This window comes from Peromyscus leucopus, chromosome 3, assembly GCF_004664715.2.
Source record: "Peromyscus leucopus breed LL Stock chromosome 3, UCI_PerLeu_2.1, whole genome shotgun sequence".
NCBI lineage: Eukaryota > Metazoa > Chordata > Mammalia > Rodentia > Cricetidae > Peromyscus > Peromyscus leucopus.
In genome coordinates this window covers 60,406,891-60,478,979 of record NC_051065.1, presented here as the reverse complement: position 1 = coordinate 60,478,979, position 72,089 = coordinate 60,406,891, and the positions used below count along the sequence as shown (strand labels likewise).

Here is a 72,089-nt window from a genome sequence, read left to right as displayed (position 1 = left end):
ATGGTTGTTCAGTAGTTTACACTCATTTCTGCTGGTGCTTTGCCCAGGCACATACCCAAAGAAGGAAGTCCCTTGGAGACCTCACAGCCCTAGCCAGCCTTGTAACCATCCTCTGCCTGCCAGACTCAGCCTACTCCACTGAAGTGCTTGGTTCCTGGACCCTTTGTGGGAATACTGCAGCCCCTGGTCTCACTTTCTCAAGGTTCACGTAATCTATACAGGATAGCTCCTGCTTGCTGAGAAGCTGTGACCAAGAATGGCTGGTAATTCGCTAATATCCCTTCCTCAGCTGGATGTGAATGGATGAGAAGACTGTGAGGCTTTATTCAGCCATGCAGAATAAATTAAATCATGACATTTTCAGGAATGTTGTACGTGTGAGAGACAGAGACACAGACAGAGAGACAGAGATAAAGAAGGACAGAAAAGGGATCATGAGAAGTGAGGAAGCCATCCTTAGGGGGGAGAAATGAAGAGGTAATGGGACTTGTGATAAGAAACCAGGAGGTACAACTAAGGTGGGGGAAGAAAGGGAACACAGTGGAAGGCAGTAGGGTGTGGGGAGGAGAACAAAGTATAATTATCCATGAATATAGATGCCATAATGAATCCCATTACTTTGTATGTTAACCTAAAAATAATAATTAAACGCAAACAAAACCCCTTTCCCCAAAGTGAGCTGAACCTTTGCATCAGAGGGGAGTCCCTTCCAACTCTGGACTTGCGTGGGCCCCTTGCCTGCAGAACCCATTACTGTTTTCTTTGGAGCTTTATTCTCATCTTTCTTAACATAATCGTTCTTCCTATTAAATTCCATGTACTTAATGACTAGGTTTCTGTCTTCAGGTTGTCTGTGATTGCTACAATTGGCAAAGCTTGAAGGAGAAGACAGGAAGAGTGTCTCAGTACTGGAGAAGAAGCACAAAGCTCAAAGTATTTCCAAAGAGAGGGCAAGAGTCTGGCAGATAAGGGACGGGTTGACAAATGGGGATTAAGGATAGCTGAAGCTAATGAAGATATACCTGAATCAAGAAAGCAAAAAACAACAACAAAAAGACACCCACAGGGGGCACCTGGATTTGAACCAGGGACCTCTTGATCTGCAGTCAAATGCTCTACCCCTGAGCTATACCCCCTGCCTTGAGAGACATCATAATTTATAGCCTTTACCTGAATGGGATACTATTAACAGGGCAGTTCTGCAGGCCCTGGATTCATCTTACCCCAAGCTCTGCTTGTCTTTCCTCCATTCATTCCTCTGTCGTGTTCATTTTCAGCTTCACCCCTCTGGCATCACTCTTGCTTCCCTGATGCAGCCATCCATCCAGTTAGGACATCTGGTTGTACTTGAATTGTCAGCAGGCAAAAAGCAGCCTTGTGGGAGGCTGAGGCAACTTTTGCAGCCTTGCTGCACCTGGCTCCCAACTCCCCATCCTGCATGGGTCATACCCCTGTCTTCTCTACCATGATCTAACCTAGCTACAGTGATCCGGGAAAGAGATAGTTTGGAATCCATCTAGCATCATAATGGTAGAGGTAAGGAGAAGTGGTCAGAAACTAGATGTATTTTGAAGTAGCATGAACAGGAGTTGATAGTGATTTGGATGCTGTCTTAGTCAGTGTTCTATTACTATGAAGAGACATATGACCATGGCAACTCTTAGAAAGGAAAACATTGAATTGAGGCTTGCTTGCAGGTTCAGAGGTTTAGTCCATTGTCATCATGGTAGAAAGCATGGTGGTATGCAGGCGGACATGGTGATGGAGAGGTAACTGAGAGTTCTACATCCAGATCCTCAGGCAGCAGGAAGAGAATCTCTTGGCTTGGATGGGCTTTTGAAATCTCAAAGCCCACCACTAGTGACAGACTTCCTCCAATAAGGTCATGCCTCCTTATCCTTTCAAATAGTGCCACTCCCTGGTGACCAAGTATTCAGATCTATGAGCCTACAGGGGCCTTTCATTCAAACCATCACATGTGCGAGAGTGAGAGAAAGAAAACCATGAAGGGAAGCACTGGGTCTTGGCTGAGTAGCTGGAAGAGCAGCTGCACCATCAATCAGTCCACTCCAGGACATCATGATGGGGGCCATCTGCTACAGAACCTGAAATGATTCACGTGAGATAGTCATTGACAACCACACCGAGTAGGCCAATTACAGTTTTTAGTCCTTTTACTAATAGCCAGACTAAGAGTGGGCTCATGCCTCTGAAAAGTCTCTTGGTGCCCAAGCTGAGTGGTACAGTGTTTTTAAAGACAAATCCACAATTACATCATGTTCGAAGAGGGGTTACATTAAAGAGGGATTTGGGGTGACCTCTGCTTTCTTTGTAAAGCTTATTGGTATTTTCCAGATACTACATAATACATCTAGACCATGGCCAAGATTATGGAAAGTCCCTCAAGGCACTGCCAAGGTGAATGTGACTATTGGGGGTAGAAGGCTGAGAAGTGACCAGGCAGGCACTAGTCAAGTTAGGACAGGATGGCATTAACTTAGTCATTTCATTACCCCATTTTTTTCAGTTACCTTTAATCCTTTGAATTTGGCTAAGGGGTAAACACTGAGTCCTGAGGATCATTAGCTTAACTGAGCCAGTTTTTGTTTGATGAACTTTAAAAGGCAATTTACTTCACTGGAACAGGGAGAATGGCAGCTCTCCTGTTTGCCAGTGGGGCAGCACCAAGGAAAAGAAGAGGTCCTCTAGTCCTGAATAAACATGCACTTGGGGAAGTACATGTACAATACATAAAACTGGAGTATTATACAGTTGTTCTAAGGTCACACAGTGGGAGAGGCCGGCGGTAAACCAATGTGATTTGAAAGAATATGGCCCCAAAAGGGGTGGCACTATTAGGAGGCCTTGTTGAAGTAAGAAATGTGTCACTGTGGGGGTGGACTTTGAGGTCTCTTTTGTTCAAACTTCACTCACTATGACACTCAGTCTATTTCCTGCTGCCTGCATATCAACAAGTAGCAGCTCCTTCTCCAGCACCATGTCTGCCTGCATGCCACCATGCTCCCTGCCATGATGATAATGGACTGAACCTCTGAAACTGTAAGCCACCATGTTGCTGGAGAGCTTCTCTCCAGGTTCCACCAAGCCCCAAAGTCCCACAATCCACGTATAAAATAATCACTCAGACACTTATATTACTTATAAACTGTATGGCCATGGCAGGCTTCTTGCTAACTGTTCTTATATCTTAAATTAACCCATTTCTATAAATCTATACCTTGCCACGTGGCTGGTGGCTTACCGGCGTCTTTACATGTTGCTTGTCCTGGCCGTGGCTGCAGTGTCTTTTCCCCTTCTTCCTGTTTCCCCAATTCTCCTCTCTCCTTGTCCCGCCTATACTTCCTGCCTGGTCACTGGCCATCAGTGTTTTATTTATATAGAGTGATATCCACAGCACCACCAACTCAGTTAAATGTTTTCCTTTATAAGAGTTGCCATGGTCTGCTGGACAATGGTAGCACATGTCTTTAATCCCAGCACTTGGAAGGTAGGGGCAGGCGGATCTCTGAGTTCAAAGCCAGCCTGGTCTACAGAGTGAGTTCTGGGACAGCCAGGCATACACAGAAAAACCCTGTCTCACACACACACACAAAAAAAAAAAGAAAGTAAGGAAGAGAGAGAGAGAGAGAGAGAGAGAGAGAGAGAGAGAGAGAGAGAAGGAAAGAAAGGAAGGAAGGAAGGAAGGAAGGAAGGAAGGAAGGAAGGAAGGAAGGAAGGAAGAAAAGAAAAGAAAAGAAAAGAAAAGTGTGGTCATCGTGCCTCTTCACCACAATAGAAACCATAACCAAGACAACCAAGTTCCTGTTGTTGCAGGGCAGAGGCCCAAAGTACATCTAAAGTCTGAACTGAGAGTCTATATTAGGCCTAGAGAGAAACAATTCTCACAGAACAGCCTCAAATGCATTTTAGGGAGCTTTTAAAAATACAAAAAAAAAAAAAACCCACAGAAAAAATACATTCTGATTGGCAGTTGCTGGGGGAAATAAAGCAAGCAAGCTGTTTAACAGAAGCAAAAACCATGCAGTTAGCCTGAGGCATTTTGACCAGAGTTTCTAGAATGTGGTTGAGTGCTTTCCTACCTATGTTGGTTTGAATATAAATGCCCCCCCATAGACTCATGTGTTTGAATGATTGCCCTACAAGAGTGGCACTGTTAAGAGGTGTGGCCTTGTTGGAGTGGGTGTCGCTTTGTTGGAAGAAGTGTGAAATTACTATGAGGGTGGGCTTTGAAGTTGTATATGCTCAAGCTACACCCAGTGTGGTACACAGTCTCCTTCTGCTGCCTGCTGGCCAAGATATAGAGCTCTCAGCTCCTCCAGCACCATGTCTGCCTGCACACCACCATGTTTCCTACAATAACAATAATGGACTAAACCTCTGAATCTGTAAGCCAACCCCAATTAAATGTTTTCCTTTATAATAGTTGCCATAGTCATGGTGTCTCTTCACAGCAATAAAACCCTGACTAAGACCCCATGGGACTTTTTCACAGCAGAGGTAGAAAAGGGGAGGGGGGTCAGTTTCAAGCTAAACCAAAGATGGCTCCAGCTGAGACAACTTGGAGGAAACTTTGCCTTGTCACACTGTGGGAGCTAAATGGGCTTCTGAGTTGGGAGTAACTGTAAGACTAGTACTACAAGAGACAGAAGATGGGGCAGATATTTAACCAAACAGGAGTTTTATTTGTGAGAGAGTCTTAGCCTGAGTGGATCTGGTCCAGGCGAGATAGTTCATTTCCAGTCCTGGTCTGGACCAGGCTTGGCATGGGAGTGATGAATCCAGCTGTGATTCCATCAACCTCGACTGTATGCTGATTCCATCAACAATGACTGAGCATTGTCAGGATGGCAGTGTGAGGCACTGTCCAGACAGGTGCCAGGTTTTTTGTTTTTGTTTTTGTTTCAGCTTTAGCTTTTTGATGTATACTTGGTCCCTGGGTTCGAATGAATGATAGGGCACCAAGAAGGGAACCAGAAGGGTGTTCAAACCCTGGAGTAGCCTGTAGTCTGGACCTGTTTGAGAAATGGGAGTACTTTAAAAGAAATTTATTGCTATTTTTTTAATGATATGATCTCTTAAAATGGGCAAGGGTAGCCTTTTAAACCTAATCTCATGGAGAATGAATTTTGTCTAGTAAAGGGTGCATCATGCTCTAAGAAGGTCCGGGGGTAAAAGATTGGGCCAATTTTCAGCAGTTTTTTAAAATTAATTTAGAGAGAGCGGACTTAGTAGTCTGGTTCATGCATTTGACCTGTCCAGCGCTCTGAGGTCGGTGAGCACAGTGGAGCTCCCAGGTTACGACAAGGCCTTCCTGACCATCTGAGATATGGTCGAAGTAAGGAAGGTCCTTATCTGATCTAACCGGCAGTGGAAACTGGAACCTGGGAATAATTTCACATAAAAGAGTCTTGACTGTTGCCACAGCAGTCTCTCTCTGGGTAGCAAAGGCTTTTACCCATCCTGAGAAGATGTCTAAAACACTAACAGACTTATACCTGGTGTAAGGAGGCTTTACCTCCATGAAGTTGACTTTGTTTTTACCTTGGGCTAGTTTTCTCAGATGAATGGCAGGGACTCCTATTGTCCCTTGCTTTGGGTTGACTTGTATGTAGGAGAGGTGCTGAGAGGCAGCCTAGATGGCCATCTCTTGGAGACACGGAACCTGGTACCTGGAAGATAATAACTCAGTCAGTCTGGTGGCTCCCAGACGGGTAGTCTGGTGCGGCTGATGCACCAAAAGGCTTCTGATGGCCTCAGTCAGGGTAATTCTTGAGGTTGTCAAGATCCGCCATCTAGCCAGATCCTGTTTTGTATCCTAGGAGCAGGCCTTGTCCACTTTTCCTGGAGAAGATGGGTTGGGGAGGAAGATGTGGATCAGGAAAAGCAATAAGCAAGACAGAAGGGGGCTCCATGGCATTTCTGCTGCTTTCCGGGCTGCCTGGTCTGCCCTCCAATTTCGTTGGGCTTCAGGTGTGTTGGCTGTTTGATGCCCCTTGCAATAGATAGCAGCCATCTCCTCCGTGAGCCAAACCACTTTAAGGAGAGCAAGAACTTTTTTCTTTGTTTTTAACAGTTTTTTTTTTCAGTCAATAGACCTCTCTCATTATAAGTCATGGCATGGACATGAAGGATAGCAAAAGCATACCTGTTGTCTGTATGTTTACTTAGTTGTCCTTTTTCCAGCCTAGGGCTTGCGTGAGAGCAATCAGCTTTGCCTCTTGGGCTGCAGTGTCCTGTGGCAAGGCTTGTGTCCATATGGTGGCCCATTAGGTTGCTTCTCCAGCCTTCCTGACTCTGTTGATGACGAGGCTGTTTCCATCAGTAAACACACAGACCTGTCTCAGGTAGGGGAGTGTCCTGGAGGTCTGGGCAACAGGCCTAAGAATTGTCCAGCAAGCCCTCACAGTCATGGAGGGGGACCTCAAGGTCATCATCGGGCATCAATGTTGCAGGATTGAGACTCTCTGTACAGGAGCAACAGTGAGATGGGTCTGATCAAGCAACAGACTCTGCTTTTGAGTGATGTGGGCATTTGACATCCATCAGCCATTTGCCCCTCTTAGGAGGGTTTTCATGGCATGGGGAGCTGTTAAAGTCAGGTTCTGGCCCAGGAGCTGGTCAGCTTCCCTTACTAGTATAGTAGCTGTGGCACAAAAGCAGGATGGCCAACTAGAGGCCACCAGGTCTAGATGCTTAGATGGAAATGCTACAGGCCTCCACCAGGGTCCCAGGAGCTGAGTCAAAATGCCCTTTGCAGTGTCCTAAGTCTCATGAATGAGAAGGTGGAATGGTTTGTGACATCTGGTAGGCTCAAAGTTGGGACTCAGGTTAGAGCCTGCTTTCATTGCCAAAAGCTTGTTCCGCTGTTTCAGTCCATTGCAATGACATAATAAAGGGACTGGGCTATTTCAGCAAACCCAGGCATCCAGAGCCGTAACATCCCACCGCCCCAAGAATTCTCCTGTCTGCTTCTTGATTTGGGGAGTGGAGGCTTCCTTTCAGTCAGCACTGAGAGTTGGCCATTGGATCAGTCCATTCAAAGGCAAACACAGACTGACTCACTGGAGCCAGGGAAATGGAACAAAAAGCATCCTTAAGGTATAGGACTATATAGACTACATAGGTCTGACGAGAGACTGAGCAACATGTATGAATTTGGAATCATAGGATGAATGATTTCAGTCCTTTTATTTATCTCCCAGAGATCCTGGGCTGGCCAATAGTCTGAGGTCCCTGGTTTATGGGCAGGCAAGAAAGGCATATTCCAAGCTGACAGGCATAGGGTAAGGACGTTAGCTTCTAACAGCCTCTTGATATGGGAAGTCCAGACTTTTGGTTCATAGGATATTTCCACACCCTTAAGAGTGTGGATATAGCCAATAGATTTACCACAACTGGTGGATAGTGTGCTGCCAAACCTGGAGGATGTGTCTCAGCCCATACCCCAGGAAACTGTTGTTTCAAGTCCTGGAGCAGGGTTCCTGTGTCTGGATTTGTTTCTGTTGTGGAGTCTGGAAGAGCTAAAAGACATTCTTCAGACAGAGAGGCAGTTAAGCTGAGTTGGGAGATGGGTGCAAAGGAAATTTTAGTTTCCTGAGGAGTAAGGTGATTACTGTGCCTAACTTTTGTAGAAATCTCTGCCCAGAATGGGGACAGGACCATCTGGGACCACCACAAAGGAGTGGGTCACTTGTTTGTGACCTAGACTAACTGGCCCCATTGAGTTTCTCAAAAGAGAAACCTCTGTACCACTGTCTACCAAAAACTTGGCTACCAGTTGGGTGGCCTCCAACTGATGCAATGACAAAGAGCTCTTGGAGGCCTAAGATGGTGGGATCCTGGTCCCTTTGTTTTGTTCAGTGTCCTCTCTTCTTACGTGGAGAGGGCCATTGCTCTCCTGGGTTTGGAGGTTTGAATGTCTTTTCCTAGTGTCCTTTTCCTTGAAACACCAGCACATTGATCTCTTTCTGGTGGGGCCATCCCCAATTTCCCCATTTTTTGGTTTTGTTTTGTGGGATTTTTTTTCTTTTTTCTTTCTTTTTTTGGACATAAGTAGTGTAAGCAGTAGGAAGCTTAGAGTGAGGAGACTGGAAAGCAGCCAGCATGTATAGCTTAATCACAAGGCAGCTTGTTTTTGTCTTTTAGTATTTGGGCTGTTGTAAACTTCTGGGGCCACTCTGATGAGCTGAGAGGTATTTATTCCTGCAAAGTCCTCTAGCTTTGGGAGTTTTGTTTTTGGGTGTCCAGGGTTGATTGAGTGACAAGCTAAATTTAATGTCCTAACATTAAATGGAGCCCATGGATCAAAAGCAGTATACATTTTAAAATTTTTTTGTAATTGTTTGAGAAATGCCCTAAGATGCTCTTTTGAACCCCAAAGAACCTCTGTAGTCTTAGACAAATTAGTGGGTTTTTGAGCTGCACCCTGAATTCCAGTCATGAGGTGCCAATGAAAAATGTCCAGGGCCTGGAAACTGCATTAGAATTGGTGTCCCAGTCAGGGCAGTTGGATGGGAAAATTGTCTCAATGTCCATACCAGTGGCTTGAAGCCAAAATGCTCCCCCCACTTTTTTTGCCTCTGTCCCAATAGTTCCCTTTTCTCTGAAGTCAAGAGTCAGAAGTCATTGATAGGAGGTAGTGGGTGTAGAGGATGGAGTCCAGAAGGTCTCTTAGGGCTTGGGGCCCATCAGAAAAAGGGGAGTCTGGGTCTTCCAGTTATATAGGTCTGAAGGAGAGAAAGGATCATAGATCAGAAAGGGTGATGCCCTTCCTCATGTCTTTGCCGCTGCCCCAGGAGGGAAAAACAGGCCAGCGACAGGGATCCCAGCAGCAAAGCACAGCAGCCTGCCCTCCATCCCTGAGGAGCCTAACCAGGGCTGCCTCTGGCCGCCCTGGCCTCAGTGCAGAGGGGAGAGTGGCAGCTTGCCTGGGGTTCAGCTGATGCAGCAGGGGTGGTCCAGGACCTGCCACGGGTCTTCCATTGTCTGGGCACCCAGGATCAGGCTGGACCGGTGGAGGGACTGGAAATTTCCTGTCCTGGAGATAAAAGGAGTAAGACTTTTTATTTTTGGTAGGCAAAAAGATAGTTAATAGCGGGGCAGTGGCGGCGGTGGCGCGCACCTTTAATCTCAGCACTCAGGAGGCAGAAGTAGGTGGGTATCTGTAAGTTTGAGGCCAGCCTGGTCTACAGAGTGAATTCCAGAACAGCCAAGAGACCCTGTCTCAAAAAAAAAAAAAAGAAAAAAAGAAAAGAAAGACAGCTAACAACAGCGTACAGAGGTTGCCACCTAGTGTCAGAATTCAGAGACACTGGCAGAATTTTAAGTAAGTCAACCAGAGCAAGAACCACCCAGCTCCTTTGGGGAGAGGGAACAAAACAGAAACACCAGCAACAAAATCAAGAAATGAAATAAAAAACTTCCTCGGCCAAATTGCCCCTCACAAGTCACTCATTTATACAGTTAGCTGGCCATTTATTCAAGCAAAACCGAAGCCATATCTCTTGGGAGACACAGAACCAGGATACCGGGTCCCAATTTAGCGTGGGAGGACTAGGGAAGAATTTACTGTCAGAGTTCTTCTCCCCAAAGTTTTCCAGACCATAAAAGGGCTCCCTGAATGGGCATATCTTCCATAATCTCAAGGAAGTCCCTTGGGCCTATCCGCCCTTATCCAGAAGAAGACAATCCCCAGAACAAGGCCTACTCCTCTTAATTAGAGGAGTTCCTGCTGGGCCTGTCCCTTTTAGTTATAAGGCTCCCTGTGGGGCTCTTCTTCCTCAACCAGAACCAGACCCGAATTCAGTTACAGACTGACCTCTGAGGAGTGTCCTCGTCGGGAACACGGCAGTCACTCCAGACCTCTCCAGACTCGGTGAAGGGGGTGGGGACTAGAATGTTCGCCAGGGTCGCCTCCCCTGCAACCTCTCCCTGGCAGGGAAGACCGGGGGTGCGGCTGAGTCCCACTGGGTGTGGCAGAGTCTCCCTGGGGCCGCCAGATGAAATGATCCATGCAAGACAGTTATTCACAACTGTGGCGATGAAGCCAGGTAAAGCTGGTGCCTCTGAAAAGCCTCTTGGTGCCCGAGTTGAGGGGCACCGTGTTTTTAAAGACAAATCCACAATCACATCCGTGTTTGAGTGGGGCTTACATTAGTGAGGAGCTGGGGGCAGCCTACTAACGTCTGCTTCCTTTGTAAAGCTCAGCAGTATTTCCCATAATACATTTGAACAAAGGTCATGGGCGGTCTCAAAAGTGTTACCAAGGTGAATGTGGCTGAGGAGGGAGAAAGGCTAGAAAGAAACCAAACAGACACAAAATGAAATTAGGAAAGGAGAGCATTACCTTAGTCATTTAAAACCAAGCGGAGATGCCCAGATGAAGGTGGGGGTTAAAGGGATGCTGTGTGACGAGACTTTTCCTGGAGAGATGCAACACACACACCTACTCAACACAGGTAGGGAGTTCATGACGGACACCAAATCATCGATATTACCAAAGTCCAATTTGGTGAACCAATGCGTTTAACTGGGATTATCTACAGGAATATGGGTGAGAATTACAGGAGCAGAAATGACTCAGAGGCAGCCAGCAGTGGTGACATCTCACAAAAAGCTGGGAGCCTGCAGCACACTGCGTATGCAGGCAGTTCAGCAGGTTGGAGAGTGTCCTCTCACGTGAGTCAAGCGTCTTCCAGGCAGGCCAGCTGGGTGAGTCTGAGAACGACCCTCAGCCATCTTCGATTCTTACTCGGGGAGGGAGGGACACAGCGAATCTGGTCAGTTTCAGGGACTTCCTGAAGCTATTTTGAGTTGTTTACCTTCTGCTTAAGGCGCAGGATGGAATGTTTCAATATCAGAGGAAACTGCTGCACAACAGTCCACCCCTTCCTACAGCACTTAGATTCCTTCTGACCCCTCTTCCCCAAAGACCCCTGAGCCTTGGGGGCGGTGGCAATCGATGTTCATCTGTGTCCTAGCTGCAGTCATTTGTTCTCAGGAGCTTCACCAGTGGTTGTGAGTTGAGGCTGACAACAGTGATCTATGGGTGTAAGCACGAAGGTTTGAGATGCATCACAGCCATCCAGTAAGATGATAGAAGTTGCGTCTCCATGGGGACCTATAATCTTCCCAGCCACAGGTTTTTGTCCTGGCTTATAGCACTGGATGTGAATCTCCCCCTCGTAGAGCAGGCCTACATCCAATTGGAAGACTGATAGGTTTTTTTCCACGATAGTGGAGCCACTATTTTGCAAGCAGGCACATCCTGTGTGGCATGTTGGTGCATAGCACTGGGGTTTTCATTTAGTAACAGCATGGCCTCTGGGAGGGTCTTTTCCCACCAATGTAGTGTACTTTTTGAATTCTTTCCCCTTTTTCTTAGCCCAGCCCCAGTAGGGTTATAAGGTAGCTGTGAGTACCATTGTACCTGGTTGTCTCTCCAGTGGCTTTGCAAATCTGCAAAGACAAAAGACTCAGAAATTAGCATTTTATCATCAATATAACAAAACCTTTTCCATAGGATGGGCAGGACAAGGCAACACCCTGACCCACCATCCCACAGCAGATAGTGAGGTTACCAAGATAATCTGGTGAAGCACTCTGAAAGTCTGTGGCCGAGTGTTCTCAGCTGTGTCAGGTGACCCCAGAGGCTGACAACTAAGGAAGACACTAAAGTCAGACCTAAGCAAGGTCTAACACAGCGTGGGAATGTTCCGTCCATTTGTATCAATTACTTCCTCCACAGATCAAGGTTAGCTACAAAGCATGGGCAGAGGCGCTAACTTAATTAGCTCCCTATAATCCCCAATCATTCTCTCTGAGCCATTATGTTTCCATATCCTGGAGTCCTTCCATGGAGCCTCCCTACATTTTCCCATGCCTGATGAACTCAGTGGGCCTGACCTAGTCTACTCGGCCTTACACAGGACCAAGGAAGAAGAGGACCCTGTTCTCCCCTGCTGCATCTGCTGGATCCCTGGGTCTGAGAGGCTCTGGGTTAGCAATGTAGCTGTTATTGGGGGAGTTCCTGGCTGAGCAAACCATCCCCACCCCTAGCATCACCTTTACCAGAAGGAAATGTACCCTCCTTGACCTGGGGCGGGGGAACTGCCTGCTCCTGGGTCAGGCTTGAGTGTATTTACCTGTGTTGTTCTATCTTCTGTGAACCATCCTTGGGCTGAAAGCCACCCAGAAGCTCCTTAGCACACAGTTTAGCTTTCTATCAGTTTTTTCCCTTAGGAACTCCAGCTAGATCTTGCCACATTTGTCTTGCAGAACCCAGACAGACCTCTTCCTTTGCTTTGCTTTCCCTGGACTCCTCTAGGCTGCCCTTGAACTTTACAGACACTTTGCATGCTGATCTACCAAAGTCTTTCTTTATACAGAGCTTACCCTACCAAAGGCCTCCGTTCAAGCTCCATACCAGCCTTGAGGTCCCTGCTAGCTTAGTCTTTTCTTTAAGACTCTGTGAACATACTATCTGGCCCAATGAACTGCGGTTTAAACACAGCTTTCCTTATTCCTAGTTCCCTCAATAATCCCTTTCCCTCCTCTATGGTCCTTTATTCCCAGACATTGATGTGGACTTCAGTCAGAGATAACCAAGTGTCCCAATGGTTCTGAGAAGGCAGTCCACCAGGGACTGATTTCCCTCCTGTTGTCTCAGCACTGTTTTGAGTTATTTACCTTCTGTTTTAAGGAACTTCCCTGAAAGGTGGAATGTTTCTATCTTGGAGGAAACGCCTACACAAGGGAAGTCCTGGCTAATGACATAAATATGAGGGTCACAAGCCCATCACATCCACAGGACAAAATGTGGTCACTGAGGAGGCATGAGCAGAAATGAGCAATGGCCTAAGGACTAAGTCCTGGGCCCTTAGATATTCACAAATTGGGGTGTTGAGAAGTTACAAGCAAAAGAGACAGAAAAGTAGGCAGTGAAGTAGAAAGAACATGAGGAAAAGCATGAGAGCCCTCAAGGCAGGCCCTCTAGGAATGGACTCAAAACCAAGAAAAGGTCTAACGAGATGATGGAAGGTTAGAGAGGTGATGGACAGCCGATGGTGCTCTCCTGAGAAACTTTCCCTGCTCCTGACAGGTGAGTCATGCCATGTGCTCATGATGCACCTGTATCCCATTGCACATACTTGACCATAATTACTCCAAACTTGAGACCACAGTATCTGTCTTTTAAGTTGAGTAGAATCTGTAGGGCCATATCCCTGTGTGAGGATGCCAAGGAGATTGTTAGTGCTTTAGTGGGAACTCAGGGAAACTGAAGAGACAGACCAGGTTCACAGGGTGAGCAGGGGGAGTGGGGAGGAGACAGACTAGGTTCACAGGGTGAGCTAGGGCAGGGGAGACAGACCTCTTCCTCTTAGACTTGAGAAGCAAGACGGGAAAGACAGCAGCATAAGGATGTGGAGGTGCTCCCATCAGATGGCCTCAGTCTTCCCAGTGGAGGTGCTCCCTTCAGATGCTCAGTCTTCCCGGTGAAGCAAGGTTTTCTAAAGAGAACAAAGGAGACAGATGACACTTACTAAAGAAGAAAATTAAACTATGAAGTTGGCACTATGGGAAATGAGTGAATTCCAAAGGAATGACATCATTGGTTATCTGTAGTTGAGCCAGTTGAGGTCAGGCAGAGGTTGAATCTTTTGTCTTACTCTATACTCTTGAGCAAAGACTGGCTATCCCACAGCAAAGGTGGAAAAAGTCAGTAGGGTCGTGTATTTATGGCATTAGAAATAAATAGAGAAGATGGTAGAAAGACCACAGGGAGGGCCGGCAAGATGGCTTAGTGAACAGAGGCACTTGCTGTCAAGCCTGACCATGTAAGTTTGAGCCCAAGGACCCATATGGTGGACCCACACAACTGCTTGATCGTGACGGTCACAGACTGCGAGAGCCATAACCTCATGCACTGTCTGTCCTCTGGTCTCCACACATGGGTTTTGGCACAGATATGAGTACACACACAAATTAATGTAATTTACAAAATTTTTATGATTAAAAAAATGTGTACCTAGAATTAGGCAGCTGGACTCAATGGTGATTCCAATTTTGTTGACACTATCAGAGCATCCTAATGAGGAAGTAGCCAAACACATGTCTTCTTCTTTCTGTTAGGACTCATCAGGGTGTTGACTTTGGCCACATCAATGTCATAGTTCCTTCACAGTGGTCAAGCTTGTTTCTCCTGAGGACATTCTTATGAGGGTGTTTGTGCTGCCTCCAGAGCCACAGGGCTGCCAGAGGTGGGTGACGTGGGCCTCTTCTCCCTTTTGTGGCTGTGGACACCTTTCGGCACTGCGATCTAGGCTTCCAAGCCCTTTACTTTAATCTCAGCTTTGCTAGGGTAGGAACTGCCTTTTTCACTTTTGGTGCCATCTTGGCAAAAAGCATAATTTAAATTTTTAAAGAAAAAGAAAGACTACAGACAAAGGCCTTAATTGGTAGGTCCATAGTGGGTCAATGGAGCACAATGTAGCTCTGAGATCATGGGTACATGAGAGAAATTAAGGGGAAACTGGGGGTTTCCATTTCCATAACAAGAAGATACGAAAATGAAGGAATTGCCTAAGGGAGTTTGTAGTCGAAGATAATGAGAGCATTGGGCATACGTTGTGTGATGATGTTTGTTTTCACTGGCAGCTTATACTGGATTTAGAATCACTATGGAAACACACCTCAGGTGTGTGTGTGTGTGTGTGTGTGTGTGTGTGTGTGTGTGTGTGTTTCCAGAAGGGTTTAACTCAGCATGGAAGACCCAGCCTGAATGCAGGTTGTGCCATCCCACAGGCTGCCCCATCCCACAGGCCATGCTGTCACACAGGCTGGGGTCTCAGACTGGATGAAAAGAAGAAAGTGAACTGAGAATTAGCCTCCCTTCCCCTCCTCCCACTCTCTCTTTCCTGACCATGGTTGATGGACTGTGCCCTCAAACTGTGAGCCAAAATAGCACTTCCTTGTTAATTTGTTTTTAACGGTGCTTTGTCACAGCACTGAAAAAAGTAGCTAATGCAGGTGATACGTTAGGGTTAAACTTGGCTGCAAATTCTGAACTCTCAAAATAACCAGGAACCAACCAACCAAAGGCACAAACAAGCAGACAAACCAGAAGCTTTCTTTTCTTGCATATAAAAGTCCAATTACTGCAGCCCAGCTGTATATATTATGTGATATATATACTATATAGTCATATAGTAAATGTATATTATATAAATTATAATATATAATTATATAGTACAATTATATCTTTTATTCCTTCCCTTTCCTCCCTCCAATTTATATATATAGTATATATATATACATACTATGTATTATTTTATATTTTTATTTTTGTATCTTATATAAATATCTTAATTTTATATAATATATAAATGCTATATAATTATATAGCATATGGTACATATAATTACATAGTATGTTTTACATATTATATATGCTACATAAGTATAGTGTAAATAAATATACTATATAAATATACTAAAATCTAAAAAAGTAGAAGTAATTTTTTAAAACTTCCCCAACCTCTTCTAGTCTTCTCATAGTTCATTCTGGCACACACGTTCTCACTACAATTCTCAAGTAAATTCTCTCTTTGGAGAGCCTCTGTCTGTTATCCCAGTTCACAAAACCCAATGAAGCCTTAACGTTAGGTCTTGACATTGCTGAGGATAAAGCAAAGCAAGTGAGGAAAATGTGACTTGAGACCTGACCATAAAATTGTCCATAAACTTTAATATGAGTTCCAGATATGGGCAAGGGCATCAGTGAGGATGGGAAGGGTGTGGTGCACAGAGACAGAGACTCCCTTGAAGGAGGAGAGGTGCTGAGGGCTAGCAGAGGAGCCAGATCTGGATCCTCGAGGGACTGTGGATGAGTAGGAGCAAGAAGAGGGGGCACCTTCTCTGCTTGAGTCAGAGGGAAGAGGTGGCCTCTGGGAAAGCTAGGTGTCATGTATACAATGAGGTGTAAAAGCAGGGGTTCAAGAGAAAGATACGTGGGCTGGAAATTATCTGTAGAGCAGCTAGAGGACTGACAGGAGTGGGGAGGACCCTCAGATTTTTTTTTTAAAATGACACATCAAACCAGGTGGTGGTGCATACCTTTAATTCCAGCACTCAGGAGGCAGAGGCAGGTGGATCTCTGTGAGTTCAAGGCCAGCCTGGTCTACAGAGCGAGTTCCAGCACAGACTCCAAAGCTACACAGAGAAACCCTGTCTTGAAAAAAAAACAAAAACAAAAACAAAAATGGCAGATTTCTCTGCCATTTGGTGTGAGATCAGGATGCCCTTGCCACCAAATAGCTGTATTATAAGCACCCATGTTTGACACATGTGTGTTACAGATTTCTAATGTTTATACAAATCCAAAGAAGCAAGGAATGTTTTCAAGATAGTTCTTTTAAAAGCCCATAAAAGATAATTCGTGTGAAGGATGGTTACAACTTCTGAACTATATTCTATCTGGATCCACAATGGATTCTGAGATTTTTCTATCAAAAAGCCATTTGCTCTCCAAAACATAAAAATCCTTTACTCTTTTAGTTTTGAGGTGGCCAATATAATTCTTCAATCCCTTCTGCAGAATTTTTCTTTCAAAGCCTAAATAAGACCCAGAATTGCCTTCGACTTGTGTACAAACTAAACAGCACAGAACTTGACTTACCCAGCACAAAGTTGCTATTTAACCCTCTGCAAATTCCCTTGGACCTACAAGGCCTCTCTTACTATCCCAAAGAACCTTCTACCTGGGATGAGAGGCCAGGTGTCTCCCATCCCTGATATAAGGGGAGAAGTCACAAACTAGGAAGTCCTAAAAAGCAACTGTCCCCAGAAGATGCTGGAGCTGGCTGCTCATCACACAGATGCTGGAGACATGAGCGAAGGTCCAGAGCACCGGTGCTGGGCAGACAGAGGTGGAGTGGTGCAGCCTGTCCTGCGGAGGCTCCCAGGAAGCTCTGCAAGACTGGTTCTCACTTCCCTTGTGGTCTGGAAGCCACTGGATGATGCCTACACCCCATCCTGGATATTGTGATTTAACTGTTCTGGGGGAAGGCCTGGGAAAGGGACCTTCTATAGACTCTTCAAGTGATTCTAATTTATTTGGGTGTAAAGAATCACAATAATAAATCCTTAGAATTTATTGGTTCAAGGAAAAAATATTTTAATGCCAGTGTCTATTAAGAAGGAGAAATTAAATGTAGGCTATTGCAATCTTTGAGAACAAGCACCAAGACCTCATCCAGGATTTGCAGAAAAATCCATGAATGTAGCAAGAACTAAAGCTTTCTATCTGAGGGGTAGGGGGAAAAAAGCACAAGTGTTCTGATGGTAACTTTATTACTTCATCCTGAAATCTCTTCTTCTTTGTCTTACAGTTATATATTCCCAACAGAAAGCTTTAGACATTATATGAATTATATCTGAGGATCACATTGCATTTCAGGAGCAAATGAAAAGAAGTAATACTGTTCTGATAACATACAAGAAATAAACCTGTCAGCTTTCTGATTAGTGGGCCAACTGTGGCTGTGAAGAAAATCCAGCTATTTCATTGTCTTGCTTAGGCGATAGCCCATAAAGGGGTTAAAAAGTTAAACTACTGGGGAACCTAGAAAACAGAGAAATTGTGCATTGTATCCTATATTTCTAAGTGTGATAAACATTCTAAACTATTATTTAAAAGTGTCGGTTTTTCCTCAGACTTGGATTGTTAGGCTGTCTGGCAGCCTGCATGGCTGTGAGTAGTAACCATGGCAACGCTAGACTGTCAGCCAGGCTCCCTGGTGTGCAGGCTGTAAAGTGAGGGTATGTAGCACCAAGTGCTCTGCACTTTCTCCAGGAACAGTGACCTTAAAAGCATCCCAGGACCTAAACATAAACAGTTAGTTGGCTGAACCTTGACTCTTGTATCATAAAACTGAGGTTAGGAGTTCGTGCAGAAAGTTAGTTGCTTTGTGTAGGGAGTTATGTGTAGGAATTTGTGCAGGGAGTGATGTCTTTAATGTTATCAGCCAGAGTTTAGCAAGTAGGGAACTGGCACCAAAGTTGCTTTATGCCTGACCTTGGTTCAACAATCAGACAACTGGGAATCTGTCCTTGTGAGATTCACTTGGAGGGGCAACAAGTCTACTTTGAATATGCTCTGAGGTTTTAAATCAGCTAATTGTATATAATTATCCACAAGCCATGAAACAAAGTCCTGGCTATGAAAGTATATTTTATTCATCAAAATTATGCAGTATAAGAAGAAACTATCACCAAGTGGTTGTGACACACGCCTTTAATCACAACACTCGGAAGGCAGAGCAGATGGCTCTCTATGAGTTCGAGGCCAGCCTAGTCTACAGAGTGAGATCGAGGACAGGTACCAAAACTACACAGAGAAACCCTGTCTCAAAAAAAAAAAACAAAAAGAAGAGGAGGGGGAGGGGGAAGAGGGGAGAAGAAGAAGGAGAAGGAGGAGGAGGTATCTTCCTGTCAATCCACAGAAAAGTGTGCCCAGTATGTTCATGGAGAAAGCACACTATCAATCCAGGCTGCATGTAGTAACACATGAGAAAATTGCAGAGAGAAGCAAACAGTATTTACAGTCTATGACCCTTGCCTAGTAGGGATCCCCATCAGAGAATTATTCATCTGGTGGATTGACCTGTTGAGTATTATGATCTGCTGTATATTTTCTTATGGCCTCTGGCAGTAGGCATCTATGTAAAAGGTCAAAACTAGATATGTATTGGAGCACCTAGATTTGAACCAGAAAGTCTTGATCTGTAGTCAAAACAGCTCTACCCTGAACTATAACCCCAATGTGGCTGGGTATAGCTAACTCCTCATTAGTACCTCTTCAACCTTGCTTCCACACCAAGATATTTACATGTTCATGATCTGCTGTTAATGATCCAGAAATTGACAAGATTTCTACATTGATGTCTCCCATCCCTCTTTTCCTCTCCAGCTTTGACTAGACCAACACATATACACACACAACACAACAACACACACACACACAGATATAGATATAGATATAGAGATAGAGATAGAGATAGAGATAGAGAGAGAGAGAGAGAGAGAGAGAGAGAGAGAGAGAGAGAGAGAGAGAGAGAGAGAGAGAGAGAAGAGTAAAGGCACCAACGTTTATCTGGAGAAGATGCCTGGCATGGCTTTTTCCATAAGTTCACACAAAGAGATAGGATAAGACCTTCTGGTCCTAGGTCATTGATGACCGTCACATGAAGCTCAGGGAGAGCCTTCTCCATGATCTAGGTCCTCAGAAAGATACTCATTCCACTCCTTGACTTATTCATTCAATAAACACTTAGGTAGCTTGCTAGTTTCAGGACCCTGTCATCAATGTTCGGTACAAACAGGCATTTAAGACATTGTCCTTTTATTTCAAAAGAATTTTATTCTAAATTGGAGACAAATAATAGGTGAAATGTTTCCACAGAGGTGGCAGGAGAAGAAGTACAGGGCAGGGGAACCAGAAGCAAGGAGCACCCTGTCTGGGGGTCCCAGGGGGATTCCTGAGGAGATAAAGGCAAGGGCTGCTAGAAGCTGATTCTACACCAAGCCTCCTCTAACCTCAATTTCCTGCAATGAGTGAGTGATCCACTAGTCACGGCCTTAGAGGGTGTGGTAGGCAACTGTGACCTGGATGGACCTCAGAGAGCAGCACACAGATGGAGCCTGAGTAGAATCCAGCACATAAGTGAACAAATATCAGTCATGATGTGACAACATCCAGGACAAGGGACAATGTAGGTAACAGGGGTTTCATTTGGTTCTTCTTGGACCACACAAGATATTTGATGATCTGGCATCTAAAAGAAATCCTAGGAAGGGGGCACCTGGATTTGAACCAGGGACCTCTTGATCTGCAGTCAAATGCTCTACCCCTGAGCTATACCCCCACCTGCTTATTAGTGTCTCACAGGCACTCAGAACCTGCATGGCCACTCCCTGGCTGTTAACATCACAGGTACACATGTCAGTGCTCTGCCATCATCTGCTTCCTCCTATGAGACCCAGCCCTGAGCTGTCTCTGCACATGACTGTCATGTCCTCATGAATGACTAGCATCCTCCTGCCTTAGATCCTAGCTGAGGCAGGGGCATTAAATTCAGGAGGCCTGCTTCTACTGACTTCTTCAACTCAACCAAAGGAGCCATATGCAAATACACTGGCTGCTTAGCTGACCTTTGGAGGTGAGTGGGAGTGGGAGTGGAAAAAGGGAAAGTTCTCTGTCCACTGAGAACTTTTTGGTCAGACTCTCCAGGAGGGACACAGGGTCTGATGTGTCTCAGCAAGCTCTACAGGCAATTCTGACAGACTACTGGGTGTAATTCCATCCCTGAGCTACACCCCCACTGGTACCAGTGTACCCAGTTAATAAATTTCACTATAAAGTTAAATTACACATCCTCTCAGACCTACTTTCCAGAAGCAGCCAGACCTGACTGGTGAGATGCCTTCCTCAGCTCTGAAGCTTTCCGTGTCTATATTATTTTTCTTTTAATCTTTATTTATTCTTTTCTCATACAATACATCCCAACTGCAGCCTACCTTCCCTCCACTGCTCCTGGTAACCGACCCCCCACTTTCCCTCTCCCCGAGAGCCAGTGCTCCTAAATTTCCCTTCAGAAATGAGCAGTGATATCAGCTGAACACAGCATAACAAGGTGCAATATGACTAGGCAAAAACCCTCATATCAAGGCTGAATAAGTTCCCCAATAGGAGGAAAAGGGTCCCAAGAGCATGGAAAAGAGTCAAAGACACCTGCACTCCCACTGTTAGGAATCCCGCAAAACCCCAACTAAACAACCACAGCATGTCTGCACAGGACCTAGCACAGTTCCATGCAGATGCCAGGATGCAGCTTCAGTCTCTTTGAGCCCCATAAGCGCTGCTTAGATGACTCTGTGGGCTGTCTTCCCCCAGTCTACTACACCCATCTGGCTCCTACAATCCACCTGACACCCCTCTCCTCCTTCCCTGAAGACAGAATGGCTGCCTCTCAGAGCCTCTCACAGTGCCCTAACCTGCACCATCAGCAGCAACACTGCAGGATCCCTCTCTCCTGGTACAGCAGCTGAGCCAGGCTTTAGCCTTTGAGGATGAAGCAAGTGAGCAGTGGGCTCTGGAGGGGGAAGAAGTTCCTGTGGGAAATGTCCACCCCACACAGACAGCCTGGTTCTGGTATTTCTCTACTTAGTTCTGACCACATGTTCACCAGAGAGCCACCAAAAGAGATAATTTATTGTTCAGCTTTCCTTTCTAGTTCCTAGACACCAGCTGTCTATATGGCTGCTGTGACTGTAAAATTCAGACGAATTCTCCACCATAGTCCTTGCCTTCTCTTTAAGAACCCAACAAAACCAAAGAAATTAGATATATGCAGGAAGAGAGGAGATAAAATAAGAATGGAAGGAACATGGGGCTTATAGGAAGAGATGAGAAGCAGCCATCCATCCACATGATGGGCTGGACTATAGCTCCCAGCTCTGCTGAGGACCATAAGTGTAATAAATGCATAGGACTGAGTATATAATAACTCCATAGATAAAATCATAAAGAAATAAACTTGTAGTAGGGGGCACCTGGATTTGAACCAGGGACCTCTTGATCTGCAGTCAAATGCTCTACCCCTGAGCTATACCCCCTTCCTGCCAGACATGTTTAATAAGTGCCTTTTACCTTCATAGTCACACTCAACATTCATACAACTTATATTTTTACTTGGTAAAACTAACCCTGCTGCTTCCATAAACTCAGCCCATAGAGGTCCCTCTCCAGTCCCCAGTGACTCCAACTATGCCCCTTGTTGTCATGTCAGCACCACAAAGAGAGAGAGAGAGACAGAGACAGAGACAGAGAGACGGAGACAGAGATCTCAGCCTGTGGGAACAGAAACAAAGAGGCATAATCTACTATAAAGAACTTCAGATTTACATGCCTGGCTTCTTCAGTTACACACAAGCCCTCAGTGTGAAGAGACTCTGTCTTACTTCTTTGGGGAACTGTGTGGTACCTGCATGTGAAGACATCTCTCCAGCCTATGGATGATCTGAGTGTTGCCCCTGAGGGTATTTGCTGGATAGATGGTGAAGACATCTCTTCAGACCTGAGTGGGTCATCGAGGACCTCTTACAGCAGAACAGGAGGACACAGAGGGTCAGAGAACGCTGAAGCTGTGGCCTCTACCCTGGCCTTCAGATCAATCACCACTGCACACACTCATTGTCATATGTTTACATCAACATATATGGCACAATTCAATTATTTTAAAAACTCATTATTGTAAAAGATTATTAAGAAAAATAAACACAACACTCCTCCGAGTTCTTTTCTTATTGCTCCTGTCACCCAAAGGGAGCCAGTCTCCAAAGGTTTCCCTGTCTCTTCTAGTCTATCCTGTGCACTTATGTAAAATGTATACAGGATGGCAGGTCTGATCTAATCAGGTCTAGACAACAGTAACTAACTTACTTGTAGAAGAGGATTTTAACTTTCATGTCTTCTTCTATTCTCACTTTCCCATTACATTCATGTCCCAACCTTTAGTTGGATGACCTTCTGTGTTTTTATCATGATGACTTGTCAACACTGTGTATGGTGGATGTGCATCATTCTAAACAGGACAAAGACATCGGGTAGAACTTTTGATTTTCCTGAAGTTAATGGTAATCTTATGTTTAAACTGTTTCATTTTCTTTAAATATCTCCATCTTCCAAAAACCCTGAGTTCTCCATGAAATACTTTCCAGAATAATATTCCATGCATGGAAACATTTCTACTGTCTAATGAACATTTCTACTTTCTGTTTTCCAGGAGTGACCTGACGACTCCTGATCCTTTTGTTCTGGTTGTCCCCAAAGGCCTGCTGCATGGTCAAGGGCCTGTGACTTCCTTCACCATGACATTCTTCTTTTCCACCATCTCGTCTGTGTGGAAGTGTCTCCCAGATTTTGATCGTAGATGTTTCTTAACAAAAATGACACTCCTTCTTTTGGGAGATGAACCCCTCATGTGAGTTGTGAATGGATGTAAAATTTATAGCCTTGGCCTGGGCTACAGAGTGAGTTCCAGGAAAGGCACAAAGCTACACAGAGAAACACTGTCTCGAAAAAAATAAACAAAAAAAGAAAAAAAAATTTATAGCCTTTGTATGTCTGATAAGGCATATAATTCTCCCCACACATTTAATAATACTCTGTATATTTAATTTAAGGATTTTTTTCATAAAATTATGTGGTGGTTTGAATGAGAACTACCCCAATCGGTTCATATATTTGAATGTTTGGTCCCCATTTGGTAGACTGTTTAGGAAGGATTAGGAGGTGTGGCCTTGTTGGAGGAGATGTGTCACTGGGAGGGGACTTTGTGGTTTCAAAATCCCATATCAGGTCAGTCTTACTCTCTGCCCCCTGCTTGTGGATCAGATGTAAACTGTCAGTTAACTGCTCCAGTGCCTTGCTTGTCTACCTGCTACATGCTTCCCACCATGATGATCTAACCCCATGCTATTGTAAGCAATCCTCCCATTAAATGCTTTCTTTATAAGTTGCCTTCATCATTGTGTTCCTTCATGACACTAGAACAGTATAATAACTATATATGTAACACTATAGTAACAGAATAGTAAGTGAGAAATTGATGTCAGGGCCTGAGTTATTGCTATGACAGACCTGACCATGCTGCTTGTTGGAGGAATATGGAAGATGTTGAGACTTTGGATTAGAAAAGCAGTTGAATAGTGTAAGTGGAGTTTATGGGCCATGCTAATAGTAACTAAGAAAACAGTAGTGCTCGGAGAAATGTGGCTGTGGTTTTCCAGCTCAAAAGATTGCAGAGGGGAAGAATACTAAAGTTCTTATGATGATTGACAAATAATGTGGCCACCTTTTGCTCTTGACTAGAAATCTGCCAGAGCCTAAAGTGAAGAGTTTTGGACTAATGTTGTCAGAGGTGATTCCAAGACAGCCTGGTGTTGACTGTGTCATGTGGTTCTTACTGATCCTCTTCTGCAGATCTACAGTGAAAAGGAGCAGGAGGTGCAAAATAAAATACAAATGGATGACACTGGTTCCTTGGAGTCATCCTCCACCTTTGCCTCTTAAAACTATTCTACCTCTGCTTCACTGTAGAACCCTGTGATTTGAATAGAGGGGGTTGATGAAGGCATCCCATTTAGGACTGAGTGCTCCAAAGTCTGTGACTCTCTGTCCAGTGTGGGTCTCTGTGTTCATTTCCATCTACTGCAAGGAGAAGCTTCTCTGATGTGGACTGAGCAAAGCACTGATCTATGGGAATAGCAGAATGTCATTAGGAGTCATTTTATTGCTATGTTCCTTTAGCAAAAAAAAAAAAAAATGTAGTGAATTTTCTCCAGGGGCCCGTGCCCCAGCTAGTCTCAGGTTCAAGGCCATTGTAGCAGTGTCAGATATGGGTTCCATCTCCTGGAGCGGGCCTTGAACCCAATTTTTTAAAAGTTGTGGTTGTGCTGGGTGGTGGTGGCAAACACCTTTAGTCACAGCATTCTGGAGGCAGAAGCAGGGGGATCTCTGAGTTCAAAGCCAGCCTGATCTAAAGAGTGAGTTCCAGGATTGCCAGAACTACAGAGAAACCCTGTCTCAAAAAACTAATAATAATAATAATAAATTCAAACTTGTAATTACTCCCGTAACACTCATGTCACTATTGAACCAAGGTGTCTTGTAGCCAGATGAATGTTATAGGTCACAGGGTTTGTATCTGGGTGATATTGATGATTACCTTTCTCCTCTGGTAATTAGTGGAGTGCCTTCATGCACCATGAATGCTTGTCAAGATGGATGAAGAAGTTGAACACCAGTTTAACTTCTCCATGTTTTACAAGGTAAGTAAGTGCTGTCTTCAGAGAACCAGACTACCTCAATATCGAGCTGTACTACTCTTGGATAACTACCCAAAGGACTCTCCATTTACTGAAGAGATACTTGCCCATCCATTTTCATTGCTGCTCTATTCATAATAACCAGAAATTGGAAACATCCTTGATATTCATCAACTGATGAGTGAATAACAAAAATGTGGTACATTTATATAATGTAATTATTCAGCCATTTAAAAAATGAAGTTTTGAAAATTTCAGGAAAATGGATGGAGCTAGAAGCAATCATCCTGAGTGAGGTCCAATAACCCCAAAGACAAATATTGAATGTTTTCTCTTATGTGAAGGTAAGCTTTTAAACATTTGATCTGTGAGTTACAACCCAAATAACCACAGAGGTTAGGTACCTATTAGCGAACCATGGGGTGGGAGAGGATCTACTAAGGAAGGGAAATAGAATAAGTACTATTTAGATATAAAGGAAAATTAGAAGATTTAATAGGGAGAGGGATGGGAGAGAAGGGAAAGAGAAGGACTATGGGAAGGGACATCTAACACCGGTCTTTTGACAGCTTACATGGAAGTCTACTACAATAGAAGATTCCTAAAATACATACCTATATCAAATGAATTTAAATGCCACTAAGTAAAACCTCCAGTGCCAGGAACTGGTTATATCTTATTGAATTGGTGGCCACAAGTGTTCCATGAAGCGCCCAAACAGCACCATTTATTCGCAAGTCTATTGGTTGTTCTCCACAACCTAATGGTAAGACCTTACTGCTGAGGAAAAAATATTTTCCTTATTTTTTCATTAAAATTTTATTTTCATTAAATTTTGAGAATTTCATACAATGTATTTTGATTATATTCACCTTCAACGCCTTCTTTTAACTCCTACTCACAGATCCATCCCACCTCACACCCCCAGATTTGTGTTCTCCCATTTGTGCTATCCATAAGCTTCTGGTGTGGGGCCATCCAATGGAGTATCAGTGACATACCATGAGTTACACCTTTAGAGAAAACTGTTTTATATTCCTCAAGAGCTATCAATTACTTTACACCCAACCCTGAGCTTGGCTTCTCCGGGTGGGTGTGGAGGATGAGCGGAATGCAAACTTCCAGTCATTAGTGCTTCTGTCTCAGCTCTGAACTAGGATAGGCTGGTGCTGGTCATGAGGAGGTGGCACACAGGTGTGCATTTGGCACAAGGCTGGGCCTCACAGGAGAAACAGATGATATCAGAGTACTAGCACATGTTAGGGAGTGAACACACAGGTTCAGAAATGTTTATTAGATATACATGAAGCAGATGGGGGCATAGCTCAGGGGTAGAGCATTTGACTGCAGATCAAGAGGTCCCTGGTTCAAATCCGGGTGCCCCCTTCCTAGTATCTCTTTTAGATACAAAAGACCAAGTCTGAAGTATTGGTGAACACAGAGCCAACTAATGTAATGCACTGTGTTCCCCGTGTGCTCTGTATTCTGCTCAGGCCTGGTCCCTGTTCTCCTCTCTGAGAGAGGCTATATAGGACTCATTGTGAGAATCATCCAGGTGACACTCATGTTGTGACACACGCTGGCCCCCAAGGCTCTGTAATGCTCAGTCCTTGAGGAAGTTGGAATAGAGTCCCTCTTGAGACCACAGAAGGGACACTCCTTACATGCTACTTCCCCTAGCCTGTGCTACTTATGAGGAAAGACTTGGATCCATGAATTTGTCTCCTATTTAGACTAACACTCTGAGGAAAAGGGGAATGGCTGACCCAACTTTGTGTCCTCAGCATGGCTGATAGTGACCAGAACATAGGAAGCTCCATGGCTGTTTGTTGAGTGAATGAATGATGAAGGGAAGTAAAGGGCACCCTCCTGATATCTTTGAGTACAGATAAAGTTCTCTTTAGCAAAAAGTTTGGACCATTGAAACCCAGAACCATCAGCTCTTGTCTTGGCCACTTAAGGAAAATTGAGTGTAACCTTAAGGAAAACACCACAGTTAAGTGTCCTTTTCAGGCACAAAGGTGATGTCTTTGACACATATGAGATAATGGACATTGAGATGGACTGACTAAGGTTGGAGAGAAAGGTGGAGGGCAGACTTTAATAGAAAAATCTTGCCAGGTCAAGATCATTAGGAGGAACCAGTAGATCGTGAACACATAGGAACCTGGGTGTGGTGCCAAGGTTGAAGAGATCTAATGAGTGGTTACCTTACCTATAAGTGGGGGTATAGCTCAGGGGTAGAGCATTTGACTGCAGATCAAGAGGTCCCTGGTTCAAATCCAGGTGCCCCCTTGCTTAAATTTGATATTTATTATTAATTTACCATATGCACCTTGAGAAGGACCTCAGTAAAGCTAGGAGGTCTGCATTAATTGAGGTTTATTGAATAAACTCCAGAGCCTCCCTCTCTGGGTGCCATAATACAGAATAATTTGATGACCTATGAGAGGATGACTTAGCCTCTTAACAGAACCCTCACCCAAGGGCTCAAACACTCATGACTGAATCCACACTCTATCCCCATTACCACGATGACCAGAAACAGAAAATGATGGAAGGACAAATACAAGAAAATTTACCATCAAGGGAGATATGGACTTCCATCAGATTTGGTAAGTACTGGGCACAATGGATGAAAAAATGAACTTAAAAGCAAATGTCAAAAAAATTTAAGACCAAAGGGAAGATCTTAAAAAACTGGGCTACAAGGAGCAGGTGGCGCTTAGAGGACAAGAAATCACCATGGCAGTAACCTCTCAACAGCACTCCTTGACACGAGGAGACAGTAAGAAACATGGTTGGGCAGAGCTCCAGCCGAAGGAGAAGGGGGGTAAGTAAGGAGGTGCCCATACCATGGCTCTTACAAAGCAGACAGCCCGCAAATCCACCGGTGGCAAAGCACCCAGGAAACAACTGGCTACTAAAGCCGCTCACAAGAGTGCGCCCTCTACTGGAGAGGTGAAGAAACCTCATCGTTACAGGCCTGGTACTGTGGCACTCTGTGAAATCAGACATTATCAGAAGTCCACTGAACTGATTCGCCAGCTCCCCTTCCAGCATCTGGTGTGAGAAATTGCTCAGGACTTCAAAACATATCTGCGCTTCCAGAGTGCAGCTATTGGTGCTTTGCAGGAGGCAAGTGAGGCCTATCTGGTTGGCCTTTTTGAAGATACCAACCTGTGTGCTATCCATGCCAAACGTGTAACAATTATCCCAAAAGATATCCAGCTAGCATTCGGAATATGCGGAGAATGTGCTTAAGAGTCCACTATGAGGGGAAACATTTCATTCTCAATTTTTTTCCCTCTTCTTCCTGTTATCAATAGTTCTGAATGTTAGATTATTTTCCATGGGGTCAAAAGGTATCTAAGTATATGATTGCGATTGGAAAAATAGGGCACAGAAATCAGGTATTGGCAGTTTTTCCATTTTCATTTGTGTGTGAATTTTTAATACAAATGTAAGATGTAAAGCATTAATACGAGCAAAATGTTTCAGTGAACATATTTCAACAGTTCAACTTAATAACAATTATAAATAAACTGTTAAAATTTTCTGGACAATGCCAGCATTTGGATTTTTTAAAACAAGTAAATTTCTTATTGACAGCAACTAAATGGTGTTTGTAGCATTTTTATCATACAGTAGATTCCATCCATTCACTATACTTTTCTAACTGAGTTGTCCTACATGCAAGTACATGTTTTAATGTTGTCTGACTTCTGTACTGTTCCTGTAAGTTTGCTATTAAAATACATTACACTAAAAAAAAGAAGAAGAAAGAAAGAAACATGGTTGGGGCTCTAGCACACTTCTGACCAACAACTCAAAGGGAGGTATCCCTGCCTGGAACTGGATGTTTTATTTGGCAATCTATAGCTTCTCAGATGAGCATAATCCCCTGTGTGGGGCAATTCCAATAAAACTCTGGTGTCCCAGAGGCCCCCAGGACAATACAGGCTATTGCCATTGCTCTCAGACACTCACCAGAACTTAGTGACAAAACCCTATTCCTGAAGACACCACATATATTAGTCACAGCACATGGGGAACCAAGTTGGTTCTGACCAGGAAGCTTCCTCCTTGTTGGCTAGCTTTGTTCCAGCTGGAAAGTGCTTTGCCAGTGACTTATGACCTTGTACGTGTGCACACTCACCTCATTAGCACCATATCTCCACTGACTCACTTAAGGATGCTCTGTGACTTCTCACCTCCAGTGCCCAAGGCAACCTGTCTCACCACTAATATAAATCAGTATTCAAGAGAGATTGGGGACATTGTAAACTTCCTACATCGGTGATTGTGTGTGTGTGTGTGTGTGTGTATTTGTCTGTGTGTGTGCATGTATGGTGTGTTTATACATCAGTGCATGTGTATGCCATGGAGTAGGTGAGGAGGTCAGAGGAAAGCCTGAGGTGTCACACTTCACCCTCGGTTTTATTTGAAGCAGAGTCCATCTCATTACTACAAACTAGGCTGCACACCCCAGGCTAACAGGCCGTGAGCTTCAGGAAGAAGTCTCCTGCCTCCACCTCCCTCTTTCCTTAGGAGTGCTTAGAGTACATACATGTGACCCCACATCTTTTTCCATATAGGATATACATATGTGGGCATGTATCCAAACTGAGATTCTCAGGCTTGTGCAGCAACAGCCAATGCCTGCTGAGCCATCTCACTAGACAGTGCTGTGGGAATTTGATGTTTATTTTCATTTTTTGTTTTATACAATCTTGGTCACGTGGCAGAATTAGCTAAGGCCGCTGCACAGTGCTGGGTTGTCATCTTCCTTCTGTGTCTTCTGCAAAGAGTGGAGGCTGTGGAGCTGTCCGTGGTACCTCCTGATGCTCCCGAGCTGTCAGGTCTGTGGCAGCAAATGCTGTATGTAAAGACTTTGAATCTTTGAGGGTAACTCTGCTTTGTGGAGTGAAACTTAAATGCTGAAGCATTGTTGCCACGTCGTAGATCCTGACCAGTTAGAAGAGGTGCCAGTCAATGGCTACCACTGGATGCCCACCAGGCCAACATGCACCCTGGAATGCAGGAGGCTGTGTGCTTCACCCCACAGCCTGGGATCCCCATTCCCCAGCTCTGGAGAATCAACTGGAGTTCTCCAGTGTAGACAGAAGGCAGCCCACTCCTGCCCCCTGTGTTTAGTCATTTCCCCTACCCACTTGCTGTGCCGGCTTCCACAGATGGTTCGAGAACCAGATACTGGTTCTTTCTAATGAAACCACCATGGACTAGGATTAAAAAACGCAGTTGTCATCTGGGCTTCTGGGTGAAGCTGTGGTAGAAACTGAAGCTTCACTGAGGCTGGACCATCAGTCACTGCTGGATCAGTCTGGACTTCAACTAGGTTCAAAATCTGGGTTTCCCAGGGTTGGGAGGTGCAGCAGGGGCTCGACCATCCAGCGGGTCATCTTGGGAACTACGCCTTGCATCTTCTACAGCCTGATCATTATTGAGAGAAGCTTCCATGCTGGGTTTGAGGTTGGGAATGGAACCCACAATAGATGTGCCTGGAGACACGGACCCCACATTGGCAGTGACCGATAACTGACCATGGGAGTGGGTTGGCCCAGAAACATCTTGAGAGCTTCCAGTTGACTCTGGAAGTTCTTCCACATTCTTAGGATTCTTCCTTTTGCACCTTGCACGTTGGTTCTTGAACCATATCTGGAAGGACATAAAAAATTTGTTAGATGAAAAAAAAAAACTCAGTTGTCTTGCAAATATAAATGAAGACTTGGTCACCTGAAAAATGGGGTCCAAATGTACACACTCAGCCAGCTGGCAGACACCTTACACTGCTCAGCAAGCAGATGGGTGGTGACACATCCCTGCCCTCTGTGGGGTGAATCCCAAATATCTGAGTCTTCTCCCCACACTCTGTGTGAAGTAGAGGGAATCCTGGTAGGCTACAGTGACCAGGATGAGAGAGAAGGTCATCTGTGTTCTGGTTTCTGAGGCTACAAGTAGAGTCACCTTGTCACGTATCACTGGGAACTTTTAATTCTTGGACAGAGGATTAGTAGGCTGAGGAGGACAGTAAGAAAAAAGAAATGAATGTAGGAGAAATGCCCACCAAGAAGAGAGAAAAACTGAAGGAAGGAAAAGGGAGACAGGACTGAAGGGCTGGATGCTGGAGCCAGGGCTCAGTGCTTACAAACACCTGTTGCTCTTGCAGAGGACCCAGGTGTGATTCCTGGCACCCACTTGACAGCTCACAACAGTGTCTAACTCCAGCTCCAGGAGGTCTGACATGCTCTCTGTGCTGCTTGGGCACCAGGTGCTCTCTGTGCTGCTTGGGCACCAGGTAGCCATGTGTAGTACAGACACACATGCAGGAAAAACAGCCATATACACAAAATTAAGAAAAAAGATGAAGGACATGTTGGTGCTGCACAGTGTGGAGAGTGGGACCCACTGACCCACTGACTCTGCATCAGAACTCCTGGACAGCCTCTGATTCAGGACATCCCTCCACAGTGTGAGGTTATGGAGCCACTAATGAAGACCTTCTGAAATAGACATAGGTCATTAACCATCGATGGAACCTCACTTATGGTTGACATCTGATGCTCCCAAAGACACTGACGGCGTCCTAGAAGGGACAGTGTTGGGGGTGACTAGTAAGCAGACACTAATGAGAGATGCCAATTTTAGGCTTTCAAATGAAGGGAAACAGAATAGGAAGCACCTGGGTTTGAACTCAGAACCTTATCCTGCTGTCAAACATTCTATTATGGGTTGTACTCTGGTGGCTTGAGAGAGTTTCCTTGGTATTTCACCTTGTTGCCATGCCTGTGCATCCCATAATATAGGTACATTTTATTAAAACACTCTCAGTCCCCCAGAGGCCCCTTATTTATCTCAGAGGTTCTTTTCCACCAGGAAATATAATGTCAATTCCTATAATGAGCCAGAGACTCTGCCTTCTCCACGGTCAGTACCTAATGGGTGTGGGAATCATGCTTGTCAACAGAGCTCCCACAGGAAAATCATAGAGGTCCAAATAATTTCATCCCATTTTTTAAAAGCCATGGTCACAATGCAGCTCAGTCAGTGGTGCATTTCTGGACACATGGGACTTTTGTAGGACAATCTTCATTTTTGTGGATGCTCTTTCCCATCTAACAGAATTTCCCGTGTAACACTTTAACCAAATCATCCTTCACAAAAGGGATCCAAGCCACACAGCCAGGGATTATGTAACTGGAAGACTCTGGGTTCTCTTCCTATCTTGCACTGATCTAGTCAAGGCCTCCTGCCATGGAGAGACATGATCTTCACTTTCCCAACTATCTGCCATTGCCTCTGAATTCTCTTCATAACCAGTCAGTCCTCGTGGCCACTCAAACACTTCTCATAGAATCTGTGGCAAAGGCAGCCTGTCACAAATTGCTCACCCAGTCATCACTTCACTCTGAAATATCCTCCAGCTCTGTAAGTTCAACTCTATATTTTTATGCCTTTGGGTCACCAGGACCGCCATTTCACCCATGCTCAAGTATTCCTTCACCATCTTTCCAGCAGTGAGCACCCTGCAGGACCTGTGCATTGGAATCAAACAAGACAACCCAGTGGACTTTGGGGTGACATCCTAATGCTGCCAGACTTACAAACGGAACACTTCACCTTCCTAATCAGTCAGAACTACTCTGCTGGCATCTCTTCAACACCTGACAGTAGTGAGTTAGTGACTAAAAAGTTCAGAAACCTCTGCTGATGTCCTGTCCCTCCTAGAGTCTTTGCCCACAGGCAGTGTTTGTGCAGGCTGGCACAGCCTCAGATTCTGACCCTCCAACACCCCATCTCAGCCTGCCAGGAGAGTCTTGGAATGCAGAATGCAGTCCATCACTCATGGGCAGCTCTGGACCACACTGAGGCCATCGCTCATTAAGAGGGGACACCGGAGGAGGGTATGTACTAGCCTCATTTCTGCTGCTGTGATAAAATGCCCAGGCAAGAGGCAAGTGAGGGAAAGGGTTAGTGTAAGCTCTCAATTTCAGGACACAGTCCCTTATTTCAGGGAAGTCAAGGCAGCAGGGACTTTAAGCTGTTAGTCACATCACATCTACCATTAACAGCAGAGAAAAATAAGTGCACACATGCTTGTTAGGGCTGAGCACACTTTCTACACCCACACAATCGAGGATCCCTGCCTAGAGAACAGTGCTATGTCTTCATACATCAATTGACTTAATCATCAAGACAACCCCAACTGACAGGAACACAGGTCAACCTGATCTAGACACTGTGTTCTGCATTGAGACTTTATTTCCATGTGATTATACACTGTGTCAAATGGACTATTAAAACTTACTGTCCCTGTGAAGTTGAAGGAAAGAATACAGATGGGAAAAACAAGAAGGTAGAGAGGACTCAGCAAAGGTCAGAGGTCAGCTGTGTGCATTGTACTAAGGCACTTTGTGGGCTCCAGCCTTTGGGCCAGTGGGTGATTATAGTGTCACTGAGAATGCAACCCACAGAAGTAAATGGGCATAGAAGCATTGCTTCTAGAAACTTCAGCTAATGAAGACTTTCTGACTTCGTGGGTGGCCTCCCTAAGATGAACCCAGTAAGTCAGTAACCAGAATCCAGAATAAATAAGGGGGCACCTGGATTTGAACCAGGGACCTCTTGATCTGCAGTCAAATGCTCTACCCCTGAGCTATACCCCCACTGGTACCAGTGTGCCCAGTTAATAAATTTCATCTGTGTGGTAATATAGTTTGACTATAAAGTTAAATTACAGATCCTCTCAGACCTACTTTCCAGAAGCAGCCAGACCTGACTGGTGAGATGCCTTCCTCAGCTCTTCAGCATTCCAGGCCCATCCTTCATCAGTACCATCAGCCAAGGAAATGGAGAGGAGCAGGAGGAAATGCAGACCTGAGCCCATTTCACACTGCTGTCCCGGGTTAGCTCCTGAGCTGGCCAAGTGCCTTCCACCTGGGCCCCCAGACTCCCCTCCCCTCCTTCCCTGAAGACAGAATGGCTGCCTCTCAGAGCCTCTCACGGTGCCCTAACCTGCACCATCAGCAGCAACACTGCAGGATCCCTCTCTCCTGGTACAGCAGCTGAGCCAGGCTTTAGCCTTTGAGGATGAAGCAAGTGAGCAGTGGGCCCTGGAAGGGCAAGAAGCTCACGTGGGAAATGTCCACCCCACACAGACAGCCTGGTTCTGGGATTTGTCTGTTGGGGGAGATTTGTGTGTGCTGCATGATCTGAGACTGTCAATGGAATCAGACCTTGGTTTGAGGGCTGAGTCCACATTAGGCTGGCCATAGTTGGCCTAGAGTTTCCTGGCCAACTGAGAAGAAACTAGATGGACCCAGAGGAGGAATAAGGAAGAGCTTGAGGAGAAGAGGGTGGGTGATAGTTTCTCCATTGGTCTGTGGATCTCTCGGGTTTGTTTACCTAATTTTTAACTCCCAAGTTCTATATTTCAATAAAACAATAATAGAAGTTGTAACATCTGGCATCTAATACACGGCTGTAGATCATGTCAAAGCAGTGGTGTTGGACAGCCACAGCATCACCCCCTAGCTCCCCCAGCCCTGTACATCAAGATCCGGCACTCTCACTCAGGCTGTCTGTACACTTGCACACTGCGACCCTCGACCCTCTCAGCACCACCAGCAGTGCAGCCGAGGACTGTGAGCCCTGGTGTCCCAGCACTCCCTGGGCTGCCATGCTCCCCTGCTTACAGCCACAGCTTGGTCCCTCCCACACAGTGCCCCAGTCAGGCGTGTTGCTCCTAAAGCTCACTATCTCTCCCCACTTGGCACATGAGCAGTCATGGTGGTACCTGGCCCAGGTGTGTAGTTAGCACAGCTGGAGGCTCCCCTCCATGCCCATCCTCCCTGTTGGCAAAGTTGATTACCCTGCAGCTGATTACCCTCCCCTCCCTGCCACACAGCTCCATCTATGCTGTTGGCATCAGCAGATTTGGTGAGACACCTGGGAATTTTAAAAGAGGAAATTAGGTTTTTAAAACAAATAAAAATAAATTTTGAAAGGGGGGAAATCTTTCCCATGTTAAGAATTGGAAATATCACAATGGAGGGAGTTAGGACCCTGTTTAGTGCTACTCTGGATGGCTTGCAAATGGAAAAAAGAAAAGAGGGGATAAACCACTTAGCTGGGATTGACATATTATCTGTTTTAATTACTATAATTTTTATCCTTAAAAATTGTTTGATAAGCCGGGCGTTGGTGGCGCACGCCTTTAATCCCAGCACTCGGGAGGCAGAGCCAGGCGGATCTCTGTGAGTTCGAGGCCAGCCTGGGCTACCAAGTGAGCTCCAGGAAAGGCGCAAAGCTACACAGAGAAACCCTGTCTCGAAAAACCAAAAAAAAAAAAAATTGTTTGATAACTGTGACAAATATGAAAATTTAACTGATAAGTTACAAACCTTAGAAAAACTTATTATTGATAAGATGCATGCTTTAGAAAGACTTACTACTGATAAGTACAAACTGTAGAAAGACTTACTGATGAAATAATAAAAATTTGACTGATAAGCTGCAAACCTTAGAAAGACTTGCTACTGAAAATAGTAAAAATTTTGCTGATAAGATACAAGCCTTTGAAAGACCTACTAATGAAAATAAGAAAAATATTCAGACACAGACAGAGGAATTTAGAGCAAAGCCTACCACACCACTGCATTATGAAATTGAGTAAGAGTGGCCCAAGATTATTAGAAAACCAACTTTAGTTTATCCAGTTATCATACAAGAATGACCACAGGATGATAGGCATCACCAAGGCAATGCAGAGTTGACTGGAATCCTGTAGAAGTTTTAGACTTGAAGAGATTTAAAGAAGCAGGCATTTCATATGGTATACATTCACCCTGTGTGAAGCAGGTGTTAAATTCATGGGCAAGTCAGAACAGAATTATTCTATAAGACTGAAAAGATTTAGCTACAGCAACATTGGAAGCTGGTCATCAGTTACAATGGAAAACATGGTGGCAAGAGTAAGCTAGGATCATAGAACAATGAGGTAGGGCTAGAGGTATGGAAATTTCCCAAGACCAGCTTCTCAATAAAGGTCAGTATGCTGATTTGCAAAGACAGTCAAGATTTGATGATCACACCTTGACACTATGTTGTATAGCAGCTTGGGACATGGTTTAAGAATCAGGAAAAGACAGAGTCATTTACTAAAATTATACAAGGCCCCAAAGAAGCTTTCACTGATTTTTTTTTTTTACAAAGATTGACTTCAGCTGTAAGTAGAATGACATCAGATCCAGAAGTTAGACAAATATTAATTGAATCTTTGGCTTTTGAAAATGCTAATTCAGGATGTAAAAGGATGATTAGGCATTTGAAGGTAGGATTGGCACCAATAGATGAATGGATTAAAAATATGGCTAATATTGGATCTCATGCTTATAAAGCTGTTTTGAAAGGATAAGTAATTTCTAGAAATTTTAAGAAAAATAAAAAAGTCAGATGTTTTAATTGTGGTAAACAAGATCATTTGAAAAGGGATTGTAAGCAAGATGTTCCTAGAAACAATGTTTTTTTCTAGAGATAATCCAAAAAGAAGGCCCTAGCCTTCTGGAATATACAGAAGTTGTGCCAAAGGCCAGCATTGGACTAATGACTGCAGATCAACAAGGGACAGGCAAGGTAAATATTTGCCATAGGGTAACTCCCTAAGGGGACTACCACAAGCACCAATATCAAATTTGGCTCAATCATTTCCTGTCAGCATCAGGAACATCATCCACAGAGTAATTAAAATCATACTGCTCTGGATGTGAGCAAAGACAGACAAATTTCTATAGATACAACAAAAAGTTTAGAAAACAAGTATTTTGGCAAACTGCTGTAAATGATCAGAGACCAAAGCTAAAAATACATATAAATGGCATTAACATTGAGGATTTGGTAGACACAGTTGTTTGCATATTACAATATAAAGCTTATTACAGGTATACTACACAATCCTACAGGACAGGCAGTTATTGAAAGATCTAATTGCACTTTGAAAGATATGCTTAATAAACAGAAAAGGGTAATAAAGATCCCTGAGATAGATTGTACAATACTTCATTAACCTTAATTTTTAAATGCTAATGAGAAAGGAACTACAGCTGTGGAGAGACACTGGATAATGGAAAAAGCTTCTAAATTAAATCAGCCTGTATACTTCAAAGATGTGTTGACCTCAGAATGGAAACCAGGGTATGTGTTATGTTGGGGAAGAAGTTTTGCTTTTGTTTCCACAGAAAAGACAAGCTATAGATACCATCAAGATTGATAAAGATTAGATTCAAACAGGAGAGACCTAATGATTAGGAGAGGTGATAGTTCATAACCACATAGCCATTCCATCTAAATTAACTGATAAAATTGACAGATGTCTTTCATTTGATCAAACACAACCTGCCAAAAAAGGGAAACTCGCCAAAGTTAGGGTCAGGACAGGGTTTTGTTTTTGTCTTTCCAGGAGAATAAAAGCATCCGACTAAAGAATCTGAAGTCCACTGGACGAACAGACATCTGAAGAAGGACAAATCATCCAAAGAAAAATGTACGAGAAAAAGAGTAAATTGGATTAATGGTATAACACATTTCCAACAGGAAAAAATTTCATAAATCCTCCCAAATGTTTGTTTTTACTGTTCTCTACAAACATATAAGGCAAGTGGTCTTTTTGTCATCCCAACTCAATTAAAATTTAAAGCTGAATTGGAGTTGGAGCATGGCTCTCTCCTCCTTTAATTCCAAGCTTCCTTGTTAGAGGAAAATCCAAGGTCTGTGTCTGATATCAGAAGAGACACCTGGTATGGAACAAAAGAAAACCAAAATTAAGGGACTGTTCTATTGCCACTAATCTCACTCTTTTCTTAAGGTATAAATATTATCTCAAAATTTATAAGATATATATATATATATATATTATATTGTGATATTGATGGTCATGTAGAGCACTAGATAATTCTGGAAATAGGCGTCATATAGCTTCCTATACTTAATTTCAACCTTGAGTCTGAATGTAATTAATAGATTGTGATAATTTAACCTCACTGAGATCTGCTGCATATGACATTTAAAACATTTAAGTTTTCAACAGTAAACTGTGACCATTCTTAACAGTGGCTTTTGAAGTCTCCAAAAGGATGTTGTGGTCCCACAAAGACAATTCCACCATAATTGTAGTAACACCACTAAACTAACAGACACCACCCAAAAATCGTCTTTGGACTACAAACTGCTCAGTACAATTTCAAGGCAGTTAGCTAAGATGGTCCGGTATCATAGACTACTCCAGCCAGAGCTTCAGATAAGCCTTGCACTTTCTCATCACACAGAGACTGGACAACAGCTAGCTCTCCCAGGACGTGATTTTATCTCAGTTTTTTCAGAGCACCCTAAAACTGCCAGAAGATACCCCCAGACAGAAGAAGTGAGTTTAACAACAGGATGCCCACATTCCCAAGAGGTGGGGGCAGCTGGTTTTTAGTCATTCAGTGGATGTTCGTCATTGTTTAGGGGAGTTGGTATACAAGGTGTTATTGGTCATGGTCAGGGAGGAAACTAAACAAAGGAAATTAGATTCAGAGATCTTGTTCTGAAAAGAAAAAGGGGGTATAGACATGATAGCATAATAGGGTAGATTATTGAATCTACTTTCAAACTAAAAAAGCAACTGCAACTTTTTTTGTTGTTTTGGAAGTTGCTTGCTCTGTACTTCCTGTTTAATTAGGTAATATTATATCCTTCTCAGGTCTCTGATGAGGTTGAAGATGAGATACTTATAGATATAATTTTCCGTAGTTAGAAATGATAGAATATGGGCTATTTTCTTTAAATTTTCCAAATAGTAATGGACTGGACATTCTGAAGGTACTTCTTACTTGAGAATTGCTTTTATGTTATATAGTTTTACTATGTTAGGGCTGAAATCCTTCCTCTTTATTTAGAAAAAAGGGGGGAAATGTTACAGAAGATTTGTTTGTGTAGCCTTTCTGAGGCCACTAATAGAGTGAGACCTTGGTTTGAGGGCAGAGTAAACACTAAGCAGGCAAGAATGAACCATAGAGTTTTCTGGCACACTGAGAGAAAGCTAGAGAAACACACAGAGGAGGAAGAAGGAGGGGCTAGTGGAGACCAAGGGCGTTTTTCAAGCCCGGAAGGCAGAGAAGAGAGTCGGTGACCATTTCTCCATCTTTCATGGATCTCTCCGCTTTATTTCCCTATTATTTAACTCCCAAGATTTATTTTTTAATAAAACAATAAAAAGAAGTCTCAGTAATTCTCTCCTTAGTTCTGACAACATGTTCACCAGACAGTAATGAAGGGAGATAATTTATTGTTCAGCTTTCCTTTCTGGTCCCTGGACACTGGTTGTCTGTATGGCTGCTGTGCCTGGATAAACCAGAAGAATTCTCCACCATAGTGCACGCCTTCTCTTTAAGTTCCCAACAGAACCAGAGAAACTAGATATGTTCAGGAAGAGTAGAGACACTTATAAGAGTGGGATGGACATGGAGCTTGTTGGAAGAGATGGGAGGCATCCATCCATCCAAATATCGGGCTGGCCTGTAGCTCCCAGCTCTGCTGAGGACCATACATGTAAAAATTAGAAGAAAAATAGTACTGAGTGTGTGTGATAAACACATGTATAAAAACATAGAGAAACATGGATTTGAACCAGGGACCTCTTGATCTGCAGTCAAATGCTCTGGCCCTGAGCTATGCTGCCTCCCTGTCAGATGTTTAGGAAGTGCCTTTCACCTTCACACTCAACATTTCTACAATTTACAGTTTTTACTTGTCTCACAAGATTGGGTAAGACCAGCACTGCTGCCCCCACAAACTCAGCTCAGACAGGTCCCACTCCAGTCCCCAGTGACTCCAACTCTGCCCCATGTTGTCATGTCAGCAACACACACACACACACACACACACACACACACACACACACACACACACAGGAACATCTCAGCCTGTGGAACAGCATAGCTAGAGACAGAGAGACATAAGCTGCTATGAAGGACTCAGCTTTACATGTCTGGCTTCTTCAATTATACACAAGCCCTCAGTGTGAAGAGACTCTGCCTTACTTCTTTGGGGAACTATGTGGTACCTGCATGTGAAAACATCTCTCCAGCCCATGGATGATCTGAGTGTTGCCCCTGAGGGTAGCTGCTGGGTAGATGATGAAGATGTCTCTTAAGGCCTGAGTGGGTCATCAAGGACCTCTGACAGCAGAACAGGAGGACACAGAGAGTCAGGAATGCTAAAGCTTTGGCCTCTACCCTGGCCTTCAGATCAATCACCACACCACAAACTGATTGCTATATATTTATTTCAAAATATATGGCACGATTCAACTATTTTGAAAACTCAATAATATTTTAAGACCATTAAGACAAAAACACTTACATCCCTGGATACTCTTTCTTCTTATTGCTCCTGTCACCCAAAGGGAGCCAGTCTCCAAAGGTTTAGCCCGTTCTTCTCCTCTGCCTATGCACTTACATAAAATGCATACGGGATGGCAGGTCTGATTTAATCAGGTCTGGACAACAGTAACTAACTGACTTGTAGAAGAGGATTATAATTTTCATGCATCTTCCATTCTCACTTTCCCATTACATTCATGTCCCAACCTTTAGTTGGATGACCTTCTCTGTTTTTATCATGATGACTTGTTAACACTGTGTATGGTGGATGTGCATCATTCTAAACAAGATGAAGATATCAGGTAGAACTTTTCATTTTCCTGAAGTTAATCTTATGTTTAAACTGTTTCATTTTCTTTAAATATCTCCATCCTCCACAAACCCTGAGATCTCCGTGAAATACTTTTCAGAATAATATTCCATGCATGGAAACATTTCTACTGTCTAATGAACATTTCTACTTTGTTTTCCAGGAGTGACCTGGGCTCCTGATACTTTTGTTCTGGTTGTCCCCAAAAGCCTGCTGCATGGTCAAGGGCCCTGTGACTTCCTTCACCATGACATTCTTCTTTTCCACCATCTCCACCATCTCTTCTGTGTAGCAGTGTCTCTTTCCCAGATTTTGATCTTTGATGCTTCTTAACAAAATGACACTTCTTCTTTTGGGTGATGAGGTGAATGGAAGCAAAATTTCTAGCCTTTGTATCCTTGATAAGGCATACAAATCTTCCCACACACTATACTAGTAGTTTGTATATTTAATTTAAAGATTTTTTCATAAAATAATGTGGTGGTTTGAATGAGAACAGCCACCATAGGATCATATATTTGAATGTTTGGTCCCTATTTGGTGGACTATTTAGGAAGGATTAGGAGATATGGCCTTGTTGGAGGAGATGTGTCACTGGGAGGTGCTCTGTGGTTTCAAAATCCCATATCAGGTCAGTCTTACTCTCTGCTTGTGGATCAGGTGTAAACTCTTAGGGCTCTAGTGCCATGCCTGCCTACATTCACCATGCTTCCCACCATGATGATCATGGACTAACTCTCCAAATCTGTAAGCAAGTTGCCTTCATCATGGCGTCTCTTTACAACAAAGGAACAGTATATTGACTGTATATGTTACACTATAGTAACACAGAATAGTAACTAGGACAAAAGTTGATACCAGGGCCTGGGTTATTGCTATGACAGGTCTGACAATGCTGGTTTTGGGTGGAATATGGAAGACGTTGGGACTTTGGATTAGAAAGACAGCTGAATGTTGTGTGACTTACAGGGTCATACTAATAGGAGCTTGGAAAACAGTAGCACTTATCTTATGATATATTGACAAACTATGTGTTTGCACAAAAAAAGTAGCAAAAGGTCTTGTCTAAAAATCTGTGTGGGGATAAATTCAAGAGTTTTTGGACCTATATTGTTGGCAGAGGAGATTCCAAGACAGCCTGGTGTTGACGGTGTCACATGGTTACTACTGTTCACATTTCTGCAGGTCTACAATGAAAAGGAGCAAGAAGGGCAAAGTAAAATACAAAATGGATGGCATTGATTCCATCTTCTTTACATGTCTGGCTTCTTCAATTATACACAAGCCCTCAGTGTGAAGAGACTCTGCCTTACTTCTTTGGGGAACTATGTGGTACCATAGTTCCCCAAAGAAGTCATCCATCACCTTTGGTTCTTATATCCTTTCTGCCTCCTCTTCACCGTAGAACCCTGAGACTTGAATAGGGGGCGTTGATGAAGGCATCCCATTTAGGACTGAGTGCTCCAAAGTCTCTCACTCTCTGTCCATTGTCCAGTGTGGGTCTCTGTTTTCATTTTCATCTACTGCAAGGAGAAGCTTCTCTGATGTGGATTGAGCAATATAGCAGTATGTCATTAGGAACTGTTTTATTGCTATGTTCCTTAACAGAAAATTAGTAGTGGGATTTTCTCCAAGGGCCCATGACCTAGATGGTCTCAGGTTCATGGCCATTGTAACAGTGTCAGATATGGGCTCCATCTCATGGATTGGCCTTTAAACCCAATTTTGTGAAAGTAGTGGTTACTCCTATAACATTTGTGTCAGTATTGAACGAGTATGTCTTGAGTCAGTTACATCTTGTAATCAGTTGACTATTGTAGGTCAAGGATTTGTATCTGGGTGATATTGATGATTACCTTTCTCCTCTGATAGTGCAGAGTAATTACTAGCACCATGAACGCTTGTCAGTTTGTATGAGGAACTTGAGCACCACCTTAACTTCTCTGTTTTAAGAAATAAGGACGGTCTTCAGACTATCAGTCTACTTCAAGATGCAGCAATACCACTCTTAAAAATCTACCCAAAGGACTCTCCATCTTACTGAAAAAATACTCTTCCATTTTCATTACTGCTCTATTCACAATAACCAGAAATAGGAAACACCCTAGATGTTCATTAATTCATGAATGGATAATGAAAATGTGGTACATTTACACAATGGAACATTACTCAGATTTCAAGAAAAATGTAGTTTTGAAAATTTCAGGACAATGGATGGAACTAGAGACAATAATCCTGAATGATGTTCAAATAACCAAAAAGGCAAATATTTCATTTCTTCTCTTATACATGGATGTAAGCTTATAAAAATTTGATCTGTGTGTTACAACCCAACTAACCATAGCATTTAGGCACCTGTTGAGGGACAATGGGGAGGAAAGGATCTTCCAAAGAAGGGGAAATAGAGAATAGTCATACAGAGAGATAAAGGGGAAATCAAAATAGCATCATTTAACTATGGAGGAAGATGAGAGACAAGGGCAAGAAAAGGGCTATGGGAAGGGACACTAACAATGGTCTTTTAAAAACTACAGAGAAACCAGCTATTTTAGAAGCCTCCTGAAATGTGTGCCTATAGGAAAGGAAATTAAATGCCAGTAAGTAAAACGTCCAGAGCCAGTTATATCGATTATATCATGTAGAATTGCTGGTCAAAGGGGTTCCATGGAACCCTCCACACACAAAAAAATTATTACCAGCTATTCCCAAGACTATTATTGGTTATTCTCCACAACGAGAAGGTAAAGCCCTATTGCTGAGGACAAAATATGTTTGTTTCTTTAAAATATTTTTTTAGTTCTTGAAGAATTCCATACAATGTATTATGATATATTCACCCTCAACTCCTTTACTTAACTCCTTGTCCCAGATCCATACTACATCTACACCCCTAGGTTTATGTCCTCAAATGTGTGCTATCCATATGCTTCTGGGTGTGGGGTCATCCACTGGAACATCAGTGACTTACCAGGAGCCATGCCTTAGAGAAAACTATTTTCCCTCCCCCAGAAGCTATGAATCGCTTAAGATCCAACCCTTTGAGCTTGGCCTCTCCAGATTGGTATGGAAGATGAGCTGAATGCAGACTTCCAACATTAGTGCTTCTGTCTCAGCTCTGAACTAGGATAGGCTGGTGCTGGTCATGAGGAGGTGGCACACAGGTGTGCAGTTGGCTCAGGGTTGGGCCTCACAGGAAAAAGCAGATGACAGCAGAATACTAGCAAGTACACGTCAGGAAGTGAACACACATGTTCAGAGATGTTTATTAGATATACATGAAGCAGATGGGGGCATAGCTCAGGGGTAGAGCATTTGACTGCAGATCAAGAGGTCCCCGGTTCAAATCCGGGTGCCCCCTTCCTAGTGTCTCTTTTAGATACAAGAGACCAAATCTGAAGTATTGGTTAACACAGAGATGACTAAAGCACTGTGTTCCCTGCGCTCTGTATTCTGCTCAGGCCTGGTCCCTGTTCTCTTCTCTGAGAGAAGCTAGTACAGGACTCATTGTGAGATCCACCCAGGTGACACTCATGTTGTGACACATGCTGGCCTCCAAGGCTCTGTATGGCTCAGTCAGTGCAGGAATTCAGCATAGAGGAGTCCTATGAAGATGAGAGTGTGATTCTTCCTCTGGCAACTTCCATAGTCAGTCCCTCAGGAAGTCACTCCTGAGCTCCGAGAAGGGAAACTCTTTACATGCCGTTCCTGCCTCCTAGCCTGTGCTTTCACTCCTGCTACTTCTGAGGAAAGAATTGAATCCATGAATTTGTCTCCTATTTAGACTAAGACTCTGAGGAAAAGGGGAATGGCTGACCTCACTTTGTGTACTCAGCATGGCTGTAGTGACTAGAACATAGGAAACTCCATGGATGTTTGTTGAGTGAATAAATGATGGAGGGAAGTAAAGGACACTCTCCTGATCACTTTGAGTACAGATAAAGTTGTCTCTGGGCAAAAGGTTTGAACCATTGAAAACCAGAGCCATCAGCTCTTGTCTTGGCCACATAAAGAAAACTGAGTGTGAACTTAAGGAAAACACCACAGTTAAGTGCCCTTTCCAGGACCACATGAGAGAAAGGACATTGAGATGGGCTGACTAAGGTTGGAGAGAAGGGTGGAGGGCAGACTTTAATAGAAAAATCTTGCCAGGTCAAGATCATTAGGAGGAACCAGTAGATCGTGAACATGTAGAAACCTGGGTGTGGTGCCAAGGTAGAAGAGATGCTAATGAGAGGTTACCTTACCTATAAGTGGGGGTATAGCTCAGGGGTAGAGCATTTGACTGCAGATCAAGAGGTCCCTGGTTCAAATCCAGGTGCCCCCTTGCTTAAATTTGATTTTTATTATTAATTTACCATATGCACCTTGAGAAGGACCTCAGTAAAGCTAGGAGGTCTGCATTAGTTGAGGTTTATTGAATTAAACTCCAGAGTCTCCCACTCTGGGTGGCATAATACAGAATAATTTGATGACCTATGAGAGGATGACTTAGCCTCTTAACAGAACCCTCACCCAAGGGCTCAAACACTCATGACTGAATCCACACTCTATCCCCATTACCACGATGACCAGAAACAGAAAATGATGGAAGGAAAAACACAAGAAAATTTACCATCAAGGAAGATATGGACTGCCATCAGATTTGGTAAGTACTGGGCACAATGGATGAAAAATGAACTCAATAGCAAATGTCAAAGAAATCTAAGACCAAAGGGAAGATCTTAAAAACCTGGGCTACAAAAGGCAAAGAGAGAGCACCCAAATTCACAAAATCAGAAATGAAAAGGGAGACATAACAACAGACAATGAGGAAATCCAGAGAATCATCAGATCATACTTCAAAAACCTGTACTCCACAAAAATGGAAAACCAGGAAGAAATGGACAATTTTCTGGATAAATACCACATACCAAAATTAAATCAAGACCAGATAAACCATTTAAATAGACCAATAGCCCCTAAAGAAATAGAAACAGTCATCAAAAGTCTCCCAACTAAAAAAAGCCCAGGACCAGATGGTTTCAGTGCAGAATTCTACCAGACTTTCAAAGAAGAACTAATACCAATCCTCTTCAAAGTGTTTCCACACAATAGAAACAGAAGGAACACTACCAAACTCTTTTTATGAGGCTACAATTACCCTGATACCCAAACCACACAAAGATGCAACAAAGAAAGAGAACTACAGACCAATCTCCCTCATGAACATTGATGCAAAAATACTCAACAAAATATTGGCAAACCGAATCCAAGAATACATCAAAACAATCATCCATCACGACCAAGTAGGATTCATCCCAGGGATGCAAGGATGGTTCAACATACGGAAATCAGTCAATGTAATACACCATATAAACAAACTGAAAGAAAAAAACCACATGATCATCTCCCTAGATGCTGAAAAAGCCTTTGACAAAATCCAACACCCCTTCATGATAAAGGTCTTAGAAAGAATAGGAATACAAGGAACATTTCTAAACATAATAAAAGCAATTTATAGCAAGCCAACAGCAAACATCAAATTAAATGGAGAGAAACTCAAAGCGATACCACTAAATTCAGGAACAAGACAAGGCTGTCTACTCTCCCCATATTTATTCAATATAGTACTAGAAGTTCTAGCTAGAGCAATAAGACAACAAAAGGAGATCAAAGGGATACAAATTGGCAAGGAAGAAGTCAAACTTTCACTATTTGCAGATGATATGATAGTATACATAAGTGACCCCAAAAACTGTGTGAAAACACAATTCTTCACAGACTTGGAAAGAAAAATACTCAACTTTATATGGAAAAACAAAAGACCCAGGATAGCTAAAAGAATCCTGTACGATAAAGCAACCCTTGGGAACTTCTACAGCTGATAAACTCCTTCAGTAAAGTGACAGGATACATGATCAACTCAAAAAAATCAGTAGCCCTCCTATACACAAATGATAAAAGGGCCGAGAAAGAAGTCAGAGAAACATCACCCTTTACAATAGCCACAAATAATATAAAATACCTTGGGATAACACTAACTAAACAAGTGAAAGACCTTTTTGATAAGAACTTTAAATCTCTAAAGAAAGAAATTGAAGAAGATATCAGAAAATGGAAGGATCTCCCATGCTCATGGATAGGTAGGATTAACATAGTAAAAATGGCAATCTTACCAAAAGCAATCTACAGATTCAATGCAATCCCCATCAAAATCGCAACACAATTCTTCACAGACTTGGAAAGAAAAATACTCAACTTTATATGGAAAAACAAAAGACCCAGGATAGCTAAAAGATCCTATACGATAAAGCAACCCTTGGAGGCATCACCATCCCGGACCTCAAACTCTACTATAGAGCTATAGTAATAAAAACAGCTTGGTACTGGTATAAAAACCGACATACGGACAATGGAATCGAATTGAAGACCCTGACATTAATCCATGCACATATGAACACCTGGTTTTTGACAAAGGAGCCAAAACTATACAATGGAACAAAGAAAGTATCTTCAACAAATGGTGCTGGCATAACTGGATGTCAATATGTAAAAGATTACAAATAGATCCATATCTGTCACCATGCACAAACTCAAGTCCAAGTGGATCAAAGACCTAAACATAAATCCAGTTACACTAAACTTAATAGAAAAGAAAATAGGAAGCACTCTTGAACGCATTGGCACCGGAGACCATTTCCTAAATAAAACACCGACAGCACAGACCCTGAGCACAACCATTAATAAATGGGACCTCTCGAAACTGAGAAGCTTTTGCAGGGCAAAAGACACAGTCAATAAGACAAAAAGACAGCCAACAGAATGGGAAAAGATCTTCACCAACCCCACATCTGACAGAGGATTGATCTCCACAATATATAAAGAACTCAAGAAACTAGACATCAAAGCACTGAACAGTCCAATTAAAAATGGGCTAAAGAGCTAAACAGAGAATTCACAAAACAAGAACTACAAATGGCTGAAAGACATTTAAAGAAATGCTCAACATCCTTAATCATCAGAGAAATGCAAATCAAAACGACTCTGAGATACCACCTTACACCTGTTAGAATGGCTAAGATCAAAAACACCAATGACAACCAATGTTGGAGAGGATGTGGAGCAAAGGGAACACTCCTCCACTGTTGGTGGGAATGTAAACTTGTACAACCACTGTGGAAATCAGTATGGAGGTTTCTCAGAAAATTAGGAATCGAACTACCTCAAGACCCAGCCATACCACTCTTGGGCATATACCCAAAGAATGCTGATTCATACCATAAAGATACATGCTCAGCTATGTTCATAGCAGCACTATTTGTAATAGCCAGAACCTGGAAACAACCTAGATGCCCATCAACAGAAGAATGGATGAAAAAAATGTGGTACATATACACAATGGAGTACTACTCAGCAGAGAAAAACAATGAAAGCATGAAATTTGCAGGCAAATGGATGGAACTAGAAAAAAATCATCCTGAGTGAGGTAACCCAAACCCAGAAAGACAGTTATGGTATGTACTCACTCATTGGTGGATTCTAGATATAAAATAAAGAACAATCAGACCACAACCCATAGAACCATAGAGGCTATATATATAGCATGGAGGTCCTTAGGACGACTGTGGCATATAATAAATTTCAGTTTTACTCAATTATTGAAAAAAATAGCCAAATGAATGGAAACACATGAACTATGAACCAAAGGCTGAGGGCTCCCAGCTGGATCAGGCCTCTGAATAGGTGTGACAGTTGATTGGCTTGATCAGTTTGGGAGGCATCTAGGCAGTGGGACCAAGTCCTGTGCTCATTGCATGAGTTGGCTGTTTGAAACCTGGAACTTATGCAGGGACACTTGGCTTAGTCTGGGAGGAAGGGACTGGACCTCCTGGACTGAGTCTACCAAGTTGATCACAGTCCTCGGGGAGGACTTGTCCTGGAGGAGGTGGGAATGGAGGGTGGGCTGGGGGTAAGGGGAGGGCGTGGGAAGGGGGAGAATAGGGGAACCCATGGCTGATATGTAGAACTGAATGGTATTGTAAAATAAAAAATATATATCACAAAAAATAACACCAAAAAATAAAAATAAAAACAAATAAAATAAAATAAAATAAAATAAAAACCTGGGCTACAAGGAGCAGGTGATGCTTACAGGACAAGAAATCACCATGGCAGTAACCTCTCAACAGCACTCCTTGACACTAGGAGACAATATGAAACATGGTTGGGGCTCCAGCACAACTCTGACCAACAACTCAAAGGGAGGTATCCATGCCTGGAACTGGATGTTTTATTTGGCAGTCTATAGCTTCTCAGATGAGCATAATCCCGTGTGTGGAGCAATTCCAATAAAACTCTGGTGTCCCAGAGGTCCCCAGGACAATACAGGCTATTGCCATTGCTCTCAGACACTCACCAGAACTTAGAGACAAAATCCTATTGCTGAAGACACCACATATATTAGTCACAGCACATGGGGGACCAAGTGGTACTGACCAGGAAGCTTCCTCTCTGTTGGCTAACTTTGGTCCAGCTGGAAAGTGCTTTGCAGAGTCATCAACAGCTGTGGGCTCTGTGAACTGCAATAGTGACCTGCAAGGCAGGTTATGGGGTAACCACCCCTTGTTTGTGTGATTCAAGGCCTGCTCCACAGAAGGAAATAGATATTTACTATGGCAAATCTAAGAACACATGGCAAGTAGGGAAAGGTAGGCCCAAAGCAAATGTTCTTAGTCCCCACTGAGAACCCCTAAATCAGATTCTCTGGAAACAGGACCTGAGGATGACCTCGGTGTCTAAGACATTGTGGGGATGATTCATACCTGTGGGTTGTTTATAGCTATTAATTCTATGTAAGTATTTCCATGCTATAGATTGAAAATATTGGATAAATCAGGCCCAAACAAGGCAAACTTCATAATGACCAAGCCGTATCAGAGTTCACATTTGTGATGCAGGGCCTATTGTACCAGCCTTCCTGAGCAGGGATGGAGCAGCCTCCGTTGTCTCTCCTCTTCCTCCCTCTTGGTCTCCATTTGCTGAATCCCTTGGTGTATCAGAAGAAGATAAACCTGAAGAACTGATTGAGTCCTCAGAAGTGTGGTGAAGTGAGAACCAGAGAGTCTACGGTCTCAGGAGCAGACATGGACACTGGTGTGCTGAGCAGCGGACAGCGTCGAGTGGGAATTGCCTGACATGTAGGCGATGGCTCTGCCCTTGAGTCCGTGTAGACTCTCCTCATTACTCTATCCCTGCACTGCCTCAGTCAAGGACACAATATGCTCCGTGACTTCTCATCTCTAATGCCCTAGGGAACCAGACTCAGACTCACCACTAATGAAAAGTATTAAAGAGAAATGGAGGCACTGTAGACTCCCAACACCGGTGATGGTGTGTGTGTGTGTGGGGGGGTGCATGCGTGCATGCGTGTGTGCGTGCGTGCATGCGTGTGTGTGTGTGTGTGTGTGTGTGTGTGTGTGTGTGTGTCCATGAGGGTGTATACATGTCATGGAACATGTGTAGAGGTCAGAGGAAAGTCTGAGGTATCAGACCTCATCTTCTGCTTTATTTGAAGCAGAATCCCTCTTATTGCTTGAAATTGAGATGCACACTCCAAGCTCACCAGCCATAAGCTTCCAGAAAGATTCTCCTGACTCCAACTCCTATATTTCTGTAGGAGTGCTAGGATTACATACCTGTGCCCCCAGATCTGGCTTTTTCATATGGGTCCTGGGGATCCAAACTGAGATTCTCAGGCTTGTGCAGCAAGTGATAATGCCTCCTGGGTCATCTCACTAGACAGCATTGTGGTAATTTGATTATTGTTTTCTGCGATCTTAGTCACTTGGCAGAAATAGCTGAGGCTGCTGCACAGTGCTGGGGTCCACGGGTTCCTTCTGTGTCTTCAGCAAAGATGGCAGGCTGTGGAGCTGTCCGTGGTACAATCTATAGCGCCAGAGGAGTCAGGCTCTGCTCAGCCCTTCACAAGGCGCTGTAGCAAATGCTATTTGTGAAAAGTTCAAATCTTTGGTGAGAGTTTTGTTCTGTGGAGTGAAACTTAAAATGCTGAAGCATGGCTGCCACAGCACAGATCCTGACCGGTTAGAAGAGGTGCCGGTCAACGGCCACCACTGGATGCCCACCAGGCCAACATGCGCCCTGGAATCCAGGAGACTGTGTGCTTCACCCCACAGCCTGGGATCCCCAGTCCCCAGCTCTGGAGAATCAACTGGAGTTCCCCAGTGTAGGCAGAAGGCAGCACACTCCTGACCCCCCTGTCTTTAGGGTCATTACTCTGGCCCACTCCAGTTGCTGTGCCGGCTTCCGTACATGGTTCTGGATGCCGATACTGGTTCTTTCTACTGAAACTGCCATGGACTAGGATAAAATGATAAAATGCCCAGGCAAGAGGCAAGTGAGGGAAAGGGTTAGTGTTAGCTCTCAATTTCAGGACACAGTCCCTTATTTCAGGGAAGTCAAGGCAGCGGGGACTTTAAGCTGTTAGTCATATCACATCTACCATTAACAGCAGAGAAAAATAAGTGCACACATGCTTGTTAGGGCTGAGCACACTTTCTACACCCACACAATCCAGGATCCCTGACTAGGGAAAACTGCTGTGTCTTCATACATCAATCCCATGACTTAATCATCAAGGCAATCCCCAACTGACAGGCCAAGCTGATCTAGACACTGTGTTCTTCATTGAGACTTTATTTCCATGTGATTATACACTGTGTCAAATGGACTATTAAAACTTACTGTCCCTGTGAAGTTGAAGAAAGAATACAGACGGGGAAAAACCAAAAGTTAGAGAGGACTCAGCATAGGTCAGAGGTCAGCTGTGTGCATTCTACTAATGTACTTTGTGGGTTCCAAAGTTTGGGCCTGTTGTACCCAGACTCCCCCAAAGACCACCAAGAGACCAAATCCGATGCAAAGGCCAAGAGTCTTTGTATTATTATGAGTTAACTTGGGACTCTCTGTCCATCTGACTCAGCAGCAGAGCAGGAGAGATCCTGAGTAGTGATAAGGCAGGGTTTTAAAGCAATGGGGAGCTGGGGGTTTACAGACTACATAGGAACAGACTCAGGATTGGTTTATGCAAGTGGCAATTATGTTAGTAACTTTTAATTGGCTAGCATTAGTTGGGGGTTACAGTTAAATTTTTTAGGCAGGCCTGGACAAGTCCCAGGCTTTGTCCTTGAGCTGCCATGGACACTGGCTGGCCTAGCAGTACTGACTGTGGGGGTTGACTCAGGGGCCCAGGCTCTGTCCTTGAGCTGCCATGGAGGCTGACTGACCTTGCACATTCACATTGACCCATGCACGCAGCTCTAAGTTGGTGAGGGGTCCAACACAGTAAACAATTGGCTGAACTTTGAGCAGTCAGAGTACGTGCAGAAAGGGAGCTACTGCAAGGACTATGTCTTTTGTTCATAGCCCTCCCAGAAACTGCTTGCTCAAGTCTCAGGAAACTGAAATTGAGGCCTGATCTCTGAGAAAAGACTGAGCAGCCTGCTTGGTGTCTGCTTGGTCCTTTCAGCCAGTGTGGCTGAGGATGGAACCCACAGAAGTAAATGGGTCGTAGAAACATTGCTTCTAGAAACTTCAGCTAATGAAGACTTTCTGACTTCGTGGGTGGCCTCCCTAAGATGAACATGGTAAGTCAGTGACCAGAATTCAGCATAAATAAGGGGGCACCTGGATTTGAACCAGGGACCTCTTGATCTGCAGTCAAATGCTCTACCCCTGAGCTATACCCCCACTGGTACCAGTGTACCCAGTCAATAAATTTCATCTGTGTGGTGATATAGTCTGGCTATAAAGTTAAATTTCAGATCCTCTCAGACCTACTCTCCAGAAGCAGCCAGACCTGACTGGTGAGATGCCTTTCTCAGCTCTGCAGCTTTCCAGGCCCATCCTTCATCAGCACCATCAGCCAAGGAAATGGAGAGGAGCAGGAGGAAATGCAGACCTGAGCCCATTTCACACTGCTGTTCTGTGTTAGCTCCTGAGCTGGCCAAGTGCCTTCCACCTGGGCCCCCAGACTCCCCTCCCCTCCTTCACTGAAGACAGAATGGCTGCCTCTCAGAGGCTCTCACAGTGCCCTAACCTGCACCATCAGCAGCAACACTGCAGGATCCCTCTCTCCTGGTACAGCAGCTGAGCCAGGCTTTAGCCTTTGAGGATGAAGCAAGTGAGCAGTGGGCTCTGGAAGGGGAAGAAGCTCATGTGGGAAATGTCCACCCCACACAGACAGCCTGGTTCTGGGATTTGTCCCCCTAGTTCTGACCACATGTTCACCAGAGAGCCGTGGAGGGAGATAACTTATGGTTCGGCTTTCCTTTCTGGTCCCTGGACAATGGCTGTCTGTATGGCTGCTGTGCCCAGAAAATTCAGACGAATTCTCCACCATAGCCCTTGCCTTCTCTTTAAGAGCCCAACAAAACCAGAGAAACCAGATATATGCACAAAGAATGGAGACACTTAATAAGAACAGAAGGGACAATGGAGCATGTAGGAAGAGATGGGAGGCAGCCGTCCATCTACATGATGGGCTGGCCTGCAGAAGGTATGGCGTTGTTATTTGTTTTTTACTCTTTTCTCTTTTTGGGGGTCTGCCACCTAGCTCCCAAATAAATAACACACAGAGTCTTTATTACTTATGAATGCCCGGCCTTAGCTTGGCTTAGTTTCTAGCCAACTTTTCATAACTTTTGCCTCTGGGCTTTTCCCATTCTCTTACTTCTGTAAATCTTACTCTTACTCCATGGTTTGCTGTGTGGCTGGGTGGCTGGACCCTGGAGTCTCCTCCTTCTCTGGCTACTTCCTTTATTCACTCCTCCATCTCTTCTCTTCTCTTTCTCCCAGATTTCTCCTTCTATATACTTCTCTGCCAGCCCTGCCTATCTCTCTCTCTTGCCTTGCTATTGGCTGTTCAGTTCTTTATTAGACCATCAGGTGTTTTAGACAGGCACAGTAACACAGCTTCACAGAGTTAAACAAATGCAACATAAACAAAAGTGACACACCTTAAATAATATTCCCCAACAGCATGGCCCAGATTAAAGGTAGATCTTCCCATGTCAAAAGATCCAGATTAAATGTAGGTATTCTCACTTCAGATGATTTATTTAAGAAAAAAAACCCTCAGGGCTGGAGAGATGACTTAGGGGTTCAATCCCCTGCACCCATATGGCAGCTCACAACTGTCTGTAACTCCAATTCCGCAGGATCTGACGCTCTCACACAGACTTTCATGCAGGCAAAACACTAATCAGTGCTCATAAAGTAAAAATAAATTAAAAGAAAGGAAAGAAAAGAAAAGAAAAAATCCTCAGAGGTGTACTCAGCTATTTGCGTTTTGTTTGTTGTAGATGTAGAGAAGTTGATAGCCAGGAATAGTTATTACAGTGTTCCTGTCCTTCCCTCCATGAATCCTCCCCAGGACCCTCATCCAGTGCCCCAGCCTAATCTGGCCACCCCTGCCTACCCCTAACCTACAGGCCCTTCCCACATCACTCCATCGTCCCTGCCCAGACAGATAATGCACATCCTGTGCTGGGGTCTAGCTGGGTTAGTCTTCTTGATCTTCCCTTCCACACACCCTCCCCCAAGCTCCAGGCTTGGACCAGAACATCCATCCTACACATCACCCCCCTGTGTCTACCTGACTTTATTCCATCTAGGCCATCTCATCCTTTATGCCCAACCTGGCTCACACATTCTGGGTCTGCCCCAACTTGCTCTGTCCATATCAGACATAGAACTAACCAAAGAAGTCCACATGCCCAGACCTCATCGCAAAGTATAAACAATATGAAAACTCAAGGCAGTAGCTGCCCACCCAACCAAAATACCCACCAGTTCTATAGTAATGTTCACCAAGGAGAACTGCCTGGGAGGACCCCCAGGACACAGAATTTTAAAGTACAGTCACAAATTTTGTGACGCAGCAAGAAGACCCTCACCAGAGGCAGCCCCTCTACAGACTTCCCAGCCTCTAGATCTGAGTGATGCACACTTCTGATTATCGAAAATTCCCCATGGCAGAGCCCACCACTACAACATCACCAAAGGGACAAAGACCCCAGCCTCACCTCATTCCTGAACCAAATGTCACATTAGCTCAACATTTCTTCTTGAATGTTTAGTGAGCATCTCAAATTTAGCATTTCCCAAACCACACTGATCCTCTTCCCAAACCTTCTCTTCTTCAAGTCTTTCCTCCTCTTTAAGCAACCACTCTAGCCTTCTAGTTGTCCGGTTATCTAAACTAAAATGGGGAGTTGGCATACCTCATACCCAGTGCACAGATCCATTGGCAAGCTCTAGGCACTTCACATACAGGCTTTGGGGAAACTGACCACACCCACTTTCCACTGGAGATTGAATAAAGAGGTTTCACTTTATCTGACACAAGTGTGTCTTAGTAGGAGTTTCTACTCCTCATCCTTTCCTGTGTGGAAGTGATACTTCCACATATGAAGACAAACACTCAAGACCACACAGACCAGGGAGATAGAAGTCCACATAGAAGAAAACAGCTTGAAATTGTGCTTGATGAACCCAACTAGACCTGGTACATCATTTCTTCCATGCAGACTCTATATCCCAGCACATGGTAGGGAAAGGAATGTGGGATTCCGATGCCAAGGTTATATACAAAAGCAGTCAGTACAGAGTATAGCTAGATTTGAACCACAAACCTCTTGATCTGCAGTTAAATGCCCTAACCCTGTACTATTACCCGTGTGGAGGAATGGTACTTAGCTAACAATTTCTTTTGTGTGGTAACACTCAGACCTGTGAAGTTAAAATGTCTAGAAGCTGCTAGACATAACTAGTAAGATGGGTCCCTCTGCTCTACCACCTTCCAGGCCTGTCCTGGAATGAGTACTTCAGCCAAGGACGAGGAAAGAAGCATCCTGCAGACCAGAGCCCATTTCACACTGCTGTCCTGGGTTAGCTCCTGAGCTGGCCAACTTCTCCTGCTTTGGCTCCCAGACATGCCTCCTCTCCTTCCGGGAAGATAGAATGTGCTGTCATGCAGATGTTTTCAATGCCTTCGTTGGCCTGTGCACCAACGACACTCCAGAATCCCTGTCTGCCCTGAGAGAGCAGCTGAGCCAGGCCTCTGGCCTCCGAGGTTGAAGAAGTGTCAGTGGCGTTGGCATAGGAGAAAGCAACTCAGGTTTCATCCACCCTAGACGGAAAAGCTGGGTTTCCTGATTGTCTCCCCAAGCCTGACCACCAATGTCCAAACTACTGTGTATGGCAAGAAGAGACTGGAAATGCTTTAGGGTTAGCAGTTACCATCTGCTCCTGGGAAGCTGGCTCTGTGTACAGCTACCTTCTCTGACCCAAAGAACTGCCCATCACAACCCTTACCTACTCTCTGAGAGTTTGATAGACTCAGAAATTACAAATATACAAACAGATGGGCTAGATACTAAGAATAAAAGGGACATTCAAACTACAGAAAGAGGTAGGAGGCAGTTATTCATCTACATGACATGTTCAAGGCTTAGCCTGTAGCTTCCGATTCTACCAAGGACCATAATGAGAATAAATGAAAGAAAAGTAGAACTGAATATAATCAATAACACATATGAGTAAAACAATATACTAAAAGAAATAGTAATTAAACAAAAAAAAACCTAAAACTAAAACAAAACAGTGAGCAGGAGGTGTCCAGGCTTGAACACGGGAAGTCAATGACCGAAGCCAGATGCTCTGCCCCTGAGCTATTCCCCACTGCTCTACTCTGAGAGTCTACTAACCACCTTTTATAGTCACAGCCATACACAGCATCCCCATATAAGACAAAGTTTCTATTTATCTCTAGTGAATTAGTACGACTAGTACAGAATTCTTCCCAATGCAACCCAAAAAGATCCTTCTCCAGTCTTCAGTGTCCTCAGCTCTACCCTGCTCATATGTCTTCACATCCCTTCTTCAGGCTGTAGGAACAGCAGACTTATGTAATACCACAGGGGCTCTAGGAGCTGCTCATGTCATACACCACAAAAACCTCAGTTGGAAGGTACTGTGCCTAACTTTTGGTTTTTCGAGACAGAGTTTCTCTGTGTAGTTTTGGTTCTCGACCTGGAACTCACTCTGTAGACCACCCTGGCCTCGAACTCACAAAGATCCGCCTGGCTCTGCCTCCCAAGTGCTGGGATTAAAGGCGTGCGCCACCACTACCCGGCCTGTGCCTAACTTCTTTGAGACACCTGTAGTGCCTACACCTGAGCGCATCCCTCCAGCCTGAGGGTCTGCGCATTCCCTGGTCCTGATTGGACAATGAAGGAATTCTGAGAACCACCATGAAGACGCCATAGAACCAGAACCACAAAGCACCTCTATGGAGACAGCACTACTGTGATCTTTATCCCTACTTCATGAATGTGTTCACAGTATTTATATCAAAACGGCTTTCGCAATTATTTTTCAAGGGTAAATATTGCTTTTAAAGTTTATCATTTTAGAAAAAAAAAAACCTGTCAATTCTTTGTGTATCTCTCCTGTCACCTAGAGACAGCCACGTTTCATAGTTTGGATTGTTTCTTCTAGACTTTGAGTCTTGTGGAAGGAAATAGATAAAATCAGTGTGATATGCTTTGTCTAAAATAACCAGGCTTAGAAATCACTAACACACTTCTGTAGGAAAGAGTTTTAGTTCATGTACTCCCTCTATTCTCATTTTCCAGAGGTATTTATTTATATCTCAACTTTAAGTTGAATTGTCTTTGTTTTTCTTATGATTAGTTAAGAGTGCTCATAGCTCATCTATGCCAAGAACTAAGATATCTGGGAGGACTTTGTTTTCCTGGAGTTAGGAATAGCTTCACGTTCTACTTAGCTTTAACTGTCAACCTGACACAATCCAGAGTCATCTGAGAGGAAGCTTCAGTTGTGGGTTGCCTGTATCAGATTGGCCTCCATCTTTCTATGATTGTTATTAGTTTTATTTTAAATTTATTTTAATTATGTATACACTTCTGTGTCTGTGTGTGGAGATATGCATTTTGTACAGGTGCCTGCAGAAGCCAGAACAAGGCATCAACTCCCCTGGAGCTGAAGTTACAGGCCACTGTGAGTTGCCAGATGTGGTGCTGAGAACCAAACTCAGGTCCTCTCCAAGAGCATTATATACTCTTAACTGTTACAGCGTCTCTCCAGTCCCTCGGGAGCTGTATTTACATATCTTAGTTTTAAACACTAATTTTAAAAATCTGTTAATTTACTTTTCCCAGAGAACCAAATTATCCAGAATTCAATAGCTGACTCCTGTTTGCACACTCATCTATTTAAATGGCCTTCCTCCTGCTTGCAACTTAGAAGAAGTATCTTATTGCACTGTAAATCTAGGGAAATTCTCACTAGAGAATTTCATGTAGTGTTCAACCTCTTTAGCATGCAGTAACCTACACTTTCATTACATGCCTTTATTACAGCATGTACTTCATAAGTGTTCATCTTTTTATTCTTAGTATGCTGATTGTTTTGTTGTTTTTCTTGTTTTCAACTTGACACAAATCTAGACCTATCGGGGAAGGTGGAATCTGAACTGAATAATTACCTCCAGTGGATTGTCCTGCATACTTGTCTGTGGGGTGTTTTCTTGATTAAGGATTGTTGTGGAAGGATCCAGCCCAGTGGGGAATATGCCACCACAGGGAAGGTTGTTCTGGGTGCAACAAAGTAAGCTTAGTAAGCCATGAGGAGCTGGCCGGTAAGCAGCATACTTTGTGGATTCTGCTCCAGCTCCTTTCTCTAGGTTCGCCTTGGTTGTACACAGTGGTCTGTGACTTGGTATGTGCAACCCAAATACAAGCTTTCCTCCTCAGCTGCTTTGTGTTCATGATCTTTATCACAGCAGTGGAAAGCTGACTATAACCATAGTTATAAAAATTCTGGCCGGGCAATGATGGTGCACGCCTTTAATCCCAGCACTCGGGAGGCAGAGCCAGTCGGATCTCTGTGAGTTTGAGGCCAGCCTGTCTACAGAGCAAGATCCAGGAAAGGTGCAAAGATACACAGAGAAACCCTGTCTCGAAAAAAAAAAAAATCTGAATGCATAGTCTCATGTGTTTTAGCATTAATAATTCTACTGCACTTATCTTCCTTCATTTCTCAAATCTTTGTAAATCCATATATGATGTCTGTAATATTTTATTTTTTGTAATTTTAATACCAATTTTCTATAAGTAGATCTTCTTACAAAAAATCTGCTAATTTACTTTTTCTTTTGTCTTTTCAATACACTTTTTTGTTTGGAAAATTACTGCAATATTTTCTGTATTTTACTTCTTCCTTCTTTAATTTCTAAGAGTTTTTTTTTTTGTTGTTGTTCTATAGGGGACCACTTTATATAGAATCCTCTTCATGTTCCATACATGTTGTACTTCCCATCTTTCAGATACCAGTTTCTTTGAAACTTCCTCCTTGTCTGGTCAATTATCAGGTAGACCAGCCATCTGGAGATCTCCCCAAATAGCAATAACAACCAAACAGACACTCTCTTTTCAAAATTCTTAACATAATAAAGACAAGACAAAGAAGCTGGCTGCACACAAGAATACGAGAATGTATGCAAGGAAGGCTGTTAGAGATAAATGTTGGAATTAGAAGTGAACAGAAACTCCGGTGGCATGGAGCCAATGTCCGTAGGGAAACAATCAAACTATTGATCAGGGTGGACATCAGTGAGCTTCCGCTTTGGGAGAAGGACCATAGGCTCCAGTCCTAAAGCTTCCTCAATGAGTTTAGGAACCACAATCAGGCTACTCAGAGGCCTGTGCTGGAGCCTGAGAAACTGCAGCGCCTACAAGCCAGGACCAATCAGGAGCTTGCTGGTTGCTCCAAGATGACTTCCAAGCCCTCTCAGCAGTACCACAGAGTTTAAGACTCATCTTTCTGTAACTTGGGGATTTTCTCCTGTATTGTTTACTTTTCTCCTAGCTGTGACCAATTATCTTCAAAAGCAAATTAGGAAAGGAAGGGATTATTTTGGCTTATGGTTGTAGGAGAGGCGGCTTTTCATGGCGACGGTGACACAAGGTGGGCACATTGGCCCCACAGTCAGGACGCAGAGACATAGTTGCTAGTGCTCAGCTTGCTTTTTTCCTTTTCCCTTTCATATTCGGTCAGGAAACCAAGCCATGGAGTGGTTCTGCTCTCGTTCAGGATGAATCTTCCCTCCTCAGATAAACCTCTCAGAACCCTAAGACACACCCAAGATGAGCCTCCTTGGAGACTGTAAATCCAGTCAATCCGACAACAGAAATTAACCATCACACCACGAAGTCTCGGTTTCATTTCTTTCTTTACATTGTCTATCTCAGGCATTGGTTCACAGTAACAGAAACCTGAATAGCACCTAAGTTGCACACAGAAGACATTCCAGCTTCTCTCCACCACTGGGGAATCCCACCATGAACGCTGGACTTCTGCTGTCCCTTGACACCTCTCCGGGAGGTGTAGTGTTGCTTTATTTAATGTGTGTGAGTGTGTGTGTGTGTGTATGTGTGTGGGTGTGAGTGTGTGTGGGTGTGGGTGTTCTGTCCCCACAAACTCTTACAAGTGGTAAAAATTTCAGATTGATAATCCTGAGTTATGAATCTACTTAACAGGTAGGAGCTAAATTTGTCACTCCAGGAGATCATTGGTGTCCCTTGTGGTGTGGGAGAATGGGAAGAGGGAGAAAGGGTGCCATTGGACAGCCAAGCTTCTCAGGCCCCAGCTCAGACCTAACAAATCAGAAAGTCTGAGATGGGACCAAAGTCCAAGCTGCACCCATCATCACCCCCTTGGATCATTCTTAAGTCCACACGTACTCAGCAACCTTCAGTGTACACTTCCATATTGTATTCCTGAAAGAAAAAGGCTAGAACAGAAAGTCTCCCTGGGTCCACAGGATGCTTAGTAACTAACATGTTCATGTTCTGAAACCACATTTAGAGTTCTGGAGCTGTCCATTGCCCCAGCTCAGGAGATTAGACTAGGCTCTTTGCCCATCAAGTCTAGTCGGTCTTTCTCCCACTACTCTTTATTACATTAAGTATGTATAGGGCATTATCCTGGGGTGGGAGACCTAGATTTGAACCAGGGACCTCTTGATCTGTAGTCAAATGCTCTACCCCTGAGCTATAGCCCCAATAATTTGATGAGTGCCTAACAAATACCTTTTCAGCTGTACTGCAATACCCATACCTTAGGGTATGGGCAAATGAGTGGATGTTTGTTATTCATCTGAGTGCCAAGGAAGCCCATGAGTGACGTGCATCATGTTTTTTCTAAAAGTACAATGCAGATATGCACTTACCCATCATCCACTCACTGATGGAGTGGAAGGCACGTCACATAAGCTCTGGCATGCACAGCTGCAGTTATTCCAAACTAGAACAACTGATGTAGTTACTTAAAGAAAAAAAGAGTCAAAGTCAAGAAAAATGTTAAAGAACACAAATACCTCGTCTTTGCAAAAACAAGACATTTTATTCTTAAAACAAAACAAACAAACAAACTCATGGAAGAGAGAGTCCGAGTCACTTCAGGTTGAAGATAGACACTACAATGTGACCTCACAAGGGAAATAGTAAAACAAAGCTGGCAAAGCTGGTTTTTAAGATTTATTTATTTTGATATACTGTGTATGAGTGTTTTGCCTGCATGTATGTGCAGTGCCTCAGAGGCCAGAATAGAGCATCCTATCCTCTGGAACTGGAGTGACAGTTGTTAGCCACGATGGGAGGCACACCTGGGTCCTCTCGAAGTGCACCCGTGTGCTGTTAACTACTGAGCTGTCTCCCAGGCCCACTTACAAAGTTCTTGTGTATATAGTGCTATTATTAAATGCTCAAAATATAAAGAAACACAGTCTGGATTTCCCTCCCTGGGTTTATAGTAAAGTATCCAATTCCTTTGTATTTCTCTCTCTCTCTCTCTCTCTCTCTCTCTCTCTCTCTCTCTCTCTCTCTCTCTCTCTCTCTGTGTGTGTGTGTGTGTGTGTGTGTGTGTGTGTGTGTGTGTGTGTGTGTTTATGGTACATGTTGGGAGCCCGGTGTCTTCCTCCAATACTGCTCCATCTCATTCTGAGAGACTGATGCTTCTCCGCCACACCCTCGTGCTCTCCTCCCATACCCTAGTGCTCTGCTGGAGTTCTGAACTCCTGACCTCATGCTTGAGAGCCAGGATTTTACCCACGGAGCCATCTCTCAGCCCCTGGGACATGTACTTTTAAAGCTTTCTCTGCCTAGCAGGACATGCTCTTCCAGTACATACACCCTGGTGATTTATCAGGACAATCAGTTCTCACATCAAATCAGTGACTTGCTTTTTCACGCCTACACACTTCTACTGTAAGACACCAGGTATCTTTCTAGTGATTCATTGTAATCAACTTATTACATAAACAAACTGCTTTAGTACTGTATGTAGCATGATAGATTTAAATTATTGTGTAAATTAACTCACAGCTATACATGAAAATGTCTGACTTAAAATCCGACAGGGATGAAGCTGTGGGTCTCACTCACTAGGAAGCAGGAGGGAGAGCAGAAGATAACTCATTGGCCTTTAGAACCTGGAAGAGATAACTGCCTTTTGAGTTCTGGTGTCTTTCTTTAGTTCTTTTTAGCTTCAATATCATTTTGAATCTATTTCTGTTATTTTCTAGTCGGAGGTAGCCAACAAATGCCGCACTGAGAATCCCTCCCTTCCGTATAAGTCCTCTTTGACTTTCTTTTGTGTGTGTGTGTGTGTGTGTGTGTGTGTGTGTGTGTGTGTGCCGATGGTGCGCCCTGCAAACATGGTGAAGGATTCCTAAAATTTACGGCACTTTCTTCAAGAAACGTGTGTCAAGCATCAAACCCCCCTCCCCACACACACACACACACAAACAACATGGTCCAAGAAGATCGTCCAGAATGTTATCTTTGAGATATGAATAACAGCCGGGCAGTGGTAGCGCACTCCTTTAATCCCAGCACTCAGGAGGCAGAGCCAGGCGGATCTCTGAGTTCGAGGCCAGCCTGGGCTACAAAGTGAGTACCAGGAAAGGCGCAAAGCTACACAGAGAAACCCTGTCTTGAAAAGAAAAAAAAAAAAGATACGGGTAAGGAAAGATGGCTCAAAGCACTTGCTGCTCTTGCGGATGACCTTCATTCAATTCCCGGCTCACAACTGTCACTAACTCCAGTCGCTGGGGGTCCCACGCACCGCACACATGGGTGGCACACAGACATACAGGCAGGCCAAGCACCCATACTCACAAAATACAGTTTTAAAAAGTGTGGGGGTGGGGGAGAGCGAAGGCAAGCAAGTATGGTTCAGCGGTTAAGAGCCTGTGTGTTCTCGGCACCCACCAACAGCAGCCTACAAACGTCTGTGACCCCCGGACCGAGCTCCGCAGGCACCGGATGCACAAACACACAGGCTTGACTAGCATCATCTGCTTTCAGGTTCCAAAATTCGTTGTTGAGCTCTGGCCTGAAGATGGTTGCGGCCCCACCTCAACCCGGCCAGATACAAACTCTGAGGACCTGCCTCCCTAAAGCGAGCAGGGACTCTGGGAAATCGAACCCAGGTCTCCGCGCTTGCAAGCCGACTGCTTTACCCACTGAACCATTCCCCCCAGGTCCATCTCATGCTCTCTTTGTACTGTTTTGAAGGCATCTAAGCTATACTTTGCTTTTTCAGACAAGGTCTCACTGTAGCCTTGGCTGGCCTGGACTTCTGATCCTCCTGCCTGCCCCTCCTGGGTGCTGGCATCACAGGTGTGCACCACACCACACCTAGTTCTGTGGGTCAGTTTTACTAAGTTATGTTTTACACCGAGTTTGAATTTTTCTGTGACAAATTTTTTGATGTATTGGCATCACGTTATTCATAACGTCCCTCGTTGATCTCTCACAGTCTCCAAACTCTGAGGCACTCTCTCATAACTTCTAACATATGCTCTGAGGTCTCCATTTATTTTCTCTTGGTCAATCTTTTTGTTGGGTTATCGATTTATTAGCTTATTATTGGCTTATTTTATTGATAAACTTTGTGTTTGTTGATCCTATCTATGAACACTTAACTTCTGTTCTTACTCGCACTGTTTCATTTTTTTATATTCAGTGGATTTAATTTGGTTCTTTTTCTACTTATGTTTTGTTGGTTTTTCAGTCTACCTTTCTCATACCAAACCCAGGTGCTCTGCAAGAGCAATAACTTCTCTTAACCAGTAAGCCATCTCTCTAGCCACTTTCCAAACATTTTAAATGGTTTCCTCATTTTTGTTACTGATGTCTAGTTTATTCTACATCAACAATGTACTCTTACAGTTTAGTCTTTTTTTTTTTTTTAAGACAGGGTTTCTAGGACAGCCTTGGCTGTCCTAGAACTTGCTCTATAAACCAGGCTGGCCTCAAACTCCCAGAGACCCACCTGCCTCTGCCTCCTGAGTGCTGGGACTAAAGGTGTGAGTCTCCACCACCTGACCAGCTTGGTCTTCTGAACGCTGCCGAAGCTGACTGCGGGCTCAGCATTTGTCAGTTTGGGTAAGTGTTCTGTCTCTGTACACTGAAATGGAATTGTCTTTCCAATTGTTGTGTATCATCTTACATTTGGAAATTAAATAGAACTAATTGTGACTTTCAACTCTTCTATCTTTGCTGATTTTTCCTCTACTTGTCCTATCAGTTATATGAAGTTGTTAAAAATCACCCAGCATAACAAACCAATTTAGTTCTCTTAATTTTATCTTTTATATGTTTTTGAGGCTGTGGCATTTATGCATTAACACTTAAATATGGGGTCATCAAGATGACTCAACATCCAACAGCACTTGCTACCAACCTTGATGACGTGAGTCCAACCCCAGGGACCCACATGATGGACGGAGAAAACTGACTCCTGAAAGTTGTCCTCTGACCAAACACATGTGCCATGGTGGGAGACATACATACATATGTGTACACACACACATAATAAATGTAATTTAAAAATAAAACTTAAATATGCTATATATTTCTACTGTACTGACATTGGTCATGTTATGGTATTTCTCTGAGAAATTTCTAAGGAAGTTTCTTTCTTAGATTACAGTATGCAGGATAGAAGTATAATCTCAGCTACTTTCTTCTTGTTCTGATTGCATGCTGTGCATTGCCCTGCCACTTCCTGCTGCTGCTTGCTGTGCTGGCAGCTTGGTCGTCAGGACCTCTCTTCCTGGGAAGCTGGAGACTCCAATCACCCTCTCCGTGTGTCTCACCTGGACTTTTCTTCTTACCTCCTGACCTCTGCTACCTTTCCCTCAAAGCAACTGTTCACACAGCTCCTAGGGAAATCTTGTCAAATGTCTATTCCATATTTCATTCTCAGCTCCCAATGCAGTTACTTCCCAGGCTCTAAACCAATGGTGGTTTTTATTTGATATTTATTATTTTATGTCCCTGTGTGTTTTGCCTGCATTGTATGTCTGTGAACTACTTGAATGCCTTATCCCTGTGGCAGTCAGAAGACGATGTTGGATCCCCTGGAATTAGAATTATAGATGATTATGAGCCACCATGCCGGTGCTGAGAACCAAACTTTGAACCTCTTCAAGAACTGCCAAGTCATCTCTCCAACCCCTGACTCATCCTCTTAATGTTGATTTGCACACCACTAGACGATGAGATCCATAGAGAAGGACTGTGGCTTTCAACCTTCTGCTCACCCCTGAGCAGTTAGTGCTGGACCAACCAGTGACCATGCATACCTGTCTACCTGGGTCAGTGATAATCTCAGATAGTCTTTTGCCCATATGAACATAAAAAGTGTCCCACTTTTCCATACTTGGGGCCCAAACTCTATCTCCCAATATCTCCCAGCAATAAGTACCATTAAAAAAAAAATCTTTAAACTACCAGAATCCCTGTGTTTGGGGTTAGGAGATGCATGCTTCTTGACTCTATACCTGCCCTGCACACCTAAGACCAGCTAGAAGAGCCAGTAAGAACTCCATATAAACTTGACTAATCCTGCTGAGTGGGTTTGTCTGTATCCAAGCTACAGAGGACTGAGTGTCCCTGTAAAGCAGTCTTAATTTCTGACTAGCCTTTGATGTGACATCTTTCTCCCACTCTAAGTTATAAAGCAATGTTGTATTGACAATGAGGTCATCAAAATTGATGACTCAACCGTTAGCCTTATAAAACTTCAAAATCTCCTGTAAATATGAGTCAGGATCTGAGTAATAAGCTTGTCTCTATTACAATTATTAATGTCATTGCTGGGGCGCATTGAACTCTTTCACGGTGGTGTTCCTAAACTACAAGATGAGAAACTCAACTTTTTATACTTTGGCCACTATTCTCAAAAGTCTTGGAGAACTTAGTCATTATGTGACTTTTCCTGGGAAGATGTGAATAAATGTCTATCCATCCCACAGAGTACACCAAAGAAACTCTTCTACCAGAGTCTAGCTTGGTGAGCCAGTGAGTTTATTGGGGTTTCACATAGGACTCAGGGAAGCTGCATTCCTGGCGATCCTTGCTCACCTTGCCTTCAGCATCATCAGAGCGTGCCCCTCCCCCACCACTGCTTACTGCCTATCCATCTTGTGGCTTTGCAAGCCTCCTGGGTCTTGTAGTTTCATTAGCTTCCAGAGTCTTGTGGGTCTCCATCCTCTGAGAAGGATTATTTTAATTTGGAGCTTAAATGACGTCAGTTATAGGAAATTTAATAATCTTAGTTACTGAAATTTAAAAATAAACACAAACTGGTACTTCTTTCATATGTCTGGATTTTCTCATATTTGAAGTTTACTTAAAGACAGGTCCACCTGGTTACTCTTTCAAGACATTCTTCCTCTATGCAGGAGCAAAGTGAGCCCTTTTCTGTCCTGGAAAGCTCAGGTCGAAGGCCAGTCAACCTGTGGAGGAAGTCTGGAGCTCTTCTATTCCTGGGGAATGCAGAGGCCCTGGGATGGGCCACCCTCTAAGCAGGTGCCAAACTGTACTCAAACTCTGACATCAACCCGTCACAATAACTGTGACTACAGACGGTTCTAGGGAACAAAAGGCAACCGTGAACCTTAGTTTTTTGGTTTTTTTTTTTTTTTTCCCACACATGCCATATGTCCATCTCATCCCTGGTTCAAAGTCACATCAAAATCTTGCCTCCAGGTGGTCCAAGAGTGATGTCATCATGAAGAAAATTCCACAACATCTCAGAGAGCTGTTTCTCGGACTGAAGCTTGGGCCCTCTCTAAGACAGGTATCCAGAGCATTTAGTGATGTGGGAACAAGAGAAGGCTTTTTCCTTTTAAGAATGATTTTTCATTTTCTGTCTGTCAGTGTGCCTATATGTATGTCTGTGCACTAGTGACAGATCCCTTGGACCTGGAATTACGGATAGTTACTAGCTGTCATGTGGGTGCTGGGAATTGAACCTGGGCCCTCTGCAAGAACAACAAGTGCTCTTACTCACTGATGAGCCATCTTTCCGGCCCAAGAGAGGGCTCTTGAAGCAGCGTATCGTTTATCTTTTTCCGGCTGTCAATAAATCAAACAAAAGTTTTTTATTACATGTATTTATATATTTATTTATTTATTTGCTCTGTGTGTGTGTGTGTGTATACATGCACACACCCAAGCACACACACTCACGTGCCACAGCAGCACGTGAAGGTCAGAGGACAGCTTGTAGGAACCGGTTCTCTCCCACCGTGTAGGTTTCAGAGACTGGAGCTGAGTGGGCAGACCTAATGGCGGGTGCTCTAAACCACTAAGCAATTCCTCTAGACCAAAATAATCTTTTAAAGATCTATAATTTTATTACTTTATGTGTATGTTATGTGTGTGTGTGTGTTTCTTTTGTTTTGAATATTTGGTTTTGCCTGCATGGATGTCTGTGCCTTGATGCCTGGTGCTTGTCTCTGAGGTGAGTGGATTTGCTTCTCTGCGCACTTCCACTTTGCTAGAAGGGAGTGTAAGAAACCTCGTGCTGTGAGCTACCATAGGATGCCAGGAATCAAATCTAAGTCCTCTGGAAGACAAGCCTGTGCACTCAAATACTGAGCCATCCCACCAGTAAGCCATATGTCCAGAGCTTCCCCCCCAACAATCTTTTAAAACTCAAACAAGCATTGAGTTTTATAAAGGAGACTCCAAGATTTACATGGATTGTTGCAGTGTGACACATCTGGGCCCTGAGGATAGATGGCAACTTTTAAATATGTTATATTTATTTATCTTATTTTAAGTGTATAAGTGCACATATATGTATGTGCACCACTTGTGTGTCTGCTGCCCAAGGAAGTCAATATAGGATGTCAGATTCCCTGGAACTGGAGTTAGAGATGGTTGTGAACCAGCATACGTGTGCTGGGACTCAAACCTGTGTCCTCTCCAATAGCAACAAGTGTTCTTAACGGCTGGACCATCCCTCTAGTTCCTATGTGCTCACTTTTCCAGTGCATAGAATTTTAGTTATAAAATGTGTGCTAGGTACGCAGCCACAGACATCCCAGCCCAGGTCCCCCAGATCCCTATAGTTTGGATATCAGATGTCCACTGAAAGCCGTGGAGTTAAAGGTTTGGCCCCAGAGTGGTGTTATTGGAAAATGGTGGAGCCTTTAAGAGGTAGGAACCAGCTGGAAATTTTAAGGTCAAAGAGTATTGTGAACCCCAGCTCCTCCTCACTCCGACTTCCCAGCCATGAGGTGAGTGAATTTGTTTCTCTGTGTACTTCCACTTTACCTAAAGCAGGGAGTCTTCCCAGTCACAGAGGGAAACTCTAAAACTGTGAGCCAAATGACAGGAGAGGTGGCTCAGCTGTCAGAGTGCCTACTACTCTTGCAGAGGACCAGAGTTCGGTTCCCAGGACCTGTAACTCCAGTTCCAGGGGATCTGACACCCTCTTCAAGTGTACATGTGTATCACACACACACACACACACACACACAAACACACACACACACACACTGATATATATATATATATATATATAATATATACATATACATTGTGATATAGATATATATTCACACAAATGTGAACATACATACCTAAATAATAAAATTAATTAGGCCAAAATAAACTTTTCATTGTTCCTTGTATCAGGTATTTGGTAATAGTGACAGAAAGCTGACTGGTAGCCTATTTCCTCCATTGTTCAGGTTTTAGCCACACTGGCCGCCTCTCCTTTTTCTAAAATGCTCTGTCTCTTTTTGCCTCAAGTTTTCCCCAGGCGGACACCAGCTCCCATCATTATTGCCACCCTCTGGTCTGAAACTCTCTCTAGTAAAACTCTCTCTACTACTTGCCTATCCTGCAAGATCAGTTCACATTTTATCTACTCTGTAAAGTCTTGCCATTGGAAAAAAATGAGGAAACATTTTATTTATTTTTAAGTTTTATTTTACATGCGTGGGTGTTTTGTGTGTGCACCTCGTGTGTGCTGTGGAGGTGAGGGGACAGTGTTGGACCCTTCCCAAATGGAGTCACAGATGATTGTGAGCTGCCACTTGGGCGCTGGGAACTGAACCCAGGTCCTCTGCGGCCAGTGCTCTGAACCACCAAGTGATCTCCCCAGCTCCAAGACATGTTCAGACATGTGCATCTCTTACATACTTTCTGAGCAGCTGTATGCTGTGCAGTTGGCTAGTCTTGGGAGACAAAGAGAAGAAAGAGGTGGTTCTTCCATAACTTAGTGGAATGTCCATCCCCAAAGGCCAGAGCAAACACTGGGACACAAATTTGAAGAGGTCTGTGACGTTAAAGGGTTCTCACGCCCACAGCCCCCTTTGAAAGAGAGTAATTCAAGGTAATTCCCTCTGTAAAAAGTCACTGACAATCTGCGCCAAGTGCCTGACAGCGCTGCTCTGGCTCCCCACCTATTGAGGGCCTTGCTTTCAACTCTGCCTGCATTGGATGGCAAGAACTGACAGACTAGATCCCTCCCCCAGAAATCCTTTGGGGATCTCACAGATGTTCTCCTAAACCTGGGCAACACCCTATCTGGATGCTTGTGTCCTCGAGGAGGCAGAACCCATTCAGCAAGGGAGCATTGGGAGGAACCGTAGGGCTAACACCATGGATCTAAGACCTCTACACCTCTTTGTCCTTTCTCTCTGAGCAGTTACCTCAGACAGGATGAAATGGACTGGCCGGCCAGAACGGTTGTATACCAGGCCTATAATCCTAGCACTTGGGAGACTGCAGAAAGAAGATCATGAGTTCAAGACCAGACTGGACTTACACTGGGGGCTGGGGCAGGGGTAGGAGAACTGTGAGAATAAAGCAAACAACCATGCAGAGTGACTAGCAACTGAGCCACCCTTCCCCTCCTCTCCCCCCTCCTCCTCCCCCCCCTCCTCCCCCTGCTCCTCCTCCTTCTCTGCTTATTTTTCCTTTTTTAGTTTTTCAAGGCAGGGCTTCTCTGTGTAACAGAGCCCTGGCTGTCCTGGAACTCTGTAGATCAGGATCTGGCCTTGAGCTCCACCTGCCTCTGCCTCCTGAGTGCTGAGATTAAGGGCCTACGCTGCCACCGCCTGGCTCACCATCAAAGCTTCTTAAACAGCAGGTATGGACTATACGAAGTTGAGATGCTGAATGTGAGGCTCATGAGACTCAAACGGGGAGGATGGGGGTCCTGAAACATTGGGCAACAATGAAAGGTCTCTGAAGGCATGAAGACAGAGTTAATTCAAAAATCAAATGTGTGGGACTGGAGAGATGGCTCAGAGGTTAAGAGCACTGACTGCTCTTCCAGAGGTCCTGAGTTCAATTCCCAGCAACCACATGGTGGCTCACAACCATCTATAATGAGATCTGGTGCCCTCTTCTGGGATCTGGTGCCCTCTTCTGGCATGCTGTATACATAATAAACAAATCTAAAAATAAATAAATAAATAAAAATCAAATGTGCAGCCCAGCATGGTGGCTCATGCCTGTAATCCCACCACTATGGCAGAGACAGAGGCAGAAGGATTTCCACTATAAATTCAAGGAACTCCAACACAGCCTGGGCTCTGTGTCAAGACCCTGTGCCTAAACAAGACAAAAAAAAATGAATCCCTGGTGCTTCTGGTATCATTTGCCTGTGTTGCGTTGAACAACTGAAAATTGGGTTCTGAACTGTCAACATACTGCACAGGTCATCACAGCACACAATACCAACAAACACTGCCTGGAACACCTTGGCTCAGACTTAGAAATACTGTTATATGAACTGCATTACTTTGCCAGTTTTCTGCTTAGAAACATAATGGTTTGCAGAAAATTAAGACTATTTATATTTATATGCTCATTGTTAATTAAAAAAACTGATGGGCTGATAGCAGGGCAAGAAGAGATTGGGCAAGACAGCCTGACACAGAGAGAATGATGAGAAGAGAAAGGGCAGAGTGAAGGAACAGACACCAGCCAGATGCCGTGCAAGCTGGACAGGTAGAAAATGAAGTAATGAGCCATGAGCCATGTGACAAAGCATAAATAGAAATATGGGTTAATTTAAGTGTAAGAGTTAGCTAGTAACAAGCCTGAGCTATGGGCTGATCATTTATAATTAATATAAGCCTCTGAGTGATTATTTGGAAAGCAGCTGCCAGGACAGGAAACCTTCTTTCTACAATATTTTCCTACCATCATTTCTCAGTATGTAAGTTTCATACTGTATTATAGTACGTCTCTGGATTATTGTATATGTGAATGTTAGAAATTTAAAACTGCTGTTTGGAATGCTGACTTGAATTTCATTTTAAAAAAATCTAGCTGGGCAGTGGTGGTGCACGCCTTTAATCCCAGCACTTGGGAGGCAGAGCCAGGCAGATCTCTGTGAGTTCGAGACCAGTCTGGACTACCAAGTGAGTTCCAGGAAAGGAGCAAAGCTACACAGAGAAACCCTGTCTCGAAAAACCAAAATAAATAAATAAAAATAAAAAAACTAAATGAATCTTGGCTTGAGATTAGGGAGAATTTCCAAAAGTTTCTGAAATGGTTCTAAACAAAACTGCCATTCAATACTATCCACTTATGCAAAGTGGAGTTCTCAGCATTGAAAACTATAAAATCAAAATATTCAACCACTCTGAGAAGCATGGAAGATGTTCCACATCCTATAATCTCAACGTTCAGCCAAGACTTAATTTTTGCTGTTGCTGTACTTTGTTTATCTGTTTTCTAAGACAGGATTTTGTGTAGTCCTGGCTGTCTTAGAACTCACTCTGTCAGAGACCTGCCTGTCTCTAACTCCCAAACTGGGATTAAAGGCATGTGGCGCCACCACCATCACCACCCAACCCTGGCTCCAAGATTTAATTCTTAACATAAAAACAAATAAGCACACCTATCACATTAATATGCAACTTGATTTTCCCTGTAAATAATTGGTAAGATTATACATATGCCAAAGAATCATTTTAGAATAAATTTATACTTACTATGAGAAAGTGTTTTATTCGGAGAACCATTTTGT

General features: G+C 43.8%; 9 non-coding genes across 9 annotated transcripts; 4 read left to right on the top strand and 5 right to left on the bottom strand.

The window, feature by feature from the left end:
- Positions 1-1,064: 1,064 nt before the first annotated feature.
- On the bottom strand, positions 1,065-1,136 carry Trnac-gca. The gene has a single exon. It is a non-coding gene; the product is annotated as a tRNA-Cys (tRNA).
- Positions 1,137-19,870: 18,734 nt separating this feature from the next.
- On the bottom strand, positions 19,871-19,942 carry Trnac-gca. The gene has a single exon. It is a non-coding gene; the product is annotated as a tRNA-Cys (tRNA).
- Positions 19,943-21,620: 1,678 nt separating this feature from the next.
- Trnac-gca lies at positions 21,621-21,692 on the bottom strand. Its single transcript has one exon. It is a non-coding gene; the product is annotated as a tRNA-Cys (tRNA).
- Positions 21,693-26,219: 4,527 nt separating this feature from the next.
- On the top strand, positions 26,220-26,291 carry Trnac-gca. Its single transcript has one exon. It is a non-coding gene; the product is annotated as a tRNA-Cys (tRNA).
- Positions 26,292-27,128: 837 nt separating this feature from the next.
- Trnac-gca lies at positions 27,129-27,200 on the top strand. The gene has a single exon. It is a non-coding gene; the product is annotated as a tRNA-Cys (tRNA).
- Positions 27,201-33,520: 6,320 nt separating this feature from the next.
- Positions 33,521-33,592, bottom strand: Trnac-gca. The gene has a single exon. It is a non-coding gene; the product is annotated as a tRNA-Cys (tRNA).
- Positions 33,593-43,941: 10,349 nt separating this feature from the next.
- Trnac-gca lies at positions 43,942-44,013 on the top strand. Its single transcript has one exon. It is a non-coding gene; the product is annotated as a tRNA-Cys (tRNA).
- Positions 44,014-44,907: 894 nt separating this feature from the next.
- Positions 44,908-44,979, top strand: Trnac-gca. Its single transcript has one exon. It is a non-coding gene; the product is annotated as a tRNA-Cys (tRNA).
- Positions 44,980-52,328: 7,349 nt separating this feature from the next.
- On the bottom strand, positions 52,329-52,400 carry Trnac-gca. Its single transcript has one exon. It is a non-coding gene; the product is annotated as a tRNA-Cys (tRNA).
- Between the last annotated feature and the right edge of the window lie 19,689 nt (positions 52,401-72,089).